Here is a 63086-nt window from a genome sequence, read left to right as displayed (position 1 = left end):
CCAACTCTGGCCTGTGAGGAGGAGATGTGCCACGGGCTGGGCAGCAAAATGGGGCCTGGGGGCTTCTTGGCTCCTTGTCCCAGCTGTGTATGAACCTGGGTATGGGGCAGAGGTGTGAAAGCACGTTCAGGCTGGGGCAGCAGCCCTGGGGGCTGGCCAAGAGGAGAGTTGGACACTGTGATGCCATTTCTGCCCCTTCCACTATTTCCACACTGTGCTCTTGGGGTCAGGCATCCATCCCAGTCTCTGGGAAGGTTCAGCCCATGATGTCCATCCCCACAGCTCAGCGGGGCACGGGCCAGGAGAGTGTGGAGCTGTTCCTGCAGTGCTCCCAGCACTGCCTGTGCTGGTGCTGAGCAGCAGCCGAGGTTACTCCTCTCGGGGCTGCCCAGGCGTTGTGTTAGAGATCACAGTGCCCCCATGGGATCTGGGTGCTGAGCACTGGGGCAGCCCCATCTCCCAGCCCAGCTCTTTGGTGGGATCTGGCTCCCGAGGGCCCCTGGCCCAGCCTGACTGGGAACTGGGGGACTCTTGAGCACCTAATATATATTAAAATGCGGAGAGTGGATGGGTCCCAGGGGAGGAGCAGATCAATGAGCCAGCCTGCTCCCCAGCATGGCTTTTATTAACTCAGTCTGAGTTCCAGCTGCAGCCTGAGCACCAGAGCCAGCCTGGTGCCTGGCCATGGCAGTGCAGCTTCCACTACAGCACGCAGCCAGCAGAGATGGATGCTGTGGGGGAAACTGCTGCATCCCTTCCTCTTGCTTCTTTGCCCTGGGGCAGGACCTGCGCCCTTTCACACCCATACCCTCACACCCACTGCTGATGGAGGTGCACGGGGGTTGGCACTTCGGCTCTGGCAGCTGCTCTGCCAGGGGATGTCAAGGACATGTTATGGGGTGAGGGGTCGTGGTCTCCTGGTGGGTTTAGGGAGATGCAGGACTGTGTGTGTCACTTGCCAAGACAGGTGAGCGCTCACTGGAGACTAAACATGAAGGGTGACACTATGGTGGGGACAATCCCACTGTGGTGGGGACTCTGCACCCTCTCCTGGGGCTGCACGGTGGATGATTTGCTCCATCTCATGTGGTGTGTGTGGTGTGTCTCAAGGTGATTCTAGCTGGACTGGGGGACAGATGTGATTTGTGGTACAGCTGGCACGTGGATGGGAGTAGGAAGAGAGCAACATCACGGCACAGTCACTGCCCCTCTCTGCCTAGAGCTTCAGTGGGGAAGAGTCCAGCCTCAGGAAAACCAGCAGCTCAGGGTGGGAACTGCACCATGGACCAGGTGTCCTTGCAAATATGGGACAAAGAAAGAGGAACATTAGCTCCTCACATCCTTGCAGGAAGACAGGCAGGCCATGTCCTGCTCATCCCCATGATTTTGTACCCATCCCAGCAGAACTGAGGAGCTCCTGCGGGATGCAGAGTCCTGTGCGCACGTGGCCCGTGGTCCTGGCACCTTGGGAGGAGCACGAGTGGATGGGGTAAAGAGCCAGTGCTGCTGAGGTGAAGGTACCAGACTCCAGAACAGAGGGCAGGCGCTGGGCTCTGGGCCAAGCGCAGCACTGCCTCACTGGCTGTTGGCCACCAGTGCTGGAATGTCCTGGCTATCCTTCTCCCAGGGTACAGCCTGGACTCCTCAAAAGAAACCTCTGTGTGCCTCAGTTTGCCCTCACGCTCCATTGCTCTTTGCCCTGACATTGACACCAACCTGCAGGCTCGGAGTCCCCTGTAGATCCCACAGCTGCTGGAAGATGCTTTCTCCTGCTGAGCCAGGGCCTGTCTGCATCAGGCTGCCATCAGCCCCGGCAACACGAATGCAGCTCAGGAAAGCCGTAAGCTCCTTCAGCTCCCCAGTGCTTGCCCGTCTCCAGTCCTGCTCCCTGATGGCCTCTGGATGTGTCTCCCTCACCAGCCTCCCAGGACCAGCTCCTAGGATGGAGCCAATGGCCCTGTGGGCACGGCTCTATGGGCAGTGCCCTGAGCTGTGTGGGACCCCAGCCCCGCAGTACGGACTGTGCACGCTGGAGAGCCGTACTGGCACCTGGCCACCATCCTGCCGTGCCACCGGCCCCATGCCCTGTCCTCTTAGGAATGACCCTCACCACAGCCTTGCACAGCCCAGAGGGTTACCAGACCCCCGGCCCAGGGGCTCTGTCCGGAGCACTGAGCTCACCCCCGCCCTGCTTTGTATCCTGCTGCTCCATGGTGCCACCCCCAACACCACACAGAGGGGACGGGATCCAGCGGAGCCAAGGAGGTGTCTGAGTGATGCCAACCACGGGGAAACACGCCATTCGGTACAGCCCGGAACAGCCCTCAGTACAGCCCCGGTACAGCTCCGGTAAATCCCAGAAGATCCCGGAGCAGCGCAGGCGGCGGTGGGGCCGCGGGCCTGGCAGGGGGCAGCACGGAATGACGAGTGTGAGTGAGCGTGAGTGAGTGCGAGTGCCAGCTGTGTCCGTGTGTCCGTGTGTCCGTGTGTCCGTGTGTCCGTGTGTCCGTGCGCGCGCCTCCCCCCTCCGAGCGCGATCCCGCTCCCTCCGCCCCGTGCCCGCGCTCCGGCTCTGGGGGCGTGGCCCAGCCCGGCCCCGCCCCGCACCTGGCCCGGCCCCGCCCCGCCCGCGGCCCCGCCCCTCCCGCCCCGCGGATGCTCCGGGGCAGCGGCGGCCGCGGTGCCGGCGCGGGGCCATGGCGGCCCCGGACAGCTGCGTGAAGGTGGCCGTGAGGTGAGCGCGGGGATCGCTGCTTCCGGCGGGGGAGGGCCGAGCGTCCTGGGGGGGGGCGCGCACGGAGCGCGGTGCGCCCGGGACCGATGCCGAAAGGCGGGGCGGGCGCTGCAGCTGCGGGTGCGAGCGGGGGTTGGTGGGTGCCCGCTCGGCTCTGAGCCCCCCCAGGGCAGTGAGACCCCGCCGAGCCGGTCTCTGCCGCACCCCCCGCGCCCTCCGCCGCTCTCCTCCCCACCCCCCGCTCCCCGCCGTTTCGGGATGTGTCCCCCCTCTCCCCACCGGCTCCGGCGCCGCGCAGCCCCGCACTGCTCTCCCTCCACCCACCCCCACCGCCCGCCATCCCCCGTGGCCGGCGGAGGGCGAGGCTGGGAGCCCCCGGCTTCTCCACCTGCAGAGCCGGCTGGCGCCCAGCCTGGGCAGTTCCCGGCTGCTGCGCGGGTGGCTTTGGCCGTCCGAAGTGTCACCAGGATGCCGGCGGTTGTGGGGGCTCCCTGCCCGCCCCCCCCCCCCCCCCCCCGCTGGGTGGTGGGAAACGATGCGGTATCTCGGTGTCCTTTGTGCTGGGAACAATGCGCCTGCAGACCCGCACCTCACAGAGGAGCTGCTGGCTGCCTCTGAGCCCGCCGGGGCTCGGGGGGCTGCGGGAGCTCGGGGGGCGTGGGCCGGGCGAGGCCGAGCCCCGCAGGAACGGGTGACACCCCCCAGTGTCACCCTCGTCTTTGTGAGCGCCATGCCCGGGCCGGTGCGCGCCGTACGGGCGGAGAGGCTCTGCCGCTCCCTGCCCCTCGGGAGGAAGGAGTCCCCGGGGAAGGAGGGGATCTGAATCCCACGGAGAGGGATTCCGGCAATTGCGGATTCCGGCAATGCCGGACCCTGCCCGGACCGGGACCCTGTCGCGGCAGAGCCGCCGTCACGCGGGGGAAGGGACCGGCCGGTCCCCGCTCACCCCGTGCCTGTGCCGGGGCAGTCGCATCTGCCGCGCCCGTGGCGTGGGAGCAGGTCGGACCCCGTGGGAGCCCGGCCCCGCAGCCCGTCCCACCCGGCCGGGCACGTCCGTCTGTCCCCTGTGCCCCCGGCACGGGCAGGAGAGGGCTGGTGGCTGCGGGGACTGCGCGGGGCTCGGAGGGCACTGCCCGCGCCCTGCCTGGTCGGAGCGGGAGCACAAAAGATGCTGCTGGTGCAGCGGCAGTGATGGAGGGAGAGCGGGTGGGTGTGGGGCTGTGTGTGCGTGTGCACGCCGATGTGCAGGGCTGTGTGCGTGTGCACGCGTGTGTGTGCACCACCACACCTCCCGGCCCCCCTGCCCTTCCAGTCCGCTCGCCCTGGGAGCAGCCGGAGGGGATTTTTTTGCCATTCTCCTCTCGAGAGGCCGAGGGTCGAGGCCGGGCTTTGGCTGTGAAGGATGGGGGAGCTGCAGGAGTGACGGCAGCTCCTGCTGCGGCTGCTGCTGGGGTGCCTGCACAGGGGCAGGGAGGGCTGTGCCAAGATCGAGTGGCTGTGCCAGGACACTGACCTGGGAACCGAGTTAATGCCGTCGCTGGGGGTGGAGATTTCCTCCTGGCCAGACTCTTCCCGTCTCCATCCTGCATTCTCTCGAGATGATGCCTTTTAACATCATCCTGGAGATGGGGTGGGTGCCCCGCGGGATGGCGGCTGTGGAGTCGTTTCTGCTGGGCTCTCCTAATCCCTCAGGTCCCTTCCGGCAGTGGGGTCCTGGGCTGGCTGGTGCTGGGGCAGGGGATCGCAGCCGGGAGGCGACTGGGGTATGCAGCATTGCAGTGGGGCTGGAGTGGTCATGGTGAGGAACCAGGGAGGGGGGAGAGGTCCAACCCTCTTCCACCCCTCCCTTGAGGGAGTGAGCCAACATCCCGCTCAGTGCAGCTGGTGAGAGCTGGGCAGATGGGGGGATGTGGTGGTGGAGGTGAGTCGGGAGGACAAAGGAGCAAGGCTGGGAACAAGGAGGGTGCAAAACAAAGCCGTCAGGTCGCCATGCAGCAAGGTGGCTCTGATGCTGAGCTGAGTGTGCAAGGGCTGAACTGTTCTCCTTGCAGACCACCCACCTTTTCTGCCACAGCAGCCCCGGGGGCCTGGGGCTGGATCCCCTCCTGTCTTGGACTTGGAGCAGAGCGAGGTTTTCCTTTGTCGGTGCTGGTGACACCCTGCTGGTGGAGCAGCCAGGCTGCAGGATTCTCTAAGACCCTTGAAGTAAACCTGCCCCAGATCCCACCTCTCTCAGCCATCAGAGCATGGGGGGGATTGAATGTTTCTGGGATGCAGCAGGACATGGATCAAAGCTCCCCTTTTGTCCCTTGTTAATAACATGAATGGGCCAGCTGTGCTGTTTCTTTGGGGTCTCTGTGTCTGTGCTGCTGGTGGGAGCAAGGTGGGACCTGGGGAAGAGCCAAGGACACTGGGAAGTGTTGGTGGACACTGGGTGGTGTTGGTGGAATGCACTGTTATTTGCTGGGGTCAAACAGCTGGGGATGATCCAGCTGATGTCAAGAGGTGCCAGAGCCATCAGGACCCATCTCTGTGGTCCCACGGAGCCCTTAGGGTGGGAGGAGTAGGGACAGTTGAACAGAGATGCTGGATCTGTGTGCCCCAGTTCCTGCTGATTGTCTTGGTGTGGCAGGGGAAGGCAGGAGCGATGCTGTGGTGTTTCACTCTCAGCCTTACAGGCTCCCATCTTCTCCTCGAGGCCCTCATCTGCCCCATTTGTGCTGGGCTCCAAAGAACCCGGGTGCTGAGCCCCCAGTTGTGCTGCGGGGACATTATTTAGGCTTCCCACGTGCTGGGAGGGAAATGGCCGGTACCTGCGGCAGCGCTGCTGTCAGCAGAAGGAAATGCAGGCCCAGCAGCTCCTCCTGGCCCAGGGGCTGATTTGTTCCTATACCTTGTACCTGCAGCTCAGACCTGCACTGTCTGCAAGGGCAGGGCTGGATCCTGCCCCGGCCCTTGCCCTCCCTGCCAGCAGGGTCTGCCTTTGCTTGCCCCTTACCCCCAAGTGTGGCTCGTGGCTCCACGGGCAGGGAAGGACCGGCAGGGCCGAGCTGGCACCGCAGTCAGGCCGTGCCCACGTGCCCTGTGCCAGGGCAGCGGCCTCAGCAGGAAGCTACATCCTGCCAGAATGGTGCTGAGCAGGGCCTGGGGGCCACCCCTCCTCAGACAGCAGCCGCTGCTTCCTTCTTGGAGGTGACCTTCAAGCGGGTGGCTGCAATGCAGCCAGCGCCACAGCTCCCCACTCCTGCCCTCTGTCTAGGAGCACAGCCTTGGTTTGAGGCTTGGGACAGAAATTTGAGGTTTGTGCCTTGAGGCTCGGCAGCCCCTCTCCCCACAGCCCCCTCCAAGACTGCAGACAGGTGCTGCAGCTCCTGCAGCCACAGTGAGCCGGGGAGTGCGACTCGCTGTGCTGGCTGCAGGAAGCAGAGCTCAGCCCAGTAGTTTTGCAGTGTCAGGAAGGGCTGATGGCATGTATTGACCCCAGAAACCATTAAACTCCTTGGCTGGAGGCCTGAGTGGCCTGGCTGGCTGCAGAGCTGCTCCCTGAGGGCACCTCCAAACTGGCAGGCTCATCGGAGAGAGACAGGGGCATCCCCTGTGCCAGAGCTGCCCCTGGCACTGAGCATGCCTGGCCCACTGCAGAGACGCAGGAAACGGAGCTTGTGAAATTGGGGAAGGAAGTTGAGTCGTATTTCAAGTTTATTTAAACTCTGCAACCTCCAGTGCTCTGCTGCTCTCGCAGACGCCCCTGCTGCGATGCTCTGTGGTCCACGCCAACATCCCGCTGCTGGCTCATGCCTCGGGGAGTGACTCCCAGCTCCTCCTCGGAGTCCCCCCTCCCCTCATCATCGGGCACCCCTGGGAGTGCTTCGGCCAAGTGGCTGAGCTGGCAAAGGCCTGGTGGTGGGATCAGCTGGGCTCCAGCCCTGCCAGGGTCCTGGCATCTCTACTGCCACACGGCTGGGGCTCTCTGCCTGCTGGGATGCTTTCTGTGAATCCAAAGTGTCTGGAACCAGCTGGGGTCAGTCCCCGAGGAAGTGAAGTTGTAGCCCTTCCACATCAGCTCTCTGGGATGGATTTGGGTCCAGCTGGAAAGGTGGTATGAACCCAACTCGTGCCAGTGTCTGTGCTGCCCAAGGGCTCCAGTGGGGAGAGGGAGGCTGCAGCCCTGGTACCTGCTGCCCACCGTCACCTGCTGCTGCTGCTGTAGCTTGGAGCCCCTTTGTGTGGTCCTGGGGGGCACTGTCTCCTGCCAGCTTTGCTGGTGTGGGGCTGGCTTTGCTCAGCTGTCACAGGGCCGTGCAGGGAGAGATAAGGCAATCAATTCTACCCCAAGGCATGGGATGTGACTGTCTCCTGGAGGGGGAGGGGTAGGGAAGGGGAAGGGGGGAGGGGAGCAGCCCATCCTGGTGTTGGGCACAGCCCTGGGGTGCTCTGTCTCGCGTCTGCAGGGTCAGGGGGCAGCCCTGATCCCCGGAAGGAAAGATCTCAGGAGGCTGCTGTATCCTCAGAGTGCTGGGCTGGCAGACCACCGGTGTGGGCACCCCAGCCCCTTTCTCTCCACCCTTTGCGCCTACTGAGGGCAACTCAGCCCTGGCAGCAGCCCCTGCCCCATTCTGTGACTGTTTTGCTGCTGGGCTGAACCCACCCAGAGGAGCTGCTGCTCTTTGCTTTCGCTTTATGGGTTCCCAGCCTGCTGTGGCTCGGGGCTGCTGTTCAGAGAGCGGCGAGGCAGCGGCTGCCCAGCCTGGAGGGAGGTGTCGGGGACCGCGGAGGGCAGGGACTGCCCGGGCTCTGGGGCAGTGCTGAGCCCAGGTGTGTGGGTGCAGGGCGTTCTGTGCCTGGCTTCAATCAGGCTCTCAATCGGCTTTTACAGCGGAAATGTCAGAAAGGGGATGGGGACGGTGCGAGGGGGGAGCAGGGCTGCGCCCCGCGGTCCCGCCGGATGCGCCATCGCCCACAGCAAAGCTGCTTGGGGAGGCTTTTGGTGCCTGCACACATCACCCATCGGCAGGGGATTTAACTGAGCACCGTGGAGCCTCAGGAGCTTGGGAGGCCAGGGCCTCCCAAGGATCAGCCAGAGGACGGAGCCAGCTGCTGCCTCAGCAGTGAAATTGGAGGCAGGAGAAAATTGCAGATGAAGCCCCAAACAAAGCTGTCAGGAACATGGCTCCTGGCCCCAGGAGAGGGAAGGTGATAGCCCCTGCGAGCCCGATGTGAACCACGGAGCCAGGCCTGGCCAGTGGCTGTACTGCTGTTCCCGCTGGGGGTGGGGGGCTGGCCCCGGTGGTCCCACAGGGCTATTTCCTGCTGGAGGCTGTCAAAACACTCCGTGCCACTGGTTAAACAGCCGCCAGATTTGGGATGTGGTGGATTGTGAGGGCAGCTGCCGCTGGGATCTGCTGCAGGAGATCAGTCTGCAGGGGGTGACTCTGCACCCTGGTCAGCTGCTGATGGGTTTTACTTTGCCTTGGTGGAAGGGACAGTGACTGGCCACCTGCCCACCACCCCTTCCCTCTCTGGGCAGAGCAGGAGCCGGTCCAGTGCTGCCCTGGTACGTGCTTGTGTCCCCACTGGCACCGCACTGCTGTGTGGGTGGAGGCTGCCTCACCTTGCCTGGAGTCTGTCCCTCTCCATACGGATGCCGTACAGTCATTACCCCCATTGCCAAGTGAGGCTTCAGAGCCGGGCCCGAGGACCTGGGGATTCCAGTGCAGTCCCTTTCCCTGCTCTGCAGCTCCTTGGAGCCTGACGTGGGTGGGGATGATTTCTTGTCACAGCTTGCTGTAGTGGAGCCTGGTGCCAAGCTCCCCGTCCATGGTCCACCTGCCCCATGTAACTGCGTGGGGCTGTGGACACCTCCCTGCCCACTGCCTGTGTCTGAATTTGGCAGAGTGAGGTGTCTCCATCCCTGCTCTGGTCTGGGATGCTGGCTGATGCTGGCAGGGAGCTGAACTGCTGCTTCTCCTCTTCCTCTAAGCCTTCAAGCACTGAGTTCCCTGGCCCAACGTTGCAGGGCTGGAAAGCACAACCCAGCCCCTCCATGGGGGAGGGGGTCTCTGGGTCCGTGGTGCTGAGGTCTCTGCTCATCCATTATCTCAGGCTGCACCTCCCTGAGGGAGACATGAGGTCAAAACATTCCCTGTTCCTTGCCCAGGTGAGGGACTGGGTTTGCTCCTGGGTGCTTCACAGCATCCCCATCCTGCTGGCCAAGGGCTTGGCGTTTATTTGTATTTTGGGGAGGGGTTGGAGAGGCACCCCTTTTGTGCCATCTACTCCTGCGTCTTGTGGGCAAGACAAGCAAATTTGCTCTGGCGTTCCCCGTGGGCTGTGGTATCTTCTGCCAAGGTCAGGTTGTTGTTTCCCAGTGGCAGTCAGAGTGCACTGGGGGCTGCCAGCGTGCTGGCTTTAGGGCAGCCTGATCTCCAGTATGGGCACACCATACTGATACTGGGGTGGAAGTGGGATGTGGGGACCTTGCAGGGGCACCTGGGGAAGGGCGAGATCCTGTGGATGTGATTCACTGACTTGGGAGGAAATGGGAGCCTCAGTACTGGGGTGCAGAGCTGGGTGGGGAAATGTGTCCGTCTGTCTCCACAGGGATGTCTGTGCTTCACAGGATCAGGCTGATGGCCGATCAGGCCCAGGGTCTACCGGTGAACAATGGTTTCCTTTTAACTCCCTGTTAATTGCTGATACTGCTGCTGAGCCAGTGGTTTTGGGGCCGTTCCTGCATGGCTGGAGGGGAGTGGGGGCCCTGCTGGGGCATGTGTCACATCGTGTGTGCTGTCACACGTGTGTTTCCCACCCCACCTGGGGTCTTGTGACACTGCACCCCTTTACAGGTGACTGTCCTGGGTCTGTTGTTTGCAAACATCCTCGTGGTGCTCCCCTTGGGAGGAGCTGGAGGTATCATCAGTCACTTATGGGGCTGAAGGTGGAGTCCAGGGAGATCCCAAACTGGGCTGGCTCCTGCTCCCCTCTGGGCTGAGCAGAGAACGATCCCGTGCATCCCCTGGCCCCTGCTGGTCCATGCGTGCTGCCAAGGGCTGGGTGTCCCCAGTGCTGGCCTGTGCAGGCAGCACATCCCTCGTCCCTGCGCCACGATGGGTTCAGCGCAGAGCAGATGGTGCAGCTCAGAGCCTCGTGCTCCTGCCAGAGCTAATGAGCAGCACATGCTGCCTGCCAGGGCCTGATTTAAAGGTTTCCCTAAGCCTGGGAAAGTCTGGAGTGGTAGGATTAGGGGGAGCCCCGGGGGGCTCTGGGGTCCAAGGCAGCGGGGCTTGCCCTGCAGGGGAGCAGGCTGGGTGGCACTGGGATGGCTTCCTTGGGGGATGGATGTGGTCTGGAGGCATGTCCCCCCTTTGAGCTGTGCCCAGTGGGCCTCTGGGTGCACCCCAGCTCTATGGGGTGTCCCCAGGCTGCCCAGTGCTGATCCAGTCGTGCTGGCTGTGGCACCCCCTGCCTCGGTAGGGTCTGATGGGGACACAGTGGCATGGGGGGCTCTGTGCTGTGCTTGCTTCTGCTGGGAGGTGCCTGGCTTTATCTCTTAATTGGACCATTTGCTGACCAGACCTGGCAGTCTCTGGGGAGCCTGATTCAATTTTCTCTGATTGCTGAGCCACTTCCCTGCCGTGGTAATTAAATGCTGAACTTTGTCTTGGTTTGTGTCCAATATAACCTGTGTGCAGAGAGCCAGCCCTTGGCAGCCAGCGCTCCCCCGGGCCCCCATGCTCAGGGGGAATGGGGCTGGGAGATCCTTCCGCAGGCAAGGGGGAAGATTCCCCCATGGGATCTGGGCCTGGGGAGCCACTGGTGAGGGCAGGCAGCCCCAGGCATGCTTGCTGTGTTGGCCTGGAGATGTGGGAAAACCTGGAGAACGTTGTTCTGATCCTGCCCTGGGGAGCTGCTTGGCCAAGCTGAGTGCCCCCCACACTGCCGTGCTGCACCCCATGTGCCACACCCCACCTCGCCTGCTGGGTCTGTGGTGCCTGGGCTGTCCAAGACCCATGAGATGTCCTGGGAGAGCATCAGAGGATGTGAGAGCTGCTCCTCCTGGCTGACCTGGGCTGCTTGGTGGGATTGACAGGGCAGCAGCAAAGCGTGGGGGGCAGGCTTGGGGCAGAGGAGAGTGAGGTGCACGGGGAGCTGTGTGCAGGGCTGGGCTGCTGGGCTGGTGCTGCTGCAGCTCTGAGCTGGGGAGGCTGGAGGGAGCCAGTGGCACAGGGAGCAGAGATGGGGCATGGGAGGAGTGGGGATGGGAGCAGGGCAAGCAGAGGGGATGTGGGCGTGCGAGCGGGATGAATGCAGGGTCGTGTGGGGAGGGGAAATGGGGTGAAGGCAGATGATGTGGGGAGTGGGGTGAGCACAGGTGATGTGGGAACAGAGAAGGGAGCAGAATGCGTGCAGGCAGTGAGGGGAGAAGAGCCAGGTGCTGTCTGGGCTTGCCCAGCCCAGCTGTTCTGACAGGCTTACAGAGCTGGGCTGTGCCCTGGTGGGGTCTGCCAGCTCCAGCCTCTGCCAGCCCACGGCAGCTGGTGCCTGTGGCTGGGTGAGGGGCAGTGCTTCCCCAGCATCGCAGTGGGCAGCCTTGCCCCTCTGCAGGCAAAGTGGACAAGAGGTCATGGCTATGAGCATCTGGGGCCTGGCACAGAGAGGGAAAGTCCCATGGAGCTCTTCCACCCATCGCTCTCCAGCTCTCTGGCTCTGCTCCCTGGGCAGCCAGCCCTTCCTGGCTGGGCAGCCTCCTTGGGAGGGAAGAGGAACAGCTCTTTGTAGGGTTTGCAGGCGGCTTGCAGAGAGGTCTCGGAGGGACAGGAACTCTTTGTGACCCCCCCAGTCTGTGAGCAGCTGCCCTACAGCCCCCTGACAGCGCTGGGAAATGCTGGAGGGTGTGTGTGCTCAGGTTCCCTGGAAGGTGCAACAGCCTCTGTGTGACGTGGGTGATCCTGGGTGATGGGTCTGGGTCCCTCTGTCTCTGTGCCAGGGCAGCTGTGTCCCAGCAGGATGGCATGGCCTGGCATGATGGATGGCATGGCCTGGCATGATGCCTTTTCCTGGTCTTAAAATCAAGAGGCATACACGGTTAGAAGGGGAAAAGGGATTTTACCTTGGTATTTATTCTTAAGTGTCCTTAGGTGTACACGTCCAGGTCATGTGCATCGAGATGCACCCCGCCGAGTCTGTCTCTGTGTCTCTGTCCCCCTCCCCCCTCCCAACATTGGGTATAACATTATAGATTTTACTAATTAGCATATCTATCAAAGATTCCCCAATGAGAGGCTCAAGTGAGCCCCCCCTCCCCAAGGAACCTTCCCTGGATGGTTCTATCTTGGTTTGCAGAATGTGTTCTGGAGAGGACCTTGAGGTCTGGGGCACACTGATCCCCAGCTATGAAGCTTCTAAAATGTTGAGTCTCTCAGCTTGACAAACAAGTCCAAGAATGTAGGCAAAAAGCACTGAGAGTACAGAAGTTGTAAAAAGGTATAACAGGGGTATAAAAGAAAAGGCAAAAATCTTCATGGCATCAGCATGTGCCCACAGGCAGTTTGGTGGGGTGCGGCTGTCGTGGCTCTGGCTCTGTGCTGGAGGGCTGTGGGAGGGTGCTGCCATGGCTTTGGCAAAGTGCTGGGGGCCAAGGATGCTCCGAGCCCCTTGGGGCTGCCATGGTGGTGGGCTGGGAGACAGGAAGGTGAGGCAGTTGGGTGAGGAGGACATGAACCCAGCAGTCCCCGTCAGCCAAACTGTGCTGTCCCCTGCGAGGAGACAGCCTCCCTTCGGAGTGCAGGAGGCTGGTGGTGTGTGCAGCCCTGCAGTGGGGACACTGGCTGTGCCTGGTGTGGTCAACCCCATCCCCTGGCCTCTTGTAGGGCTTGAGATGCTGGGATGGGCAGCTCCCTCCCCGGGAGGCTGTGCCTGCTGCGATCAGGGACCCCAGGCTGACCCTGCCTGTGGAGCTGCCTCACAGTGCCCACCTGGCACTTGGCTCCCAGCCCCTCCTCCGCTCCCCCAGGCCTGGCACAGGGCAGCGGTGCAGAACAGCTCACCCTTTGTGCCTGCCGAAGCTCCTGCCCCTCAGCTCCTGCTCCTCGGGGTGCAGGACCCGCTCCCCGCCCTCTTCCCAGATGCTCGGTCTCCCTGGCAGCTCAGCCATGGAGACAGCGCTTTCAGAGCCTGCCAGCCTGGCAGGGATGGGAAGGGGAGCAGTGGAGACGCTCCAGCCGAGGTCCCCTTTGTGTGTGTCCCTGTGTGGCTGCGGCTCTCCTGGCACGCACAGCACAGCTCGTGCTGATGGCTGTGGATGCTGAGGCTGGATCAGGCTCCTGCTGAGATGCCCAGCGGGAGCTGCTGGCTGGGGAGGGATTTTCTGCACCCCCACCTGCTCCTCTGTGTGCTCATCCATCCACCTCCTGCCTGGGGGACGGGGTGCCTGGGAAGGTTTTCCTGGCAGGAGCATTTGGCTGGGAGCGTGCAGCTCTGTCCTGGCTCTCCATTCCTTGTCACCGTCCCTTCGGGGGGAGCTGAGGGGGTGGGGGTTGGTGTGGCTGAGGTCCTGCTGGCTCTCTCCTTCCTGGGGTGCTGCCTGTGCTGAGGCCGGTGTGTTCATGTGGGCGGGAGGGAAATGAGCACTGAGCACCTTGCTGGCCTCAGGACAGGGTGTATCCTCCCCACAGCCACTTAGGGCACAAGTGGTCACCAGTGCCAGCGTGGGGCTGGCTGGGCACGGACTGGCTGGGAGAGCTGGGGCTTGGGTCACTCCTGCCAAGCTGGAGGGTGGAAGGCAGCACCCCACTGGTTAATTAACTGCTGGTTAATTTTGGCTGCGCTTGGCAGCGAGGTTCCTACGGGCCACATAACCACGGGAGCCTGTGCCATGGACCCTCAGGAGGGCAGCAAGGCTCTCGGTGGGTGTCCCAGTCCTGTAGGCCAGGGCACCCCAATGCGTTTGGCTCTGCTGTGGGTCCCATTGGTTGGCACAAGCTGTGCTCAGGGCTGGGGGCTCATGACTGGGTGCGGAGCAGGTTGGCTGGCGGGTGAGGGAGCATCTCCATCACTCACAGGTTTGACCCTGACAGCATCACACCCGGTTCTTCTGGACCTCTGAACAGACAGCATGTGGCCAGGACCTTCTTTGGTGTGGCAGGGACAAGGAGTGCCAGAACACACTCAAATGGTGACTTTATGGCCACCAAAGTTGCTCATCTGTGGGAGAACATGGGAAGCTGAGGCAGAGGATGGCAGCACTGCAACCTCCCACAGTGTCACCAGCAGGGGTTGAGAACAGGGCCAAGGAGAGAGCCCGGGCTGGCTCTGTAGGTGATTGTCATGTTTGGCTGGAAAACTGCTGGCAGGAAAGGACCTGGGGGATGCTGGTCAGTGGTGGCTGAACATGAGCCCAGGTGTGCCCAGGTGGCCAAGAAGGTGACCTGGCTTGTACCAGCCTTAGGACTCATCCCTCTGAGCTGGGCACTGCTGAGGCACCTCCATTCCTGAGGGCAGCCTTGGAACCCTCACAAGAAAGAGATTGAGGGGCTGGAGAAGGGGCATGTCCAGAGAAGGGAGTGGGGCTAGAAAAGGGTCTGGAGCACCGGGAGGGACTGGAGGGGCTCAGCCTGGAGAAAAGGAGGGTCAGAGGGGACCTTCTTGCTCTCTATAACTCCCTGACAGGAGCATGGAGCCGGGTTGAGCTCTGCTCCCAGGTAAAAAGTGACAGGACAAGAGGGAACGGCCTCAAGTTGTCCTGGGGAGGTTTAGGTTGGATGTAGGGAAAAATTTCTTCCCTGAAAGGGTGGTCAGGCACAGGGTGCCCAGGGCAGTGGTGGAGTCGCCATCCCTGAGAGTGTCCAAAAGATGTGTGGGTGTGGCACCAGGGGACGTGGGTTAGTGGTGAGTATGGCAGAGCTGGGGGAATGGTTGGACTCAATGATCTTAGAGAACTTTTTCAACCTAAACAATTCCATGATTCCATGTTTGGAGGAGGTGTCATGGTGCCTGGGCATGACTTGGAACTACATGTGAACACCTCCCTAACCCAACCAGAGTCTCATGTTGCCCAGTGCCCAGCCTGGTGGGCTTCCTGAGAGGGCAGGGGTGCCACACTCTGGTACAGGAGAGCTGGGCCAGTTGCACACTGGGGAGCAGGAGGAGCAGCTGCACTGGCATAGAGAAACCCTCTGAGATGTCTCCTGGTGGCCACATAAGACCCCCATGATGCTTTGTGATGTCTCTGTGCTTTCCCACACGAGTTTTGGCAGCTGGTGCCTGTCCTTGCTCTCTTGCTCCACTCATCCCACTCTCATAGCAGAGTCTGTAGTATTTGTCCACCAGCTGGCAGCAGCTCCCAGGGACATCCCTGGGTGATGCTCGGGCAATTGCCTGAAGAGCAAGACCTTCTTGGGGGGGTTCCTGCATCTCCCATGCCTCTCTCGTGCTGGGGAGCCAGGACAGGATGGCATGGGGGAGCACTCTGGGTATTGGCACACTGGGTCCTCTCCAGCCCCACAGGTCCCCTGGCTGGGAGAGCCAGGGTGAGGAATGGGTCTCTTGGGTGCTTGGAGCTGGTTGGGCAGTGAGGTTTGGGGAATGGGAGTGGGGCAGATGTTGGTGTATGGACACTGGAACAGCCCAGCATGGCCAGGCTCAAAGTGAGTTCCTAAATGCCCTGTGGAAAATTCATGTGTGCACACCCCTCCAGTGCTGCTTCTCATGCTGCTGCAAACCCCCCTTGCAGGTATTTAACCCTCTGGAGGGAGTGGAGGGCAAGTGGAGAGACAAAGAAATATTTTGCTGAAAACCTGCTCTCTTTTTTCCTAACAGGAAAAAAAATTCCCAAACGTATTGTAGCTCCAGTTGGTTCCTCTGCCCATTCCCTGGGGCCGCAGTTGCTGTGCATGTCTAGGGTGGGGATGGGGGAAGCACATCATCTTGTTCCAAAAGTAATTAAAGTCAGGGATAATTTTTCTGGAGGAGGGTGGAACCCTGGGAAGGCGACAGGAACGAGTCTGGGACTGAGCACATCAGAAGCTGCTTTTTATTGTGGCTGCTGAGCTAAATATATCCACAGAGGCACAGAGCTGTTCCCATGCCTCTGCTGTGAGGGGGTGAGGGGGTGCCTGTGCACTGCCTGCCCTGCCAGGGACACCCTGTGCCCCCAAACACAGCCCAGGGGTTGGGCCCTCCTGGGCTTTGTGTGCCACTGGCTGGGTGGGTGAGGAGGGGTGACTCAGGCGTGGAGCTGTGCCAGGGCAGGGTCAGGCTGGAGATCAGGGAAAGGTTCTTTCCCCGAGGGTGCTGGGCACTGCCCAGGCTCCCCAGGGAATGGGCACAGCCCCAAGGCTGCCAGAGCTCCAGGAGTGTTTGGACACCGCTCCCAGGGATGCCCAGGGTGGGATTTGGGGCTGTCTGCAGGGCCAGGGGTTGGACTGGGTGATCCTGGTGGGTCCTTTCCAGCTCAGGAGATTCCATGATTCTGAGTCCCAATCCACACAGCAGCTGCTCAGGTCTCGGTGTGGCTTGCCAGGGATGTGGTTTGAAGGAATTAATAGCTGTGTTTATGGAGCACCCGGGGACGGGAGCTGTGCAGTCATTAGCACTAATGAGAACTATTTGCATGGTGCTTGGCTCCAGACTCCTTTCTCCATGAGTCCCCTGGGAGCCCCCAGCTTCCTGCAGCCAGTGCATCCACCGACAGCCCTGAAGAGGAGCAGTGTCAGTGCAGGTCCAGCTGCTCCGCTCCCACGTTCTCGGGCAGGGGCTGAGTGCCGTGGGTGGGATGCGATGGGTGGCTCACGCTCTCTGCCCAAGCCAGGAGCCAGCGCAGCCTCGCCTGTCGTGATCCCATCGTCGAGTCCACGGCTGGGGACAGCTGTTGGGCTGGGCAGGGGTTTGGTTCAAATGGTGGGGACTGTCTCGTCATGTGTCTGCATTTTGCATTTCAAGCCTTTGTAGCTGCGGTTTGATGTGTCTGCGTCGGCAGCGAGCGGGGCTGTGCTGTGGCCTGGCTGCCTGACTGTGCCCCGGTCCCTGACGGGGCTGCTGCGATGCCATGGCCTGTGCCCAGCCCCTCTGCGATGCCATGGCCTGTGCCCAGCCCCTCTTTGATGCCATGGCCCGTGTCTGTTCCCAGCCCTGCTGCGATGCCATGGCCTGTGCCCAGCCCCTCTTTGATGCCATGGCCCGTGTCTGTTCCCAGCCCTGCTGCGATGCCATGGCCTGTGCCCAGCCCCTCTTTGATGCCGTGGCCTGTGCCCAGCCCCTCTTTGATGCTGTGGCCCGTGTCTGTGCCCAGCCCCTCTTTGATGCCATGGCCCGAGTCTGTGCCCAGCCCTGCTGTGATCCCATGGCCCGTGTCTGTGCCCAGCCCCTCTTTGATGCCACGGCCCGTGTCTGTGCCTGCCGGGGGCATCGGGGTGCATGAGCCAGCACAGGCGTGGGGGCTGCCTGGCCCGGGCTGGTGGTCCGGGGGCAGTTTTGGGTGCAGGCTGTGTGTTGCTACCGGCTCTGTGCCCAGCCCTGCCTGTCACCTCAGGAGTGGAGGTGTCTGCTGGTAGTTCTGGGATGTGTCAATCTCTGTTCTCAGCTACAAAGAGGTCAGGGTGATGGCTGGCTGCAGGAGCTGAGGCTTCCCCTGCCCTGTATGCTCCATGTTGCAGGCAGAGGTGCTGCCCATGCCCTGCCTGCATGAGCCATGTTTCCAGCAGAGATTGGAGAATGTCCTGAGCTGGAGGGGACCCACAAGGTTCACTGATTCCAACCCCTGGCCCTGCACAGACACCCCAACAATCCCACCCTGGGCATCCCTGAGAGTGTTGTCCAAACGCTCCTGGAGCTCTGGCAGCCCTGGGGCCGTGCCCATTCCCTGGGGAGCCTGGGCAGTGCCCAGCACCCTCTGGGGGAAGAACCTTTCCCTGATCTCCAGCCTGACCCTCCCCTGGCACAGCTCCAGCTGTTACACTGGGTCCTGTCCCTGTCACAGAGAGCAGAGATTGGAGCTACTCCTTGTGGGGAAGCTGCAGAGCTCGATAAGGTCTGACCTCATGGTGCTTTTATCCAGTCTGAACAAGCCAAGTGACCTCAGCTGCTTCTCATACGGTTCCTCAAGGCCCTTCGCCATTCTCCTGTCCCTCCTTTGGACACTCCCTAATACTTTTATGTCTTTCTTACACTGCAGTGCCCAAAACTGCACACAGCGCTCAAGGTGAGGCTGTGCCAGTGCAGAGCAGTGGGGAACAGTCTTTTGCCTCCAGTTGTGCTGGACTAGACACACTCTAGGACACGGCACCCAGCATGGGCTGTGCTCGCATCCTCAGGACCAGACTGGTGTCCCCCAAGGCTGGGCTGCCCTCAGCCTGCTTCTCTTCCCATAGGATCCGCCCGCAGCTGCCCAAAGAGAAGATAGAGGGATGTCACATCTGTACCTCGGTTACACCTGGCGAGCCCCAGGTGCTGCTGGGCAAGGACAAGGCCTTCACCTATGACTTTGTCTTTGACCTGGACACATGGCAGGAGCGGATCTACACGACCTGTATGGGGAAGCTCATCGATGGCTGCTTCGAGGGCTACAATGCCACTGTGCTGGCCTACGGGCAGGTACAGGCCCTGCCCGCTCTGAGGGCTCTGCCCCCAGTGTTGGGCTCTCCAGCAGCACGGGGGATACTGGGAGAGCACCTGCAGAGGTTAAGGAAGGTGCAGGGTGTGTGAGATCCTGGGTATGGAGAGAACAGAGCTGCCTCTGGTTGGGTGAGAGCTGGGGGCAGGGGTGGCACTGGGTGGGAAGAGGCAGGGCTGGGATGGGAATGTGGGAGCTGATGTGTTGCTGGGGGTCACGGTGGCTCAGTGAGGGTGTTTGGGGAGCCTAAAGGAGCAGGGGGAGAATGTGGGGTGCATTGAGCTGAGCCTGGGAGGGCCCAATCAGCTGCCCCTCTCTGTCTCTGCACAGACTGGCGCAGGGAAGACGTACACCATGGGCACCGGCTTCGACATGAGCATCTCCGAGGAGGAGCAGGGCATCATCCCGCGGGCCATCAGCCACCTCTTCAGCGGCATCGAGGAGCGCAAGCGAGCGGCCCAGAGCCAGGGCGTGGCAGCACCCGAGTTCAAAGTCAGCGCCCAGTTCCTGGAGGTGGGTGGTGGGAGGTCTGGGGGACACCCTGCCCCGTCCTTGCTCCTCTCCCATGCCTTGGGTGCCTTGAGATCTCCGTGCCCTGACTGCTTCCCGACAGAGCTGGAGCCCTCAGTGGGCATGGGACTGGGGATGTGTGCTGGTGCCGTGGAGACTCGAAGCACCTCGATGTTGTTGGCCTCACGATGGCTGCAAACTGGGTGGAGGGAGCTCCCACCATGGGAAGGGTCTTATGGCTTGGCCCCCTGGTGATCCAGGGGCTCTGGGCTGTCTTGCCCCTGTTTGAGGTCAAGGATAGTGGGATACCTGCTACCTTGGACCAGAGTTGCCAGTGAAAGAGGAAGAGGAGAAGGTGCCACTCTTGGTGGGGTTGTGAGAAGGACTGTGCTATTTTCCATGTCCTTTGTTGCATCTCTGACATTGAGAATGCATCCTCTCCTGCCTCTGTCCTGGCTTCTCCTATTTAAAAGCCTCTTCTGTTAACGGCTTCATTCCCTGGAGAAGTTTGTCCTGGGAAGCCCATGGACCTCGTGTGTTGGCAGCATTTTTCTGGGGGTTGCTCCTGGGCTGAAAGAGCCAAGAGATGCAGGTGGGAACTGGTTGGAGGCCCCAGTGAGAAAGCACAGGGTGATGTTGAGCAAAGCTGAGCTCCCAAGCAAGCTTCATCTGGTTGAGGTTGTGACCTGGGATGCGCCCAGAGGAGATGGGCAGGGAGGGACCCCGTGCTGTGATCTCGCCTCCAGGTGGCTTTCTTGGCCATCACATCTTGGTGTCTTCAGATGCTGATGGCTTGGAGAGGGCCCAAAGTCACCTCCTTGCTGGGGAAATCCTTCCCACTTATGTCTCCATCTGCAGAGCCCCTGTTAGCTCCTGTGGTGCTGTTGCATCCTCCCATTCCCATCACTTGGCCTAGCCAAGCTCCTGGTTGCCTTCCCAATTGTGCTCAGCTCATGGGGCTTCTCTTCAGGGATCCTGTGTGCTGGGATGGAAATGGGGGCAGTTTCCTGCCTGTCCTGAAGTCCTGGATGGATAAAGCAGCACATGGCCTCATCAGCCACTGGTCACCAACCCTCCTGTCCTGGCAGGGGCACAGGACTTGTTCTGGCTGATCCCTGTCTTGTGACTGTGCTCCTGGGAGCAGGCTCTGGGAGGTTTAAACCTTTGAGGAGCCTGGTGGCACCTGGGGCAGCCAGGGACAGATTAGCCTGATCCGTTCTGCTGGCCAGGCACCTGCAGTCCTCGGGTGACCCAGCACTCTGCACTGGGGTGGGGGTACAAGAGGGTGACATGGAATGGTGATAGTGGGGGGACAGATGGGCAGGGGTGTCCCTCCACCCCAGGCTGAGAGAGGATGCTGCAGAGTTGAGATAAGGATGGAGTCAGCTCTGGGGCAGCAGGGTTTTCCTGCTTGTTCAGCACTCCCTGGTCCCCCTTATCCCCTTTCCACTTGACAGATGACTTCAAGGAGCTGTGATGAGAGGGGTTTCACTGGCTCCTGTGGCCAGGTGAGCCAGGAAGGTCAGGGGGATGTGTAGCTCCTGGGTGTCTGCTCAGTGGATAGGCCAGGGACTGGACAGGGTTGGGCTGTGGAAACCAACCCAGACTGCAGCTCAGAGCTTTGCATGGCGGGTTCTGGAGCCCCAGTCTGGTGAGGAGTGGCTAAGGGAACTGTGGGGCTCAGCCTGGAGAAGAGGAGGCTCAGGGAGGACCTTCTCTCTCTCTACAGCTTCCTGACAGGAGGGTGGGGGGCCAGGCGGGGGTTGAGCTCTGCTCCCAGGGAACAGGGACAGGACAAGAGGAAACGGCCTCAAGCTGTGCCAGTTGAGGTTTAGATTGGATATTAGGAAAAATTTCTTCCCTGAAAGGGTGGTCTGGCATTGGCACAGGGTGCCCAGGGCAGTGCTCTAGCCACCACCCCTGGAAATGTCCAAAAGATGTGTGGGTGTGGCACTTGGGGACATGGGTTAGTGATTAACATGGCAATGCTGGGGTAAATGGTTGGAGTTGATGATCTTAGAGGGCTTTTCCAGTCTGAAGGGTTCCACGACTCTGTGCATCATCTCCTCTCTGCATGCACATGCTTGTGCCTCCTCTCCTACACCTGCACACACCCTAGCTCCCTGCTCAGCCTTGCACACGCGTGTGAGCACACGAGCATCCCCAGCTGTGGGGGGAGTGGCAGCAGGGTGCCAGAGGGCAGCTCCTGCCAGTGCCAGGCTTGAGCAGCCTCGTGCTTCCTCTGCTCACCCCACACCCACTGCTGCCCCGCTCAGCTCTACAACGAGGAGATCCTGGACCTGTTCGACAGCACCCGCGACCCTGATGCGCGGCACCGCAAATCCAACATCAAAATCCACGAGGATGCCAGCGGAAGCATCTACACCACGGGGGTCACGTCACGCCTCATCAGCTCCCAGGATGAGGTGGGTGCAGGGGGGGCAGACACAGAGCAGGGGCGGCAGCTGGCTGCCCCTGGCCAGGGATGTGCTACGTGGGGACAGCTTGGTGGGGGGAGATCTCTCCCAGGATGGGACGGTGCAGTCCTGGGGGTGTTCTAGAAAAGGTCAGTGTGCCCACTGAGCTGCACAGGGTCTGTCCTGACTCACCAGAAGGGTGCTTTAAGGTTTCCTTCCCTGCCTGGTGTCATTGTAGCTGATCCAGTGCCTAAAACAAGGAGCTCTTTCCCGCACCACTGCCAGCACCCAGATGAACGTGCAGAGCTCCCGGTCCCATGCCATCTTCACCATTCACCTGTGCCAGACGAGAGTGTGTGCCCGCCCAGAGCTGGTGAGATGTGGTCCTGCCTCATGGCCAGGCTGTTCCTGGGTTCCATATCCAAGTGATGCATGAAGTTCCCTTGGGAAGGGGAGAGGGTTTGAAGTCTGGTGAAGAGAAGCAGGGATTTTTCTGTCTTCTTTCCAGTCATGGCCAGCATTAGGATTTAATGGGAGCTGAGGGTGGCTCAGAGCAAGCTGCTCTTGGGATCCTGTCCCCATCTTTGAGGGGCTGGATACGGAGGGGGAATGCTCAGACTCTCATTGACATCTGAGTGAAGCCAGGGGAGCTTCTGCCTGCTCCAGTCTGGGGTGATGACCCCTCGTGTGTCCCTGGCTGCAGGTGAATGGGGAGGTGAGCAGCCTTCTGGATGGATCCCAACCCGCCACTGAGTACGAGACCTTGACAGCCAAGTTTCACTTCGTGGACCTGGCTGGCTCGGAGAGGCTGAAGCGGACGGGTGCCACTGGCGAGAGGGCAAAGGAAGGGATCTCCATCAACTGCGGGCTGGTACGGCACCAGGCTGCACGGGGTAGGGCCAGTGGCAAGGCAAGGCCTGCCAGGGAAAGCCTGTGACACTTCTGGGTCTTGCTCGGAGCTATCATGGGCTGTTGGGGTGCTGCTGTCTTGGCTGGGGTTCGTGCTGCCCGTGCCTGATGGCAGGAGTGTGCACAGTGCCAGCGGTGAGAGCACAGCTCTGCTGCCGAAGGAGACGTGTGCTGTGGGGAGGGGCGCAGCTGGGCACAGTGGGGCAGGTCCCAAAAGGGTGAGATCTGCTAATCAGAGCTACAAAACCAACCCTGGGGCTTGATGCTGCTTCTCAGTGCAGCATGGGAGAGAGGCACAGCCCAGGCTAAGGGAAGACCAGTGCCTGCCCCTTGTGCAACCCAGACCTGTGCTGCAGTGTGTGCCCCAGGCCTGACGTGCTGGCTACCTGGCAGCTGTATCCTCAGCCAGGGCTGAATCTGGGGGGGGGGCTTCCCTCTGTGTTGGTAGCTGGCCTTGGGGAATGTCATCAGTGCCCTCGGAGACCAGAGCAAGAAGGTTGTGCACGTGCCCTACCGCGACTCCAAGCTCACCCGCCTGCTGCAGGACTCCCTCGGGGGCAACAGGTAAGGGGGTCCCAGGTGGGGGCTGAGCTTGGGGTGAGGGCTGCTGGGGCTGTCCCTCTGCAGATGGGGCTGAGGGGCTCTGGAGCTGTGTAGGAGCTGTCTCAGGGCTCCAGGGGCTGCTCGGTGGGGAAGGGATGCCTTCTCCCAGGCACGGCATGACTTTGCAGATGTAAAGATTGTGGCTCCTCACCAGCCTTAGGTGCAATTAGCAGCTTTGGCAGAATCAGGTGGTGCAAAACCCTCCTGAGCCCTCGCAGATCTGGGACTTGGCAAGTGGTTGTGCCCAGCATGGGACTGAATTCCCTGCCTCTCCTGCAGAGAGGGAGGCACTGAGGGAGGGCTGCCTTTGCTCAGCGCTGTGTGATGTGCTTGAGGGGCCCTGTGAGTTCTCTGGCCCTGGGAGGGATGAACCCAGTTCGTAGCTTGTTTTAAAACACAGAAGGGCCCAGGATGGGTGTCTGGGGCGTGTGTTCTGTGCTGGCTCCTGGGTTTCCACCTGCTGGGTTGCCGAACAGCGCAGGGACTTTCTCTCACCCTGCCCTTGCACCCCCAAGCCAAACCATCATGATCGCCTGCGTGAGCCCCTCTGACCGGGATTTCATGGAGACCCTGAACACGCTCAAGTACGCGAACCGGGCCCGCAACATCAAGAACAAAGTGGTGGTGAACCAGGACAAGACGAGCCAGCAGATCAGCGCCCTGCGGGCTGAGATCGCCCGGCTGCAGATGGAGCTGATGGAGTACAAGGCAGTGAGTGGCCCCGTGTCCTGCTGTGACCCTGGCCAGCAAGGGAACCCCGTGCAGCCAGCTGTTCACTGTCCCCAGTGGGATGGGGGAGAGAATTCCAAGAGGAGCAGGGAGAAAACTCGTTGGCTCAGATACAGTTTAAGAAGTAAAGCAAGCCAAGGAACTCATTGCCCATGTCCCATCACAGGGAGGTGTTCAGCCATCCCCAGCCCAGCAGGGCTCTGTCAAGTGTTAACAGTGACTCGGGACAACACTGCAGGCACCCCCTGTTTCTTCTTCCTACCTCCAGTTTTATATGCTGAGCATGACATCCCATGGTTTGGGATATCCCTGTGGTGAGTGGGGGACAGCTGTCCCGGATGTGTTCCCCCAGCTCCTTGTGCACCCCTGGCCCAACGCTGGTGGGTCAGGGTGAGGGGCAGAACAGCCCCTGGTGCTGTGCAAGCCCTGCTCAGCAGGAGCTAAATCATCCCTGTGGGATCAGTGCTGTTTTCAGCACAGATCCCAGACACAGCACCATGCAAAGCTGCTGGGAGGAAAATTAGCTCCACCAAAGGCAAACCCAGCTGATGGAGTGACCCTGGTGAGGAGGCAGAGATGGATGCAGAAAGCCCCCTCCTTGTGTTTGAATTGGGGCAGGGTTAGTGGGACAGACCCTCCTGCCTCCCATCCCCTGCCCCTCTGCATAGGAGTCACTGCTAGGAGGAGTCAGGAGGCTTAAGAAACAGGGTCCCAGCTCCTGCCTGTCAAGGTGGGACCTTGGCCAGGTTTTGGGGGTGGTAAGGCAGGGAGAAGCCCTGAAGCATCTCTCACCCTCTTCCTGCTCAGCTCGGACTTCCCTGGTCCCTCGGTTTGTCCCTGCTTTCATGTCTGGGCTTGCCCCAGGGCTGCAGTGCTGGGTCTCCGTGTCCCAGCTTGCCCTGCACTCAGGGCCTTCCCTCCTGTCCCCACAGGGCAAGCGGGTGATTGGGGAGGATGGCGCAGAGGGCTACAGTGACCTGTTCCGTGAGAACGCCATGCTGCAGAAGGAGAACAGCGCCCTGCGCATGAGGGTGAAGGCCATGCAGGAGGCCATCGATGCCATCAACAGCAGGGTCACCTACCTCATGAGCCAGGAGGCCAACCTGATGCTGGCCAAAGCAGGTGAGGCTGGGCTGGTGTGTGGCATGGTGGGTCAGCCCAGGCAGCAGCTGGGACGGGGGCTGTGGTACAGCTGTGCCTGCCTCCATCCCCCTGTGCCTCTGCAGGTGATGGCAACGAAGCCATCGGCACCCTCATCCAGAACTACATCCGTGAGATTGAGGAGCTGAGGTGAGTGGGCACACTGGGGTCCTGGTGCCAGGGGCTGGGGCTGGGTGGCTCACACAGCTCAGTGCCTCCAGCGTTGCTGGAGTGAACTGTAAGCCTCGTGGAACAGCAGCTGCTGGCACTGCTGCTATACAGTGTTGAAGGAGGCCCGGCCTTGGTGCCAGGCAGTGCTTTGGCCATTGTTGTCCTTGGTGTGGGCACTGATAGAGGGGGAGGTCCTGTTTGGAGTGCCTGGGGTCTTCCAGGGACTGCTGCCTCCCAAAGTTGGGTCCATCCCAGTCTCTTGCACGATCCTGGTACCCTGTCTGGCAGCATTGTGGCTTTCTGAGCCATCATTAGCAGGAATGGCTTAGTAGTGACTCTGTCCCTGGCTGACACCATCCAAGCACATCATGGTCAGCCTGTAGAAGACTCTGGGGAGATCTTAGAGCCCCTTCCACTGCCTAAAGGAGGCTTATGAGAAAGAGGGAGAGTGCTGGATTTTTTTTTTACATGGACAGATAGTGATAGGACAAGGGGGAATGGCTTTAAACTAAAAGTGGAGAGATTTAGGTTAGAAGTTAGGAAGAAATTCTTCTCTGTGAGAGTGGTGAGGCAATGGCACAGTTGTGGTTATCCCATCCCTGCAAGTGGATGGAGCTTGGAGCAACCTGGTCTAGTGGAAGGTGTCCCTGCCCACAGCAGGGCTATGGAATGAGGCGAGGTTTAAGGTCCCCTCCAACCCAATTTATTCTGTGATTCTAAACTCAGGCAAGATCCCCCCCTCCAGGGGCAGTGGGATGGCCCCTCTTTGACTACTCCCTGTTTCCACTCCCTAGGACAAAGCTCCTGGAGAGCGAGTCCATGAACGAGTCCCTGCGCCGCAGCCTCTCGCGCGTCTCTGCCCGGCCCCCCTACTCCATGGGCTCCTCGCCGGCCGCTGGCCTGGCTGGTCTGTGCAGCCCCGCGGCCCCGCTGGAGACAGAGGCCTCTGATGTCCTCCGAAGGGCCAAGCAGGACCTGGAGCGCCTGAAAAAGAAGGAGCGGCGGCAGCAGAGGAAGAGGTGACGGCGGCTGCTGCTGGGGAGGGGGAGCTGAGCGCCGGTCTGTCCCTGTGGGGTTGGGTATGCTGCTTCCCCGCACGCCTGGGCTCCCCTCCCAGCCCTGCCTTGCCCTTGGTCTCTTTTTCACCCATCACATAATTCCAGAGGCTCTTTTCCCCAAAAGCAGCAGGGAGGGTGGTCCTGGCAGAAGCTGTTTCTGGCCTCTCCCATGCTGGGACTCACCAGGCCCCCTCTGCTCCCCCCAGCCCGGAGAAGGAGGCGTTTAAGAAGCGGCAGAAGCTGCAGCAGGACAACGGGGAGGAAACGGATGAGAACGAGGTCGAAGAGGTGAGTGGGCATCGTGCTCACACTGCGGGGCTGCCTGGGTGTGGAGCACTGTAATTGCCACACGTGGGACAGGGACCAAGCTGGGCCTGGCCCTGAAGTGGCCTGGAAGGGTCATTTTGCTGAGGACTCTGTGCTGGAGCAGGGGGAAGTTGGATACTCCCCAGTCAGCCCTGCTGTAGGAGTCCACATTTTTGGGGGCTTGGTTTCAATCAGCATAGATGAAGAGGAGTCAGACTGCTCAGCTGGGAAGGGATGGATGCAAGAATGGATGGGTCAAATTGCTGCTCCTCTCAATGGTGTGTGCTGGGGGTCCAGAAATGGTGCTGCAGCCCCTGGGCATCCTGTGTGAGAGGCTGGGTCCCACTTGTGTGGCTGTGGCTCATTGCTGTAGGGTGAGCTCAGGTTTGAGGGAGGGAGAAGCTGTGGGGAGAGGGACAGGCCCTCCTGCTCGCTGAGATTAGGCACTCATTTTGTAGGAGGAGGAAGAACAGGATGAGAGTGGCTGTGAGGAAGAGGATGGGCGCGAGGATGAAGATGAGGATTCGGGCAGTGAAGAGAGCCTGGTGGACTCAGACTCGGATGCAGAGGAGAAGGGTAAAGTGCAGATCTGCACGCAGCTGTGGGCATGGGGGGGCATTTGCTGGTATCTCTGGCAATGAGCTCTGCTCTCTTGGCAAGGCAGAGTTCACCAAAACACCCCAGCCACGTCTGCCCTGTGGGCCTTGCAAGAGCCCCAGGGTTGCTGCAGTGCTCTTTGGGGTGCTGCTGCTCCCCAGCAGCGTGGGCTGCCATCAGCCCCTCTGCCCTCTCTGTGTGCTGTGACTCAGTGGGGCCATGGAAGTGATGCTCCCCCATCCCTCCCAGCCTGACTTTCTCCTCTGCCTCCAGCTGTGAATTTCCAGGCCGACCTGGCAGATCTGACCTGTGAGATTGAGATCAAGCAGAAGCTGATTGATGAGCTGGAGAACAGCCAGCGGCGTTTGCAGACCCTCAAGCACCAGTATGAGGAGAAGCTGATCCTACTGCAGAACAAGATTCGGGACACGCAGCTGGAGCGGGACCGGGTCCTGCAAAACCTCAGTGAGAACCGCCTCACCCGTGGGATCCCATCCCCAGTTCCAGCTCGAGCCCAGATAACTCTAAGTCAAAGCATCCACCCCTGGCTCTGGTAGAGCTTTGTCATCCCCCTGCCTCTACTTGAATCCCTGGCACCCCCAAGGCTCTGCTTGTTTTGCCATGGGAGCAGCATCAGTCAGCTGCACAGCTCTGGACCCTGCTGCTGCTGGAGAAGGATGGCGAGGCAAAGCCTCTCCCAGCCTGGAGCACCACTTCATGAGCTGTGGGGACTCCTGGGGAAACTGAGGGGCTGAGGGGCAAAAGACCCAGTGGCATGGCTGATCTCCAGGCTTAAATAGCGTCACCCATATATGTGGCTGTGGGTCTCAGTCTGCAGCTCTGCTCAGCCCAGCCGCTGTGTCTTCTCTCTGTGCTGAGCTCCTCCAGTGGGTATTCCCAGGCAGACCCCAGTTCACAATGGGGTGAGGGCGGCTCTGATGGGACAGGGAGGGACACAGTGCCTGGTGCCTCCAGGCAGGGTACGTGGGTGCAGGAGGATCCTGAGGTGCATGGCCCTCTCCTCACCCACCAGGCACCATGGAGTGCTACACGGAGGAGAAAGCCAACAAGATCAAAGCAGACTATGAGAAGCGGCTGAAGGAGATGAACCGGGACCTGCAGAAGCTCCAGGCGGCCCAGAAGGAGCATGCTCGCCTGCTCAAGAACCAGTCCCGCTATGAGCGGGAGCTGCGGAAGCTGCAGGCAGAAGTGGCTGAGATGAAGAAGGCAAAGGTACCTGGATGCTCCAGGGCAGGGAGGAATCACCTGGACGAGCCCGGCTCTCCGCTTGGAGCAATGTTCCCCGCTCTGGTGGCAAGTGCAGAGCGTGTCTGCTGGGCGGGTGGGTGCCCCAGGGCAGTGGCACACGCGGGACCCTCCGTTGCAGGTGGCGCTGATGAAGCAGATGCGGGAGGAGCAGCAGCGGAGGCGGCTGGCGGAGACCAAGAGGAACCGGGAGATCGCGCAGCTCAAGAAGGAGCAGCGCCGGCAGGAGGTGAGAGCCTGGCTGGCCACATGCTGCCCATGGCCCCGTGCAGGGTCTGGCCTGGCTGGGGACGGGGTGTTTGTCCTGCTCTGGCACTCCAGGGGCTCACAGGTACCTCGAAGCTCGGTGCCCTGCTGCGCTCGTGGCCTCCCTGGAGCCTGCACAGTCCTAGCAGAGCACAGCTGGGTGAACGGTTCCCAAAGGCTTCCCACAGCTCCTGTTGCAGTTGTGGGGGAGGCTGTGGGAGGGGGGATGTCCAACCAGAGCCGGCTCAAGGCTGGGAGCCTGCTCGTTGTTAGAATCAGGAGTGAGACTCTGCCAAAGGGAGCACTGGGACTGCAACCACCACTGGAGTGTTTGGACTGGACCTCAGGGGTGTCTTTTTCTTTCTCACTCGTGCAGTTCCAGATCAGGGCTCTGGAATCTCAGAAGCGGCAGCAGGAAATAGTGCTGCGGAGGAAAACACAGGAGGTGAGGAAAGGGGGTTTCCTCCACATAGCCCCCAGCTCCCATGGAGGTCTGGGCCCCAGTGCTTGGCTTAGAGAAATCCCATTCTCCAGACAGGGCTGGCTTTGGGAATGAGGTTCCCAAAAGGACAGGAGGGGGTTTTATGGCTCAGGAACTGGGTGTGAAATGGCTGTAGGCAGCAGCAGAATTCCCCGTGCTGAGCAGCAGAGCCTGGGGGCAGGGGTGGGCTGTGAGGGAGGAGAGGGAAACCCATGAGGCACAAATGTCCCTGGGCTTTGGGTCTACAGAGCTGCCACTCTCAGACCTGTGGGGACCTGGGGGTGATGCCAATGGGTTTAGGCTGGCTGGGGCTGCCCAGCTGACACCCTCTCTTCTGTCCTTGCTCCGGGCAGGTGTCAGCTCTGCGCCGCCTGGCCAAGCCCATGTCAGACCGGGTGGCGGGCAGGATGGGCCAGAAGCCGGCCATGCTGGACTCAGGCGCAGAGGTCTCAGCCAGCACCACCTCCTCCGAGCCCGAGTCTGGCACTCGCTCCGTCTCCACCATCGTGCGCCAGTGGAACAGGAAAATCAACAACTTCCTGGGAGACCCCTCGTCCTCCATTAATGGGGCCCGGCCTGCCAGGTCAGGGCAGGGGCTGGTTGGTAGGGGGTGAGATATCCCAGGGACCCCCATGCCTGGCTTTTGGCTGGTGGCGGAGGTTGAAGGGTGGCTTCTTAGTGTCCACTTGACCCATATTAAATCAGTGACCCTGGGATAAGCTGTGCTGGCAGAGTGTGACTGTCACCTGGGCTTGAGCCCAAAGCTGGCCTTCCATGAGGATTAAATGCCGTGGCACAAACCCTGCTGGACTCATCTCTTGTCCCACTTTGCTAGGAGGAAATGGAAAAGTTGGGCAATGTGGAAACAACACAGATGCATCCTCTGTTTCTGGCCAGCCAGATCCCAGATATCTTCCTGGGGCAATCCCAGCTCTCCAGCACGGTGTGGCCATCTGCCCATATGCCTCTTCTTCCCTCTGGCTGTAGGAAGAAGTTCCCCAAGAAGGGGACGAGCCAGACCTTCAGCAAAGCTGCCCGTCTCAAATGGCAGTCGCTGGAGCGGCGCATCTTTGACATTGTAATGCAGAGAATGACCATCGTCAACCTGGAGGCAGACATGGAGAGGCTCATCAAGGTGGCTGTGGCACTGGGGACGGAGAGGGCTGGGTGGTGGGTGTGGGACAGGGAGATGGCCACGTGGGCAGTGCTGATCCCCCTTCCCTTTTCCCCCAGAAACGCGAGGAGCTGTCACTGCTGCAGGAGGCGTTGCTGGGCAAGCGAGCAAAGCTGCAGGCAGAGAGCCCCAAGGAGCAGAAGGGGCTGCAAGAGCTGAACGAGGAGATTGAGGTGCTAGGGGCCAACATTGACTACATCAACGACAGCATTTCGGACTGCCAGGCCACCATCATGCAGATTGAGGAGACCAAGGTGGGCAGTGGGACTGGGTCTGGCTGGCAGGGAGAAAGCGAGAGCATCCCTCTGTGGAAAGAGCATCCTTGGGCACAGCCAGTTGGGGCTGGGCTCTGGTCAGAGGACCCAGAGTCCTCTGAGCTGTGTCACACTTGGTGGGGCTTCACCCACAGTCACTTCTCATTAGGTGATTAATTACAGAGACGAGTTCTGGCAGGTCCTTGCATGTCCATAGACAGGCTGCTGGTGTCCCACCGCCCTGGAATTGTGGCCCCCATTTGCCCATGGGGCTGGTGGTCACGTGTCCCCATGGTTGCTTCGTGTGCTGGAAACATCCCAGGAGGACTGGCTTTTTCCCAGCAGAAACCATCTAGGTTTTGTGTCCAGTTGTGATCCTGGGCATGCCACTGTGCAGCTCCCAACTCCCCTCAATGCCTGCAGCCTGAAACGGAGGCTCTGTGCTGTCCCTGGCTTGTCCGCAGCTATCACCTTGACTGGCAGGGAAGGAGGGCTGCTGTTAATTCACACTCAGCTTTGGGTTGTGGATTTGGGTGAGCCTGGTGTCTGTTCAGTGTCCAGTTAAGTGCTGGAACCAGGATTTCTGGAGCAGTGCATAAGCCCTTCAGGCTGTGTTGGACAGCCCCATGGCCAGATCTCCCCAGCAGCCACTGGGCAGACTGGGGAGGGTGAGCATTGGACTGGGCAGTGCTTGCAGGGTGGTAGAAGTGCTGTGCTGGCCATGGAGGCCCTTCCACCTGTCCCACGTCCAGCAGCAAAGCTTCCCTGCTGCATCCAGCTCTTGTCTCTCCACGTTTCAGGAGGAGCTGGACTCCACGGACACCTCGGTGGTGATCAGCTCCTGCTCCCTGGCCGAAGCCCGGCTGCTGCTGGACAACTTCCTGAAAGCCTCCATCGACAAGGTGTGGGGCTGGGCTGGGGTGTGGATGTGTGACAGGGTTTCTCGCTGGGTGCCAGGGTGGGAACCTGGTGGCAAGGACCTGTGGCACCTCTCTGAGCAGCAACATTTCTTCCTCAGGGGCTGCAGGTGGCCCAGAAGGAGGCCCAGATCCGCCTGCTGGAGGGGCGGCTGCGGCAGAACGACGTGGCCAGCTCCTCGCAGAACCACGCCCTCCTGGATGCCCTGCGGGAGAAGGCTGAGTCACACCCTGAGCTGCAGGCACTGATCCACAATGTCCAGCAAGGTGGGACGAGAGGCAGGTGCATCCTCAGGCCGGCTGTGCTGCCCGTGGGGTGGGTGCCCACCCGTAGCGGCCCTCCAGAAAGCACCTGGAGGTGCTGTGGCTGGGACCCTGCCCCAGGGGCCGTGCTGGGTGGGAGCATGTGCCCTGGCCATGGACAACAGGGACAAGGGCTGGGTCACCCCCCACGGCTGCCTGGGCTGTCCCTCCGCTGTGCGGTCGCATGGGGCTGGTGGCAGTGGTGTCCCCTGATGCCTTGTGTCCCTCTCACACAGAGAACGGCTACACCAGCACGGATGAGGAAGTTTCTGAGTTCAGCTTGGCCTCAGATGGGAGGTGAGCACCCAGCCTGGCTGCCTGAGGTGGTGGTGGCCGGGGCACAATGCCTGGTGCCATTCATGGGACCTCGTAGAGGGGCGTGGATGAACAAAGCCCCACCTGAGCTTTTCTGTGGTGGCCAGCCCTTGGTGGGGGGAGCAGGATGTCTCTTGGACATGAGCAGGGAGTGAAGACTTGGTCATTCCTTGGAGAAAAGGTGCTGGGGAGCAGAGGGTGACCCAAGGAGTCTGGTGGACCAGTGGCACCAGCTTTCTGAAGAGAGTTTGGCACTGAAGGTCTGTCTTTGCTCCTTTCTCCTTGCAGCATCTCCCAGTCTTTCACCATGAAGGGCTCAGCAAGCCAGGATGACTTCAAGTTCAAGGTTAGTTGGCCTTTTTTGTGTGGCCTTGTCCCAGAGCCTGGGAGGAGGGATGGAGGGATGTTCAGTGATGCTTCAGGCCTCTACTCTGCAGTCTGCACCTCAGGGAACCAGGCTTGGCATAAGGCAGTATGGCTGCTCTCTGGATGGGCAGAACCAAGGTCTCCTGGCACAGTGCTCCTGTCCTGAGGCCCCAGAGACTTGGGAAACACCCACCACATCAGCCAGTGCCCCCAAACCTGGCACTAAGTGGCACCAAGGAGGTCCTCATGTGGGGCAGAGGTGGAGGGAAGCAGCCCTTGTTCTGTGCAGGCTGTGGTGTTTGCGCGGAGAGCTGGCTGTGATGGGCATCCCAGTGGGACAGGGGGAGCTGCTCTGTGGCCAGAGAGCACAAACGCTTCCAACCCACAGCACTGGCTGCTCCCACTGCCCCCCTGCTGCCCGCCCCTGAGCCCTCTGCCCTGCTCTAGGGAGAACCCAAGCTCTCAGGGCAGATGAAGGCAGTGTCAGCTGAGTGTCTGGGACCCACGCTGGACGTCTCCACCAAGAACATCACCAAGTCTTTGGCATCCCTCATGGAGATCAAAGAGGATGGGATCGGCTTCTCCATCCGAGACCCCTACTACAAGGAGAAGGTGTCACGCACCATCAGCCTGCCCACGCGAGGAAGCACCTTGTGAGCATGGGGCGATAGTGTCTGGGCACTGGGAGGCCCGTGGAGGCATGGGCCTGTGGGAGGCTGTGCCTGGCCTGTGGAGGGGCAGAGGGATGAAGGTGAGCCCAATCCTGCATCTGTCCATGCTGGGCTACAGCATGCAGCAGTGAATTTCTTCAGGGGGGCTTGGAGAGGGTGTAGGAGTACGTTGGTATCCTTTGCAGGTGGAGAGGAGGGTGCTTCAGGAGGAAGGGAAAGAAGGGGGGTGCGAGGGTCCTCAACTCCCTGCTCGGGATTATCAGCCTTTTTGAAGGTTTCTTGGGTTGCCAAAAGCCTCTGTGCTCATGGGCTGCCTCAAGATTCACTCCAGGGTAGCCTGATTTGCTCTTCTGGGGGAGGACACCAGTGTTCATTGTGGAGGGATCCTGGTGCAGGGGTGGGCACCCACTCTGCTTTTTTCACTTGCTTCAGTCCCAGGCAGTCTCGGGGCTCGGACACTTCACCTCTGACAAGGCGGAAATCCTATGACCGCGGGCAACCTGCCAGGTGAGCTTGGGCGAAGTGGTGATGTGGGCAGGGGAGGCTGTGTGGCCCAGAGCAGTGTGGAAGGATGCTGTCTGGGCAGCTCTTCTGGACCCTGGTGTGCCAGGTGAGCAGTTCCCAAGTCACGTGTCCCTCTGGTCCTTTTGGCTCAGGCCTGCAGACATTGGCTACACACCACCCTCATCCCCGCCCACCCGTCCACGCAATGACCGCAACGTCTTCTCCCGTCTCACGAGCACCCAGAGCCAGGGATCTGCCTTGGATAAGTAAGTCCTGGTGGGGTGAGAGCGTCTGAGTGAGGGGGACCCAGACTGTGATAGCACATGGCATGACCTGAGTCCTGTGGGGTCTATAGGAACACCAGGGCTTGGGTTGGCTCCAGCCAGTGTCCTGTCACCACTTTACCTCCCTGCTTCTCCCTGTGGTGGAGCAGCTGCCATGCCAATGCTGTGCTCCTGCCCACTGTGCCCCCTCTGAGCTCACAGTCCTGGCCTCTGCCTGCAGACAGGGTGGTGCCAGACTTGGACCCCTGGAAAGGCGAGGGAGCAGGATGGGGTGAGGGGATGAGGGCTCAGAGGAAGCTGATGGACTGGCATCCACCCACAAGTGCTGCTCCAGCCTCTCCCGGCAGCAGGGCAGGTGCTGCTCGTGGCTCAGGTGTTGCTAGCCGTGCTGGTGTTCCCTGATGGAGACCTGCTGTCTGATCCTCACATGCCCTCCTGCTCTTCTGCTCTCCCCTGGTTCTCCATGTGTGCTTCTCCTTCTCCTTCCCTCCACTCCTCCTCTCTGTCCTACACTGGCTTGGATGCAATAACAATCTTCTACCTCTTACTCCACTGCTGCCTTCTCTAGTCTGGGTTTTCTCTCCCATAATCCTGCTAATTTTCTGCCCCTAGGTCTGATGACAGCGATTCCTCTGTCTCGGAGGTGCTGAGGTATAGACAACTTTCTATTTATTATCCCTTTCTCGGCTCCTCCTTCTCTCTGTCAGATGCCTGCTCTCCCTGGCCCCCCCTGGCCTGCCTGCACCTTGCTGCTCTACCCCGCTCCCGACCTGTGTGTCTGTCCCCTCCTGGCATGCTGCCTCTGGTGCCCGATGCTGTCCCTCAGCTGCAAGTTCAAGCTGTTCCTGCTTGGATTAGCCCTTGGTGCACGGTGCTGGGCTCACTAATGGGTGCTGGCTGCTTTGGGTTGGCAGCATGTTCTCCTCCATCTCTGATGGTTTCTCGCCAGCATGAGGCCACCATGTCCCACCCTGTCCCACCCCTTCCCTAGCTCTCCAGCAGGATGGTGAGATGGTGGGGAAGGGTGCTTGCAGCACGTCCTTTGTGCAAGCTTCTTCCAGGCAAATATCTCAGGTTCCCCTCGTGCCTGGTTGTGCTTCCCTGGTGCTGAGTTGGAAAAGATCAGTCTCTTCCCTAAAGAAGTCAGATTGTGATGCCGACTTCAGCCTTGGAGTTAAGGTTCTCCTGGGCTTCTCCCCCTGCACCCACCTGACTATAGAGGTTTCCCAATACAAGGACCACCTTTCCCCCATCCTTTAGGGACATTGCAGCCTTCCAGTGCCTAAAGGGGCTTATAAAAAAGAGGGAGAGCAACTTTCAATAGTGACAGGACAAAACTGAAAGAGGAGAGATTTAGACTAGATTTTAGGAAGAAATTCTTCCCTATGAAGGTGGCGAGGCCCTGGCACAGCTTTTCCAGAGAAGCCGTGGCTGCCCCATCCCTGGGAGTGTCCAAGGCCAGGCTGGACAGGGCTTGGAGCCACCTGGTCTAGTGGAAGGTGTCCCTGTCCATGGCAGGGGCATGGAATGAGGTGATGTCTAAAGTCCCTTCCAACCCAAACCATTCCATGATTCTGTGATCAGCCCTCCAGCACCCAGGTGTCCCCTCACTCTGCCTGTGCCCTGAGCTCCCCTGGCCACTGGGGAAGTGACACCAGACCACTCTGAGCTGGGTCACCCTGGGCAGTTTGTAGGCAGGCAACCACTCACAGTCCATGGAAGATGTCTCACCCTGCAGAGCAGGGATTTCCCCTTGGGTTCAGTGTTGCTTTGAGCCTGGTGGAAGCACTAGGGGTGAGGGGGGAAGGCTGTTGGCTTGGCATTGGTAAGTGCAGAGCTGAGGAACATCACATGCATGCGATTTCCAAACCCAAATTAATGAGCCTGTGCTTCTCCTCATGACTAATGCAAACCTTGCCCTTCTCTAGCCCTTCTCATGCCTCAGTTTCCCTGCCTGTAAGAAGAAACTGGCACAACCTGGGGTCTTGTGGCTGTGCTTGATGCCCAGGCACATCGGGGCTGCCAGGGGTCACACACGGGAGGGTCAGGCTAGTGGTCTTCAGCACCCTGAGCATGTCTGAAGTGGAGGGGGTCAGCAGATGATGTGTACCCCAGGACAGACCGTAGTGTCCCTTGGAAGCAGGTTGGGCAGGGTAGGTCCTGTCCTGCCCAGGGCCAGTGGTGGGGGCAGGAACAGCCATTGCAGCAGGGATGTGGGGTGCAGATGCTGGTGCTGCCCTTTGTCACCCTTGGGGTCTCTGTAAAGGAGTGAGGCCCTGTCTCCAAATGTCACCAGCCAAAGGCTGACAGCCTCCAAGGGACAGGGGTGCTGATATTGGTACCCTGAAACATTTATCCCAGCAGAGCTTCCGCTTCAGGCTGGAGATGGCACAGTTTGTCCCAAAAGGGACCTCAGGGCCAATGAGCTGAGTGTCCTGAGCCATCTGTGCTGGGTCTGTGCTGGCAAATGAGAGGTTTGGGGGAGAGCAGAGGCCACTGGGCAGCCTCCCCCTTTCCCTTTCTGTGTTGCTGGGGCAGAGGCAGGCAGGGGCTGCCTTGGGGAGATTCCTGGGGTTTCCACAGAGACCTCAGCTCAGACACGCCACGTTCAGGTGGAGGAGCCCGTCTCACTGCTGGGCAATGGCAGATGCTTGGTGTGAGACAGCTCACGTTCTTCCATGCCCTGGTCCTGTGGGCACAGTGCCTCTCCACCCCTGCACTGTACCTGTTCTCTCTCTCCTGTGAAGGGGCATCATTAACCCAGTGGGTGGCACCAAGAACGCCCGGACAGCCCCGCTGCAGTGTGTCTCGGTGGCAGAGGGACACACCAAGCCTGTGCTCTGCCTGGATGCCACCGACGAGCTGCTCTTCACTGGGTCCAAAGGTGGGTGATGGGCAGAGGGGACAGGGAAGATGCAGATGCTGTGGGAGCAGGTTGGCACTGGGAATGTGGGAGGTGTTGGGCATTACATCCCTGTCTTCAGTGTTGAGCCCTGCCTTGCCCTGTCCTGCCCTGGGGCTGGCTGGCTCCTTTCCTCTGGCCCTGTGAGTGGGGGGAGATGCTCATATTGTCCCCAGGCCACCATGCCCTTGCAGGAGACACCCCCAACACTCCTGGGCATGTTCTTCCTCCCACAGACCGGAGCTGCAAAATGTGGAACCTGGTGACAGGCCAAGAAATCGCTTCTCTCAAGGGTCACCCAAACAATGTGGTTTCCATCAAGTACTGCAGCCACACGGGGCTGGTGTTCACCGTGTCCACGTCGTACATCAAAGTGTGGGACATCCGCGACTCGGCCCGGTGCATCCGCACCCTCACGTACGTGCAGCTTTGGGGGACCTGGGGCACTCTGGGCATCTCTGGCTTTGCAGAAGCCAGTTCCAGAACCTGCAGGGACAGGGGACATGGCCAGACACAGCTCCTTTAGTGCCAGTTTGCAGTGCTGCTTCCTTAGGGAACAGGGAGGCTGGGAGAGAGTTTGGGGTGAGGAAACTCATGGGGACCTCCTGCAGCAAAGACTCAGGGTCGTAAAGTCACAGAATAGGCTGAGTTGGAAGGGACTCCAGGATCATCAAGCCCACCTCCTGGCCCTGCACAGACACCCCAACAATCCCACCCTGTGCCTGGGAGCGTTGTCCAAACGCTTCTTGAACTCACACAGGCTTGGAGCTGTGCCCATTCCCTGTTCAGTGCCCAACCACCCTCTGAGGGAAGAACCTTTTCCTGATATCCAACCTAAACATCTCCCAACTCAGCTCCAGCCATTCCCTTGGGTCTGTCACTTGTCATGAGAGGGAACAGATTGGTACCTGTCCCTCTGCTGCCCCTCGTGAGGATGCTGAAGGCCCCAGTGAGGTCTCCCCTCAGTCTCCACTGAACAAACCAAGTGACCTCAGCTGCCCCTCACGAGGCTTCCCCTCCAGACCCTTCACCATTCTCGTGGCCCTCCTTAGGATGCTCTCCAATGTCTTTTTTATATTGTGGTGCTCAAAACTGCACCAAGGATTTGAGGTGAGGCTGCCCCAGCGCAGAGCAGGGCGGGACAATCCCCTCCTTTGCCCAGCTGTGCCTGGTGCCTCCCAGGACATGGATGTCCCTCCTGGCTGCCAGGGCACTGCTGACTCACACTGAACTTTCTGTTGACCAGGATCCCCAGGTCCTTTCCCACCTCTCCAGCCTCCATTCCCTGCTGTATGCACACAACCAGGGGTGCTGTGTCCCAGCTGCAGAATCCTGTGCTTGCCCTTGTTAAGGGTCAGGAGCTTTGAAGAGATCTTGCAGCTGTTCTGGGGGTGGCCAGGAGAGCTGGCAGCTCCAGCAGGGGGGCACAGCCCCAAACTGCATCGTGGCTGGGCACATCACAGGCTCTTCAGTGGGAAACTTGGATCCCTGTGCAGACCAGAAAGGAGCATGGGACAGACTGCAGCTGTGGCTGCCAGTCTGGAGTAGGACTCAAAGGTTAGGACAGGATGGTAGGTCAGAGTTACCCACTAGCTCTGGCACAGATCTCCTTTCTCCATCCAGCCTCTGCTCATCTGCCTCAGCCTGAAGGTGCTTCTCTCATGGTACAGAGGCCAAGACCTCTGCTTCCCTGTGCTGGATGCCAGCACTCAGCAGCTCTTCCTGTGGGAAGCAGAGAGGCATGGGAGGAGAGCAGAGTGGCCCTCAGCTGGAAACCCAGGCAGGATGCTCCGAGTCACGCACAGACCCTACATCCTTGGCTGCCTCTGCAGGCCGGGCACTGGTCTGTGGGACAGAGCTCTTGTTGGTCCCATTGTGGCCAGAAAGACAGGGATACCTGCAGGGCCTTTCCTCAGGGTGGGACCCAGCTGTGCCAGCCTGGAGCCAACAGCCCCGGGCGGTTCCTCAGTGGCTCTGGTCTCCGCTCATCCTCCCCCTTTGAACCCTCCCTGCTTCAGATCTTCTGGCCAGGTGATCTCTGGGGACGCGTGTGCTGGGACCACCACCCGCACTGTCACCAGCGTGCAGGGGGAGCACCAGATCAACCAGATCGCGCTCAACCCCACGGGCACCACGCTCTATGCCGCTGCGGGAAACTCCGTCCGCGTCTGGGAGCTGAGCAGGTGAGGGGAGTGCTGGCGTGGGCAGGACATCCTACGGGTGCCAGGTGGGCACTGGCTGCTCAGAGGGGCCTGAAATGATCCTCCTGGGGAACGTGAAAGCCTTTTTCACAATGGAAGTTGCCTGGAATAAGGATTTTCGGGACCCCTTCCTATGGGACCCAAGGGGAGATGAGCAGCACTGGAGCTGCTTGGGGTGGGGGGTTTTTCTGTGCACGGGGCAGAGCTTAGCAGAAGGGAAAAGGCAAGTGGGATGAGCAGCAGTGCCTTGCTTTTGCCTTGTCCTCCTACCTGCCCAGTGGGCACTGGGCTGCGAACCCTGTGCTGCAGCCTGGGCTCTGCAGCCAGATGTTGGCACACTCTCAGGCTGCAGCCAGATGTTGGCACACTCCGAGGCTGCCATCCTCCCCCAGAATCACAGGGAATGGGGTCTCCCTGCCCACTCTCCCCCGAAGGGAACAACCCCTCCTGAGGTGCTCCAGGGCTGGGGGAGGCTGTGCTTGGGAGGGCCCTTTGGATGAGCTCCAGCACGCAGGAGGGGCTGACCTGTGCCCTTGAACCCAGGCTGCAGCCCGTGGGGAAGCTGAGTGGCCACATCGGGCCGGTGATGTGTCTCACGGTGAACCAGACGGCGAGCAACCACGACTTGGTGGTCACAGGCTCCAAAGATCACTACGTCAAGGTACTCTCCCCCCTGAGGAGCAGCACCCCCAGTCCTGTAGGGAAGCCCAGATGTTGGCAACCCCTGACTCCTCTCTCCTTCTGAAAGCTGAGCCCAGATTCTGTTTTCACCTCTGCATGTGAGGTTTTCACTTGTTTCCTTTTCCTAAATCTTGCCTTTTGCTTGGTCCACAATGCACCTTTGGAGAAGAAGTTGCATTTCTCTCATGCATTAGACTCCATGGCTGGGACTTGCATGTGATGGCCAACCCAGATGAGCAGCTCACCCTGTTCTCCTCGATAATACCCCCTGATAAAGATGCCTTGTGCCCACTCTGTCACAGCTCCAGCACAGCAGGAGCCTGTCCCTTCCTGTCAGGTTTCAGCAGGTTGAAGTAGAGCTGTCACCAGGGAAGTGAGGAGGGGTGGTGAGACAGTGAGTGAGACAGGGTCCCACTCAGCTCTCAGCTTGGCTCCTGAGGAGTGTGAAGGCTCACCATGAGTAAAATGCAGCAGAGTGGGGCTGTCCCTGGTGGCAGATCTCTGCTTGTGGCAGGACCCTCAGTCCCAAAAAGCCTCCAGCAGCCAATGCCCAGTCCCCTTTCCAGCATCACTGTAGGTGCCCTGAGCCTAGAACACAGAGGGTGGTGGCCAAACTCCCCAGGAGAGGGCCAGCTCTGTCCCCAGTGCCATCTGTGGCCTGTTACCTGCTGCTCTTCCCCAGGTGTTTGAGCTCTCGGAGGGCATGGTGGGCAATATTGGCCCCACGCACAACTTCGAGCCCCCTCACTATGACGGCATCGAGTGCCTGGCCATCCAGGGAGATGTCCTCTTCAGCGGCTCCAGGGACAACGGCATCAAGAAGTGGGATCTGGAGCAGCAGGAACTTATCCAGGTCTGGAGGGGAGCAGAGCACAGGTCCTGTGGTGACACAGGGCACAGGGGTGTTGCTGCTGGGGCCTGGGGGGTTGTCCAGGAACCTCGTGCCAGTGTCCTGCATGGAGCTCACCAGGGAGCACACTCCCAGTCCTGGGCCATGTGTGGGTGTGCTGTGCCCCCACAGTTGTCCAGCAGGGTGCTTGGGATCGCCAGCTCTCCTTCAGACAGGCTGTGGCATCAGTTGCAATGTGGGGGCTTGTGTTCCACCTTGAATTCTGGGTTGATGTCTCCTGCCCAGGGGAGAAGCCAAGCCATGACTTTCAAGTCCATACCCTTGGCTGCTAACTGGGCATTGCCAGTTGCACGGTCCCAGTCAGTCCCAGGGTGTCAGTGAGGGCCTGAGGACCCAGGCTGGGTGCATGGGGCTGCTCGTGGGGCTGCAGGTGAGGTTGGTCACGGCCTCTGCTCTGTGCCTGTACCTACAGCAAATCCCCAATGCCCACAAAGACTGGGTCTGTGCCCTGGCCTTCATCCCCGGCCGCCCCATGGTGCTGAGCGCCTGCCGAGGAGGCGTCATCAAAGTCTGGAACGTGGACACCTTCACCCCGGTCGGGGAGATCAAGGGGCACGACAGCCCCATCAACGCCATCTGCACCAACTCAAAGCACATCTTCACTGCCTCCAGGTGAGCCTCGCACGTTCTGCCCCCACGGCCCCTGGGAAGGGGGAGACCCTGGGTTTGAGCCGTCGCCCCTGGGCCTGGGTGGGTGTGGGCTGGGTGAGCAGGGAGCGGGGAGGGAGTCTTGCAGCTTTTTAGTCGCTCTGCTCCTTCCTCTCCTTTTGCCCGCTGTAGCCTGCCCACAGCACGGCCTGCCCACCGCAGTGCCAAGAGCTGTCCCTGGGCAGCCCCCCCGCGCTCTGGTGATGCCCTGGGTTACTCCCCACGCAGGGACCCCTCTCCCTCGGGGCTGGGCATTGTCTGCTGCTCTCGGGGAGCTCTTCGGCAGCAAGACTCTGATATCCTCTTTTCGACCATGTCCCTTTTCTCCCTTCCTTTTTCTCTGTCTCTCTCTGCCTCTCCTTCTCCCCACTTCCCATCTGTGCCACAGCGACTGCCGGGTAAAGTTATGGAATTACGTGCCTGGGCTCACCCCTTGCCTTCCACGACGCGTCCTTGCCATAAAGGGCCGTGCTACTAGTCTGCCTTGACCCTCCTGCTCTTTGACTCTCTTGCTCATATGCTCTTCTTCCGTCCCTCCTTCCCTTTTCTCTCCATCTCTCCCTCCCTCTGTCCCTCTCACTGTTGCTTTTGCTCCTCTCTCTCTTTCCCCGCCCCCCCCCTTTCTCTCTGGTCTGAGCTGCTTCTTCACGGTATGAAACTATTCTGCGTTTTTCCCCACTTGATAAGTCTTTGTTAGAATGGACTCGCCCCCTTGTCCCAGTCATAGCCCTGCCTTGGTTTCACTGGCTTTTTGTTTTTCTTTCCTTCCCACATCTACTTTGGCAACTCTGTGGGAAGCCATGGCCTGCCCGTGCCTTTGCATGGATAGTGGGTTGAGAGTCAGCAGCCACCCCCAAATCAGCCCATGCCCCAGGAGCAAAGCAGCTCCCTGGATATCACTGCTGGGACCTAGGTGGAGCTCGTTCAAGGCGGGTAGGAGTCCTGGTGTTGGGTCAGCCCTGGAGGTCACCATTTCCCCTTGTCCCCAGCTTCTGCCAGTGGGGTGAGCTGGAGGCCGAGCCCCATTGGACTTGCCTTCTCCCCAAAGTGCATCGGACAAACTCCTGCCAAGGGAAAAGGGCCTGGAAGTCTGGGGGGGCTGCATGCTGCCGTGGCGGGGGAAGGGGGAGCGAGCGTGTTCCCTCGTGGTGCCTCTGGTGCAGTGTCCGTGGGGCTCCTGCCCCGACCCCTGGGTCATGCTGTCCCTCTCACCTTTGTTCCTCAGCGACTTGACAGTGAAGCTCTGGAGTGGGAGGAGGTTGCCTGCGGGGTCAAACTAGGAACTGCAGAAAGACTGGAAGGCGTGGGGGCAGGGTGAAGGTCAGGGTGCCTCCCCTGCTATCAGGACTCAGTCACCTCCCGGAGCTCAGCCCAGGACAGGGATTTCTTTGTGCCTGACCCAGCGAGGTGGACAATGCTGCATCTGGTACTTTGAGCGCTGTCAGCTCCTGCGAGGAAGCAGCTCTGTGGGGCACCAGCAGCTCCACCTGCCCTCCTGCGGAGGTTTCTCGATGGTTCTCCAGTGAACAGGAAATGTTTCATCCCTCCTCCCACCCATCCTGCTGTGAGGACTTCTGGGGGTCAGAGATCCTTGACTCCTTCTCAGAGACACCCAGTTCCCTCCTGCCACTGTGGGCTCATGTGGCCTCTGCCATGCTGTGCTGCTCCCGGGCTGGTTCCTGCAGGAGTCTTTCTCCACTCCACGAGGACATTTGGTGTCTGCTGGCCAGGACCACAACACAGAGGGTGCTTCTCTGGAGCCATTCCTCGTGGGACGCCTCTGCTGTGGGGGCTACAGAAGGATTTCCTGGTACTCCTGGCCTTCCCTGTCCTCTGTGGACCTGTCCCCAGTGGTCAGAGGGGTGCACCTCTACGCTCCTTTGCCATGTCCCATCTCATGAGGCACGGCAAGCCTGGGAAGATCTCCATCGGGCAACTTCCAGACAGACCTGCTGCAGTTCCCTTTGACATTCTCCAAACCCCAGCTGTAAACTCAACTGCCCCATGGCTCTGGGCTCTTCCCCATGTGCCCAGCCTGCTCTGCAGTGGGAAGGGCTGCTCAGCCCTGCTCGGGACATCGTGACCCCCATCACAGGTTTGTGGTGGCTTCCTGCAGCGAGTTAACCCCCTTGGGTTGGAGAAAGGAAGCAAGAATGGAGGTTACAGGGCAAAAAAGCCAAGGATTTGTCACCCCACTGCTGTGGCTCTGTCTGTCCTTTCCTTAGGTTCTGCCCTCAGACCTCTGCCTGGATTGGAGCTTGCTTAGGCTGGGCCTGCTGGCCCGCATGGATCCAAGGACAGAGAGGAGCCAGCAAGGCACGGAGCAGCCGCTGGGGCAGGAGCACAGTGAGGAGGGGGTTGCACACACTGATCTCGCACAAGTCCCCTGATTCCCTCTGTGCTCCAAGGACAATCCTGCAGTGGATGATCTTGCACAATCTCATCTCCCTGAGGGTCTAGGGGCTCCATCCAGGAGTGTTTCCCCAAGGACGTACATTCTGCAGGCTCCTTCCTGTCTCTCTCCTGTTCAAGGGGGGGCCTGGTAAGGCCCTGGTCTCACACTGGAGCTTTCCTCCGTCTCTCCTATGGCCCATTGGACCATCCCCTGCTCTGTCCTGCCCTGGGCCACCCAGGGCTCTTGTGGGATGGCTGAGGAGACCCCAGGATGGGTGTTCTTGCCTCACACGCTCTCCTTTCCCTTTTGTCACAGAAGAAGCAGCACCTGAACTCAAATTTAAGGATTTCTTCATGTGATCCCACCAGCACTGAACTGGGATCTTGGAGGCCAGGGGCTCTAGGACCTGCCCTATAAAGCACAGACCATTTCCCCTCTGCTCTCTCCAACCACAGTGATACCTTGACCAGCCCCATTTGCCACCAGGCCTTGTTCGAAGTATTCTGGCTGGAGTGTGGGGATTCCTCTGCATCATGAAAGACAGGAGCATCTCTATTGGTTTGATGGGGGAGGGGGGTTGCCTTTTTTTGGGAAAAGTTCCATCCTACTGGCTTGCCTTGTTGGAGGGTAAATGGTACCTGTGTGTGTGTGTGTGTGTGTGTGTGTGTAACCCTGCCCAGGACAGTCGCTGCCCCCCTGTGATTGTGGCTGAGCCCTGCCCAGCCAGGCCTGATGACTGTGCTGAGGAGAGGAGCCCATCCATCCCGTGTGACCTGTGGAGCTGAGGGTGCAGCCAAAAATGCACAGGGACCTCACCACCCAGTAGCACACACACACGGGGGGCTGGGGAAGGTGTCCCCCCACCCCAAGCCTGTCTTGGAGAGGGTTTCTGCACTCATTCCTCAGCTGGTTTATCCCTTGCCTGGCTGGAGGGGCTGTGTGTGTATGGGGGGGTCTGCGGCAGAGTGTGTTTGGCTGTAGCCAGGTGTCGTGTGTGAATCTGTGTCTGCTCTGAGCTCTCCAGTGCCTGCCCTGAAGCCTTCCTGCTCCCTGCTGCCGTGGGTGAAGGTGTCTCTGGGGGACCTGGGGTCAGACCTGCCTTGCCTTTTGCCACCAGTTTCTTCCCATGTGCAGGCTGTAAGTGCCTGTTGAGTATTCCAGGCCTGAGTGACCAGTCCTGGATGATGCTGAGCCTCTATTGCTGCTGTGGCCAGCAGCGTGTTGAGGAGCTTCAAGGCTCTCACAGCCCGTGAAGGGAGGGAGCTGATGCTGGGGCAGCAGCACCCCAAGGCAGGGGGAGTTTGAAGTGAGGGGTGTCCTGGTTTAGGAATAGTATTCTCCAGTTTAGTGTTCCCACTAAAACCATGCACCACTCACACCCCCATCCCCAGCAGGGTGGAGAGGGGAATTGGAGGCACAAAAGATGAAGATCACAGGTTGAGATAAGAGCAATTTACTGGAAACAGCAGTGAGATAAAAAACAAACAGTAAAACAGCAACAATATTAACAGAAGTATACAAAAGAGAGAATGATTCACATGCAGATCACTCACCCTGGAGCCCTGACCTGGCTGCAGCTGTATTTTCCTGACCAGAATAGACCCCCCCTCCCAAGAAGAGAAGAAATGGATCCTGCCCCTGTGTGCCTCAAGGGCATCAGGGTACGTTGTGCTAAAGCCTTACACCCGTGGGGCTCTGCTGTGCCGGGCCGTGGATCCACACAGTCCGACAGATCCCGTTGCTGCTCTCCCCACCTGGCTGGGGGCAGGGCCCCTCTAGTTCTCCTCATGGTCCTCACTGCTCACTTCTTGCAGATGTGAACTGAAGGTGCATTCAGGAGGATCAGAAGTGACATTGGCCCTTTTATTCTGTCTGAGCATGTGCCCACTGGAAACCGGAGCAGCATTAATCCTTGAAGAATTTCCTGCAGTTGTTGTTTTTGCTCTCAGCTCACACACCCATGCTGCCGGGGCAGAGGTGGGTTTTCCATCCCACTTCCTCCTGTCCTCTGCATAGTCATGCAGGTAAAACCATAGGTTGCCTTGTGGTGTGTCCCCTCTCTGGTCCGTGCTGTGTGATGTGGGACATTTCCTCAGTCCACAGTCCATGGGCTGGTCCACGGGCTTAGACAGTCTTTTTACACAGTTGAGACACAGGTTGGTAGGAAGGAAGAAAGATGATCGTCATCAGAGTTGGGGAGCCACCTCTAACACTGTTTGTTCTCCTGTTGACATGATGTCAATGAGTCTGTGCTCTGTACAACCTTCCTCCACGTGGACTGTGTGCACTGGACCTCATCTGCACCTACAGGGGACTGTTGGTTATTGGAATCCCTATGGACTCCCTCTAACACAGCGAATTCCCTCAGGTCCTGGGTACCTTCTCCACGGCGTTCCATCTGCTTGGGTGCACTACTCGATCATCCTTGGGAGAAGACCTTTCCCTCATGCTTGACAGGAGTCATGTCCAGAGGCTGAGAGTTTCTGTCCTCTTCCCAGTCCCCCTGTCAATGCCCACATCCCAGGACAGGGATCCCAGTTACTCGGCTTCTCTACCATCCGGTTCCACAGCGTTGGCTATAGTTTCCCAGCGTTGGAGCAGTTGGGTCACCAGGGGCTCAACCCAGCTGGCAGCTGAAATCTTTTCACATCGCAGCTCACCTGGGGATGGGGATTGGGTGATTATCTCTAGCCCTGCCTCTTCCTCCTGTTGTGAGGGCCCTGCTTCCTCTATATCCCTCTCTGTGCAAACTGATTTGGTCTTGGATTTCTTCTTCTGCTCCCAGCACGGGTTGTTCCCGTGGTGCAGCTGCAGTTTGGCCATGGTCCCTGTTGCTCTGCTGTCTAGTGAAAAGCAGTGTCTGATAAATGCTAACCAGGGCCCAGCACACTGCAATGAGTCGCTCCTCTCTGGAGCTGCCCCGGCATTCTCCTTGCCAATACTCTGTCACTTTTTCAGCGTCTTGTACTTGTTCAGGGGGAGTTTCCAAACCACTGGAGGAGAGAATTTCTTCCAGAAGTGGCCCATTTTCTCCCACATTCCATGCCAGTCTTGACTATTCCCCATCAGGGCAGATTGCTGAATAACCTCCCTAGAAATCTCTCTTGACTCCAAAGATGATGTGGACTTCACTAAGGAGACCTGGCAAGAATATGATTTCCTTAACATCCCAAGGGAATTCAGAACTTCAAAAGCTGTTTTAACAGGCCTCAAGAAGGAAAAGTGGGTGAAAAACTGGGCGAAGTCATCCTCCCCTGTTCCCCCCACAGGCTGGTTATGATTGTTAATGGACTCCCAAAGGAGTGCCCAATGTAAGGGTAGAAGAGCAACACTCAAGACACATCCCAAATGACCCTCAGTGCCCTTGATGTTATCATGTCATAAACTGATATCCCACAGTACATCAACAGAGCAATCCTGATGCCTCTCCCTGCTCTGAGGAAGAGCACTGTGATGGGAACACACAGAAATATTTACAGGGTTAGGTACCCACATGAGCAGACCAAGCCACATTGTGACCACTGGCTCAGTACCTAATACAGAAGATGTTTAGATCAAATTTGTTTCCAGCCCACTCTGGGCAGTTCTGTTGTTATCTCGACCATTCCAGCCCTGCCTTGGATGCCAAAAAAAGCTGTTGTGGTTTAGGAACGCTATTGCCCAATTTAGTGTTCCCACTACAGCCATGTGCTGCCCACTACCCCCCACCCCCTTCCTTCCCTGCAGTGGAACGGAGAGGAGAACTGGAGGCACAAAAAGTAAAAATCACAGGTTGAGATAGGAACAATTTACTGGAAACAGCAATGAGATATGAAAACAAATTACCAGCAACAATATTAACAACAAAAGTGTACAAAAGAGGGAGCGAATCGCAGGCAAAATGTTCACTGCAGCACATGCTACCCGGATGGGAAGAGATCCCTTCTCCCTGGAAGAGACTCTGGTCCCCCTGCCCCAGTAATGACGTGAGGTGGTACAGAAGGGGTTCTGGCCACATCCCCTCCTGGCTACTGCAAAAATTAACTCTGTCCTGGCTGGAACCAGGACAGGGGTGACTGTGATCCCATAGCTCTGTGTGTGTGTGTGTGTGTGTGTGTGTGTAGGTCTCAGTACCTGTGTGGGCTGCTGTTTCTCATGCAAAAGAGCATGTCTTGGGTGTTGATCTGGTTTAGCTACCTCACGGTGCAAGCTGGGTGCTGTTGTCATTGGGTTTCGTATTGGGGATGGGGTGGGGAGTTTGTGGTGTAAGACTTTTTTTTTTATTCTCTTAATTATTGTTATTGTTACGGTTTTGACACTTGAATTCATCCTGGGGACTGGTGGCCTCACTCCTGCCTTGCATGTCTGAGCTACCCCCTGTGTTCCCCTCCCTGCCTCCTCCTGGGCAGGGCAGCAGGGCTGGCATACCCTGCACTGCCAGCTCCCACCTGTGCAGTGGGATCCCCCAGTGCAGTGGCAACACCGAGATTTTGCTCCCATTTCTAGTGGGATCCTTGGTCCGAGGATCTGTGGTGTTGCCCTTGGTTATTCGGTTGATTGGCAGCCTGGATGTGCTTCCCATCTTGTCCCGCAGAAGGGTGGAAAGGGAACTCTGAAGGGCTCAGTTCAGCCCGTTTCTTCCTCTGCTCTCACAGATATTCTCTGTAGATGTGATGAAGTTCTTGACTGGGAAATGTCTGTGCAAAGCACATTGCTGGAATGGGCTGGTTCCAGCCACCGTGTTCCAGAGCCTGCTGCAGCTGCAGGGCAGCAGGGACTCGGTGCTGTACAAGCCTCTGCTCAAGCTGGGCATGGTCTGTGAGAAGCTGATTCTGGTGTGTGATGTTTGATTTTTCACTCCTAGGAAACGTAGCTGTGTCTAGATTCAGTCCCAGGCACTGAACATAAACAAGGGTAGCCCTGGAGTCCCCAGCTTGTCCCCAGCTTGACGGTGGGGGCTGCCCTGGGCCAGACCTCGCTGCCCTGGCACAGGGAGGTTGGGGAACTCCGAGCCACCCTGTCAGTTTGGGGTGCAGGTCCTCCCAAACAGTAAAGCACAAGGTCCCCACACGCAGCTGGGTGTAGGAGGGGCGGCCCCTTGGACTCTGACGCTTCAGAGCTCAGACTGGGACCATGGGCTGAGACAGCTGAGGAGGAGCTGGGCTGGGATGAGGGCTCTGTGCCTGCCGGTGGCCGTGGGTGAGCTGTTCCATCCCTTTGCACTGTGCTGGCTGCTCCCTCAGGGGTCAGGGGCCCTGCTGCACCACTGAAGTCCCCTCTGGTGGTCTCAGAGCCCCTCTGACAGCCCCTCAGGGCAAGGACAGTTTGGAGCTGCCTTCGTGCCATGCACCTCATTTTTCTTTGCCCTTGGGCACCTTGTTTTGTGACAAGGGTGTGATCATACCTGCAGTCCTTCCTCCAGCTGCTGGGTTATGCTTTTTTCCCCAGGGCCTATCTCTCGCTCTGGGGGTCTCCTCAACCCCAGCACACAGGGGCCAGCTCCAGGCTCTGTGGAGGCTGCAGGGCTGCCCCAGAGCTGAGCTTTGCACAACAGGGGTGGAAAAGTGTCAGGAGCCTAAAAGCACTGGATCCCCAAACCACTGTGAGCCCCCCCTGGGCGGTGTCCCCTCCCTGTCACCTACAGCCCTGATGACACAGGATGGGCTGGCCAGCTGCAAGGAATGGCAGCTCCGGGCTCCCATCCTGTCCCCCCCAGGTGCGTTGTTCCTCCCCACCACCTCTGAGCACAGCTGCCTTGGGGTCTCAGATGCTGCCTCCTGCCTTGGTGCTGCAAAACCAGTGCCTGCTTCCCAGGGAGCTCTCCCAGTGCCCCACACCAGTCCCTCCCCTGCCCCACGCTGAACAGAGCCCAGGTATGACCCCTGTGAAGCACAGGGTTCCAACTTGCTTTCCATAGGCTCCCTGGAGCTTCACCATCCCCTGCAGGCTGCATGCCCTTCTGAGCCCCCCTCGCCCTTCTGGGAAGGGACGAGGACCCCCAGCCCCTCCAGGTGCTGCATGGTGCTCCAGCTGTAACTGGGACAGAGGCCAGCACAGACCCAGCTCCCAGAAAAGTACAGCCCTGCACCTTCCTCCTGCCCCAGGGCTTGTCCCCTCATCCATCACAGCTCTGCCCTGGTTCCTGCCAATTGCTCCACCTGGCCTGGGACCCCCAGGTGCAGCCCCACACAAGGCTGGGGCAGCTGCAGCACTGTGTCACCTGCTCCATCACTCCTTTCCGCACAAGGAGCACAATAGCAGATGCCTTTTCACACTCGGAGCTTTTTCCAGAGGCCAGCTCTGTGAAGGCTGGTGTTGTCTCTGTGGGCTTGTGCAGCCCGGCCCCGGGCTGGGTTTGTCAGAGCACGAGATGTGTGCGTGTGTTTTATACCTTGGTGTGTTCCTGTAAATAGTGTAAGTTATTGTGGTCTCCTGCTGTACGTTTTTCAATGGCTGTGTTTGTTTCTTGCCTTTTTGTCTTTGCAAATAAAATGTTCCTGACATGAAGGGACGGAGCAGAGAGGTGGCTTTGAGGAGGGCAAGAGCACAGCCAGGAGCCTCCCATCCCCTCCTGCTCCCATGTGCCTGGCCCAGGGGCTGGGGGAGAGATGGGGAGGGGGGACTGTGGCCGCAGCCCTTCTGGTCCTGCCCGGGGGAGTGGAAAGTGTCCCTCCCCATAGCAGGGGGACCCTTAAAGGTCCCTCCCGCCCCAAACCATTCGGTGACTTTGTAATGGGGAGGGGAGGGGAGGGGAGGGGAGGGGAGGGGAGGGGAGGGGAGGGGAGGGGAGGGGAGGGGAGGGGAGGGGAGGGGAGGGGAGGGGAGGGGAGGGGAGGGGAGGGGAGGGGAGGGGAGGGGAAGGGCTGCGAGCGGGGCAGTGGCGCGGGGCCGCCGGCAGAGGGCAGCGCTGGCTGCGGGACAGCGGCGCCCGGAGCGTGGCCGGGGGGACACGGGGGGACACGGGGGGGGGGTCGGGGTCCTGCCGAGGGGTGGGGGGAGATGCTGGGGGGGGGTTCAGGGTCCTGCCGGGGGTGGGGGGAGATGCTGGTGGAGGGGGGGTTCGGGGTCCTGAGGGAGTGGGGGGAGATGCTGGGGGTGGGGGGAGATGCTGGGGGAGTTCAGGGTCCTGCCGGGGGCTGGGGGGAGATGCTGGGGGGGGTCGGGGTCCTGCCGAGGGGTGGGGGGAGATGCTGGGGGGGTTCGGGGTCCTGAGGGGGTGGGGGGAGATGCTGGGGGGGGGGCTCGGGGTCCTGCCGGGGGTGCGGGGAGATGATGGGGGGGGCTTCGGGGTCCTGCCGGGGGTGGGGGGAGATTCTGGGGGGGTTCGGGGTCCTGAGGAGGTGGGGGGAGATGCTGGGGGGCGCTGGGGAGAAGGGGGTGCAGTGCAGGGCCCTGTGGGATGGGGGATGTCGGGAGAGTGCAGGGTCCTGCTGGTGGGAGATTTTGGGGGAGATGCTGGGAGGTGAGGCCGGCAGGGGCCTTGCCAGGGCAGGTTGCAGTGGGGGGATGTGTGACACGGTGCCAGTGTGTGGTGGTGCCCTCCAGGGTGGGGAGGGGGACAGCGACCTGTACCCGCAACCCCTCAGGGCCGGGCTCAGCTCCTGCAGCTTCCATTTTCTCTTTTCCAGCCAGCCGGCACTGGTTGAACTGGTCAGACAGAGCAGCTGAGCGGGAGCTGCCAGCCTCGGGGCTGTGCCCATGCTGACCCCCAGATGCCATCACTCCCACGCAAACCCTGCCCCCTGCCTGGGCACCCCCTACCCTGAGAACCTGGGGCTGCAGCCTGGGTTTCAAACACACCTGCAGGGCTGGTGCTGAGCAGTGCCAGGCAGCTCTGAGGTGTCTCGGGGCTGGCAGTGCCCAGGGGTATCCCAGCCCCCAGCACCATGCCCTGCATCACCCTCAGCCTGTGACATGGCTGTCACCTGTGCGTGAGCCTCTGTACCAACAGCCACCATGGTGCTGCCTTGGGTTACACACCTGGGGGTGTCACGGGCCCAACTACCCCTGGCAGGGCAGGTGACACCGCAGCATCCTGCTCCCACCTGGCGTCTCAGCCACTCGTGGCACCACAGACGCTTTTTCTTGCCAGTCACCATGTCACCATGTCACTCCACACTCATGGCCACCTCTTTCTTGCAAGATGCCAAGCCTGAGCTGGCAGCACCCTGTGCCATGCACCCCACGTGCCTGAAGGTGCACTGGGAGCTTGGGCTAGCAGCAAGGGGACAGCAGGGACACAGCCCTGGGAGGTACCAGCTCTGGCGATGAGATGCTGGCAGCCCTGTGCCACCCATCCTCAGGCTCAAGGTGGAGTTGCTCAGAGCCATCAGGGCTGCGGCTGCTCCTGGGCAGGGGAGGGTCCCATGGGCACCATTCTGCACCTTGCTGTGCCCTGTGGCTCTGGGGAGTCCATGGGGACACCTCAGGAGAGGCTTATGCCCTCCCAAGCTCCCAGCACAGTGCTTCAGCATCTCCAGGGAGTGTTGCCCACGGCGATCTCCCCAGGGCCCATTATAGGGCCCAGGTTGTGGCACATCAGTGGGCAAAGGGGCAGGAAGGGCATTCCTGCAGGCAGGAAAGCTGGAGGGTACCCGCAGGGGCTTGGGGAGGATTGCTCAGAACCACTGGCCTCCTGATTCCCAAACCCCAGGGGAAGGAAGGGGCAGGCTGCGTCACAGAAGGACCTGGAGGGCTCCTGTCATGCCAGGCACACATCAGAGGCTGAGGGTATCACCCACTGAGAGCAGCTCTCTCACGGGGGGTGGCATTGCCGGGGCGCACAGACTGGCTGTGGTGCCTCCCTCAGGGCCACTGTCAGCCTGCAGAGAAAGGGGACCTGGGAAAGGGGTGCTCAGGGTGGTCTGTGCCAGACAGCCCTGTCAGGCAGCCCCCAGATTCCCTGCGATGGGAAGAGCTGCGGGTGGGCTGCGCGTGGCTCGGGCAGGAGACTCCCAAATGCCACATGGCCACCTCATAACCGCTTGGCTTGTGGCCCAGGGGCTGGCACAATGTGGGCACGTCCCACCCTGCTGCAGGGACACCAGCATTGCAGCGGTGGGTGGAAAAGCCTTCCCCAGGGGCAGGTTTCCAACCACAGGCAGGTTTCCCCAGTGGGCAGCTGGGTCCCCAGGCACGGGGGAGCCCTGGGCTCAGTCCCTGGCAGGATGCATGTTCAGGCTCTGTGTCTGCCCACCCTGGTGGCCCTGGCTTGCCCTGTGGCACTGACAGACAGGGCTGCTCCCTGGCACGGGGATGTCCCTGTGGGATGCGTGTCCAGGAAACAAAAGGGCCTGGCAGCACCAAGCACTCGTGACTGTGCTGTGGAGGAATGAAGCTCTGGGGTAGGTGATCAGCTGCTGGGACCCGGTGCCTCCTGGTTGGCACATGGGCCCTGCCTGCCTCGGGGCTGGGGGATGTGACAAGGGGGACAGGACATGAGCCCCCCTGCCCTTGCTGGTCCTCGTGCCAAGGTGCAGGATCCATGTTTGAAACAGTCTGTCACCACTGTGGTGTCACAGGAGATGGTTTGAAGTGATAAGGGCCCTGAAGTGACAAGGAGGTGGCTGTGTGATGCCAGGGTCTGCCCTGCTCCCAAGTGCCCAGCATTGCCTCAGCCCGATGGGGCATGGATGTGGCTGGCTCGGCAAAGTACCAGAACCAGGCAAAGAGGTGCCCAGCTGTGGCTGGGACTGGCCTAGCCTCCCTTGCCAGCACAGGGCTAAACCCAGCAGTAACAGACCTCAAAAGGACCCCAGGTACCCCTGCCCAAAGCCAGAGGGGCAAGAGCCACCACAGGTAATTCCCCAAATACATCCCACAACCCTGCCTTGTCCCTTGGCACATGCCCTGGTGAGTGTGCCTGTCTGTCTGTGCCAGGCGCGTGTGACACGGCAGGGATGGGCTGTCCCAGCTCTGCAGCCTGTCCCAGACCTCCCCCAGGCAAAACCTGACCCATTCTGACAGACAGAGCAGCGATTCTCGGGCACTTGCGTGGTCTCTGCTCCACCCCCACAAAGACCACTGTCCCCACCTGAGCCCTGTCCCCAGCGCGTGTCCTGTCCCCAGCGCGTGTCCTGCTTGGTCACTGAGACCCTCTGCCTGCTTTGTGCCAGTCCCAGCCTGGGCCCCAAGCATGGCCAGGGCACCCACACACCCCTGCTGACTACCAGGGCTGGGCTGCCCACCAGGCCTGGGGGCTGCTGGGGGCAGTGGCCAGGGGCAGTGGCCGGGGGCAGTGGCCGGGGGCAGTGTCCTGGCTCCCTCGCTGCGGGCAAACCCCAGGCAGGGATCCATAGGCCCCAGGGCCTGCTCTGACCCCAGGGTGTTTTTGGCTGCAGGAGCTGAGCGAACCTGCTGCTGTGAGCAAACAAACATAAGCCTGGCAAATGGCAGCAAAGAAAACAGCCCATGAAGGCAGTGTGGGTGAAACTCTGGGCACCGGTGGGGCACGGGCTCTGACAATGATTAAACTGGCCAACCCAGATTTCCCGGCAAGGCAGCTCAGGGCTGGGACCCGGTGGTTCATATTATGCAAATCACCTGGATCTGGGAGCATGAACGTTTGGGGCTGGAATTCCCCTCGGGCTGCCAGATTGTTACGCCGCCCAAGCTATAAAAGCAGAGGCACGGGCAGGGCTTGCCCATCGGCACCAGCCTCCCGGGGCCCATGAGCAGTGGCTAGCGGCCAGCCTGGCCTCCGTCTCCCCTTGCTCCTCTCTGGATTACCCGCCGCTCCTGGAGTTGCCATCACAGAAGGTACCAAAGCTTTTTTTTGCCGAGGCCTGGTGACGTCCCTGAGGCCAGGACAGCTGCTTTGCTCTCCTCCCCGTGCACCTTCGCTCTCACCGGGGGATGCGCTTTGGTCTTTTCTCGCTCCACGTTTGCTCTCCCACCGCAGCTGATGCCCTTCGGGGGCCAGCGGGACGGCAGCTCCCTCCAGCCCCCAGGGTTTATAAAGCAGACAGCACGATTTGGCTTTTTGTGAGGGCCGGGCAGGGGCTTGGTCCTGTCCTGGCTGCAGTTTTTTGGGATGTGCTTATGGCGACTGGTTGAGAGGACTGGAGCCGCTGGTGCTGAAGTCCAGCGGTGGGCAGCGGGGCAGCTGGCTGTGCCATGGGGCTCAGGAGTGGCCACGTGCCCGTAGCCCCCACGCACCGAGGGGCTGTGTGTTGCTGTTCTCTGCCAGCCACCTTCTTGCTGTCACCTCTTGCTGGCTGCCAGCAGGGTGAGGCCAGGCTGCTGGGGACAGGGCTCTTCACAAGCACAGTGACGCCACGTCCCCAGCTCGCTCCAGCTCAGCCTCCCTCTCTCCTGGCCCCTGAGGAGGTGGTGAGTCAGGCCCCAGCCCCAACCAGCAGGTGCTGGGTGGATATTTCTGCAGAAGTGACCTGAGAGGCGACGATGGGTGGAGGGAGGGACGGCCCAACCTCACCCAGCCTGACTCTGGGGTGCTGCAGGTGCTGCAGGCCTGGGTCCCCCTGCCTGCACAGGGCTGGGGCTCACTGTCATCTCTCGGCACAGAGCTCCATGGCAGGATCGTGTGAGATCAGCAACATCTTCTCTAACTACATCAGTGCCATGTACCAGCCGGACGAGGTGCAGCCAACCTTGGACATGCTGGGACACCTCGGGGATGACAGCAGCCTGGGGCTGAGCCTCCCCGCCAGCCAGCCCCCCACACAGAGCACAGGTAGGACAGGGGAGTGGCAGTAGGGCAGTTGTGAGGCAGTGCCGCTGGCTAGGAAGAGCACTGTAAGGTCCTTGTCCCACTGGGACAGGTCAGCAGCTTCTACCATGCCTCAGTTTCCCCAGGGAAAGGCCAAAAGGCTGTGGGAGGAGACCCTGGGTGGCCCTAGGTACGGCTGCTGGGAGCACGTGTGACTTATACAGGAGATGGGGGAATCATTGTCCTCCTCCCGCAGCACAGGCCAGGGGACAGGCTGCCAGGGCTCACCAGGAGCTGGAGTTTGGAAGTATAATCCTGGTGATGGGGGCCCATCATGTGATGGTGCTCGGGGGGGCATGAGAAACCCCAGCAGAGCAGCACCAACAGGACAAATGGCACCGAAACCAGCGGTGCGGGCAGTGCGGGGTCACTGCTGTCTGCAGGGCAGGGCGCTAAGGACCCTTTAGTCCTACAGCTCTTCAAGTGCGGGCCCTGCTGTGCCCCGCAGGATCGCCACTGGACCAGAGCAGGTGTCCAGTGGCCACCGGCAGCCCACACGAGGCACACGGTGCCGGCACGGCCTGCTCTGAGCCCTGCTCTCCATCCCTTGCAGACAAGCCGGAGTGGTTCAGCGAGCTCCCGTACTTCTGGACCAAGGTGCAGGTGCTGGAGTGGATCAGCTACCATGTGGAGAAGAACAAGTACGACGCCAGCTCCATCGACTTCTCCTGCTGCAACATGGATGGGCACACGCTCTGCCACTGCAGCAGGGACCAGATGCGCCTCATCTTTGGGCCCCTCGGGGACGAGCTCTACGACCGCCTGCATGAGATCAGTGAGTGAACCAAAGTCTCCTCCATCTGCAGGCCTGGCAGCTTGAGGAATGAGGCTGAGAGCCCTCCACTAGCCCAGCATCCCCTGCTTCCCAGGCACTGCAGGGGCTGTGTGGGAGGGTGTGGGGGCACAGACCAGAGTCCAGGCACGGCTGGGCTCAGCTCCCAGTGTGCACTATTCCCCTTCAAATGGAACAGGCATTGCTAATCCCAGTCCTTCACCCCGTAGCCTCTGATGAGCTGAACTGGATCATTGATTTGCTGGAAAAAGAGGATGCGACTTCCCAGACCTTCCTGAACTCCAGCCACCTGGGTAAGAGGGGGGCCCTGGCCCAGCCTTTTTCCCAGGGATCACATACCGATGGCAGCAAGGCTAATCCCTTCTTCCCTTCTCTGCCCCTTCCAGAGCTGGGAAATCCCTGTGCCAAGGACTCCCTGGAGGACTTAAAGCCCACAAACCCTTTCACAGACTTCACCTGCTTGCCGGGTGCCATGTCCCCAGGCAGCTCTGATGTCTCAGGTCAGTGTTTTGACAAGGGTGGGTTTGGGTCTTGCAGCACTCTGGTGGTGGGGGAAGTGGTGGGAACCAGGAGAAAAGTCTCCAGATGCTCAGCGGTCTGAGCCCTGATCCTTTGCCTCTCAGGGCCTGTGATGTCCCACAGCCCCAACTCTCAGGACTCCGGTGGAAGTGACCTCGACCTTGACCCTGCAGAATCAAAGCTCTTCCCTGATGGTGAGTTGTTAGCTTCCACACAGGAGCTGGGAGGAGAGGGCTGGGTCCCAGGCAGTTCTGCACATCCTACCTGGCAGTGATTTAGGGACAACACCTGAACACCCATCCTCACACTGGGAGGGAGGGAAAGGTCTGTTTCCCTGAGTGCTCTGCTTCTGTTTCTCTCCACTGAGCAGGGTGAAGGGCAGGACTGGGATAGCTGGGCAGTGGTCATACTGGGGGAAAGGGGTGGGTGTGGCAGGTGGGTGAAGACTGCAGCCAGAGATCCTGGGCACAGAAATGAGTGTTTGGTATTGATCCCAGCTGGTGATGGTACTGGGAATTACCAGGAATGCAAGGAAGCAGTAGGGTTTGGGGAAGGAACAGCATGCTGCCCTAAGCATACTGTCAGGGATGAGGGTGGAATGAGGCTGGAGGGAATGGGGCGACCTTGTTCTCAGGGGGTATTTCCCTGGTACCTGGGCCTGAAAAGAGGGCACTTCTGGTCCCCAGGAGGACAGGGAGGGGGAGGCTGTGGCCCAGCATGCACTGGCCAGCCTGACATGTGCCCCTCTCTGTGTGCACAGAGCACTTTTCAGGCAGCAAAAAAGGGGACAGCAAACACGGCAAGCGGAAACGGGGACGGCCCCGAAAACTCAGCAAGGAGAGCAGAGACTGCCTGGAGAACAGGAAGAGCAAGCACTGTATGTGAACCCTTCAGCCCTTGGCTCTTGGCTTCGTGGGGGTGATGGGAGGAAGGGCCATGGGCCTTGGCAGGGGCGTTTAGGGAGATCCAAAGTGCAAGGACCTGCAGGAGCCTCCCTCCTTTACAGCTCAATCTCCTCTTTCAGCCCCAAGAGGTACCCACCTGTGGGAGTTCATCCGGGACATTCTGATCCACCCCGAGCTGAATGAGGGGCTAATGAAGTGGGAGGACCGGCGGGAAGGGGTCTTCAAGTTCCTGCGCTCGGAGGCAGTGGCTCAGCTCTGGGGCCAGAAGAAGAAAAACAGCAGCATGACCTACGAGAAGCTGAGCAGAGCCATGCGGTAAGTGCCCTGCTTTGTCCTGGGGGCACCTGCCCCACACAGCTGGCTCAGCCCCACCAGGCCTCCAGCAGCTCCTCAGTGCCTGGGGCTGCATCCAGAGCCCTGATTCCACCTCCATCTCCTGCAGATATTACTACAAACGAGAGATCTTGGAGAGAGTGGATGGGCGACGGCTGGTGTACAAGTTTGGGAAGAACTCCAGCGGCTGGAAGGAAGAGGAGGTGCTCAACAGGGACAAGGAGCTGTAGGAGTCCTGGATGAGCCAGGGTCTGAGAAGCCCCTCAGGGCCAGCCCTGAGCTGGGCTCCTTGACAGGAAACTTTGCCTGCAGCTGTACCTGGAAGCTGCTGCCCCATGCAGCGTGTGGAACTCCAACCCTCGCAGGGGCATGCTCGTGTGTGCGGGTGGCTGCCAGCACCGAGGTGTTCAGAGCCAACATTTTGGCTCCAGTAGGTTATTGCAAACTGTGACTTCCCTTGCTGGATTCCTACCTCCACCTGGAGCTGCAGGGACTGGGGCTGTTTCAAAGCCTGAACAGATGCAAAGGGGAAGAGAATTTCAAGCCCCGCTGTGAGAGCCCAGCAGGTCTCCTGCTGTCACCCACCTCCTGACTGGGCAGAGGAGCAGCACGTCCGTGTCACCTGTGTCTGGACAGATCCCAGCTCTGGGGTCTTCCCTCTCACTGCTTGCACCATGAGGAAGGTGCCCCCTGTCCTGTGGGCTGGGTGAGACCCCCTTTGTGTAGCAGCTTCTCAATGTGGCATCTGCTGAGAGAAGATGGGAACATTGTGGAGCTTCACCTGGCCCCAGAAGGCCCTCGATGAGAAGAGGATGTGGGACAGCAGGGCCATGCTGCATTTCCAGCCCAGCTGCCGGGCTGTGTCTAGAGACAGGCCTTTTCCCCAAAAGGAGCTTCTAATTTATGTAAGACCCAAAAAGAGCACAGAGTGAATGTACAGATCTATTTTTCCATGAGTAAGATGTTCCTGTGTGAGAGTGTGCATCGTGGGGCACACGGGTGTGTGGTGGCTGGTGGTGATGCTCAGCTGGACTGAAGTGATGTCACAGGGCACAGACTGGTGCTGTGCCAGCCACAGAAGGGGACTCCAACCGAGCCAGGCACCCGGCAGGTGCATGTGGTTTCCTCCATTTCAAATGGGAATATAAGATGAATAAATGGTTGGTTTGTTGGGGTTTTGTACCTACCTGTAATTTTTCTTGTTTTTCTTAAAGACATGGTGAGAACCAGGCTCGTGTTACTTGGGATGTCCCATGGCATGAACGTGATCTGCCACCATCTCCTGCCTGCTGTGGCCTGGACCTGCCTGGTCATCCTGGCACAGGGTCACAGGGTCTTCTCAGGGTGAGGTGGGCTTGTCCCAGCCTGGCTCAAAGCCACCCATGGAGGGGCATCTTACACCTGCTCCCAAACCTTGGCCCCTCTGAGAACCCTTTAGAATTCTAGCCCTGGCACTCGCCTTTCCTGGAGCACTGGCTCCAAGCCAGAGTTCACCAGCTGCAGGCTGATGGGAAGCAAAGCCCTGGGGGATCTGGGGAGGGGGATCTGGGGAGGGGTCTCTCTCAGCACCCTCCACATTAACATCCCCAGCTGGCTGGGGGTCACAGCCTGTGGGAGGACCTTCAGCTCTCTCTGGCCAGGGACACATGAAGGGATATCCAGAAGCAGCACAGGCACTACACTATGATTAATGCTTGCTCATCTTCCAGCCTGGCTGTTTTCTGGCCCCTTCTAAAACCTGGGTGGCATCAAGGACCAGATCTCAGGAGAGGGGACTGCAATGACCTGGCAGTGTGAGCAGCCCAAACACATCATGTTCCCCTTCTTGCCCAATGCCATCTTGCTTTCCCCATCCAGCCCAGCTGTGAGGAGATGGGAGGTTGTCCCAGGGGTGCTGAGATGATCTCTCCAACCCACAGGATACATCTTGGGGTGGCAAGAAGGAGTTCAGGGTGTTGAACTCCAAGCAGACTCTCAGATATGTTCCTACCCTGAACATGGCAAACAGCAGTCCCTGCGTGGCTCCTGGCTGGCACACACTGCATTCCACAATGAGTCTCTCTGAACACTGCTGGGCACCAGGACCTGCTGAATTTGGGGCATGTAGGGCACTGGGCACTGCTCAGTTCCTGCTCGCCCCCAAAGAGAAAATCCCTGGGACCTGTCCTCTGAGTTTGGAGCTGGACCAGGTCTGGGATGCCCAGGCAAAAGCCATGCCACATCCTTCTCAGTGGTTTCAGCCACTTTCTGGAGGGACTAAGGAAAGAAGCCAGACCACCAGCAGGAGGGTGAGGGGAGGTTTTGCTGCCTAGACAGTAAAGGTGCTTTGCAAAGCCTGAGATGCATTTTTGGCAGGGGGATCCAGCCATTATCATAGAATCACAGAATCATAGAATCCTAGAACAGCTTGGGTTGGTAGGGGCCATAAAGCTCATCTCATTCCACACCCTTGCCATGGCAGGGACGCCTTCCACTATCCCAGGTTGCTCCAAGCCACATCCAACCTGGCCTTGGACACTTCCAGGGATCCAGGGGCAGCCACAGCTGCTCTGGGCACCCTGTGCCAGGGCATCACCACCGCCATGGGGAAGAATTTTTTCCTAAGATCTAATCTAAATCTCTCCTCTATTAATTTAAAACCATTCTCCCTGTCCTATCTGCCCATGTTCCCTTCATTACTGCCAGAGCCACGGTACCGTTCAACATCCCCCATCCTGCACTTGCAGGAGTGGGACACGTTGCAAAAGAGAGCAGTAAACCCTTCAAAGCAAGGTCTCTCACAGACCACCTGGGCTGTCCCCCATGAGCTGTACTGGCTGAAGCAGCTGGAATTGCTCCCAGTCTGCCTGGCCTCAGCTTGAGTGTGAGGTTGGTGGCTTGAGCATCCTCCTAGAGATGCTGCAGCAACATCAAGGGCATGACCCACCTGCTTTGCAGGGGCAGAAGGTGCCCATGGGCCAGACCCAACTTCTTTTTTGTGGGTTCGACTGCTGTTTATATGTGGAGTTGCCCTGCTGGTCCACCTGGGATGCCTGGTCTCATACAGAAGACTTCTCTTCCTTGCCTTCCAGTATGCTGGGCTGAAGTTGTATTGCTCCCAGATACACGCTGGGATGAGGCGACCAGGGCTGCCCTGTGGTGCAAGGAGAGGCCCCAATCCCTGGGTGTGAACCTGGAGCCAGTCCATGGTCTGGGCTGCAGCCAGACCTCCGTCAGGTTCCTTGCGTAACCCTCCCCAGGGAACAGGTTTTCCTGGCTGGTGTCTGCTGGCTTCAGTGAGTGGAGGGTGCTCCAGCTCCATCCCTGACCTCCTGGAGCTGCTGCAGAGAGCAGGCTGGAGGGGTGGCAGCAGGGACAGTGTCGATCTTGCTGCCTGGACAAGCAGCACACGGGGGAGGGGCCAGGCCAGTCACGGTGGCCATCAGCGTGTCCGGGAGGAGAGCGGGGAGCGGGGCAAGCCCAGCCCCAGGCTGGGTCTCGCAGGAGCCGGCTGTGCTCCTGGCTGCTGTCCCTCGAGTTTGGGGTTGTGGGCGAGGTGTTTATTCTCCGTAAATAGATAACCCCAGCAGGTTGGCAGTGAGAGGGGAGCACTTTGTCACGCAGCCTGGTGCCCTGCCAAGTGCGCCTTGTTTGCTCAAGCAGTTTCATTTCTTCCCCGCTGCAGTTTGTGTTACCTAACTGGCCTGGGACAATGTTTAACCAGCTCCAACAGCAGCAGGGAACCTGTCTGCCTCGCCTCCTGTGCCCCCAGTGTCCCCACTGCCCATCACTGCCACCCCACTGCCATTGCTCGGGGGTGGCACACCAGGAGGGAGGCTTGGGGCAGAGGCAGGGTCTGTGGATCATAAAGCCTGAAAATGGTTTGGAAGGGAATTCACAGACATCGTGATCTACGCCCTCTGCCATGGGCAGGGACACCTTCCACTATCCCAGGGTGCTCCAAGCCCCATCCAACCTTTCCAGGGATGGGGCAGCCACAGCTTCTCTGGGCACCCTGTGCCAGGGCCTCCCCACCCTCACAGAGAAGAATGCCCTCCTAAAATCTAATCTAACCCTACCCTCTGGCAGTGTGAAGCCATTCCCCCTCGTCCCTTGAGGTCCTCCAGCTGGGGGTACCTTGTGAGAGAGGAGGAGGAGGAGGCAGGGGTGTGTGGGCACGGGCGGGGGGACCAGATCCTGCAGCCTCTCATGAAATCTGTGTAGGTCTGTGGGATGAAGAGCCAGGAAGGACTGGAGAGAGAGCAAGGCTAGAGACAGGCACACACATACACCAACATGTGCACAACCAGCACACACTCGGGGTAACCCCTACAGTGACGTCCGAGCCCATACTGAGCTACCCTCGCAGAGCCTCCCAGCACACTGGCATGAAAAACAGATGATTTGTTTATTTTTTTATTCTCTTTGGAAGTGCCTGGATTTTATGACTGTGGCAAGCCATGACAAGAACTGAAGAAAAAGACAATTTTCTTACAAGACAGCCTCCCCTCACCCTTTTACCCTGGGTCTGTTGGGAGACTTTTCCCATCAGGTGGTGCCAAGTTGGACATGGTTCTGGCACACAGTTCCCATGGAAATATCTTGGGGACCCTTCAAGTCTCAGCATTAAGGTGTGTTTTGTCTCCCTCAAGACTTCCCAAAGGGCCACAGGGGCCATTGCTCAGCCCTGGTCCCAGTTAGGGAAGAGACCAGCTTGCCCTGGCCACTGCTTCCCTAGGACCTGTGGCCAAAAGCAGGTTGCTGTGGCTGAAATGTGCTGAGTGAGAACAGAGAAATTGGGTGAGGGGAGAGGTTTCATCCGGACCAGCAAGAAGGTGTCCAATGTCCCACATGCCAGACCATGAACTGCCCCTGAGCGCAACAGCCTGACCTGATTTTCCAGCCGAGCCAGACCGTGGCCATCACCGAGCAGATCGGAGTAGATGGGAATGCAGTGCGGATGGGGACAGCTGGTGGGAGGCAGGAACCCTCTTTCTGGTTCCCAGTGCTCCCACTGCCTTCGAGCTCCCTGCAGTCCCTGCTGGCTTTCACCCTGCCTTACCCTTCTGCCGCTGCAGCCGAGGGCAGTGCTCAGGGATGGCACAGCAGGAAGCCACGATGGGAACCACGCACACTTTGGGGACCACGGAGGGGAATTGCTGCACAGCATGGGAGAAAAGGGTGTGGAGCAGGTGGAACCATTGCTGAGGGGCTCGTGGATGGAGCTGTAGGGGCTGTGCTGGGGGCAGGAAGGTGAATGTTTGGGGGACTCGTGGATGGAGCTGTAGGGGCTGTGCTGGGGGCAGGAAGGTGAATGTTTGGGGGGCCATACAGTGAGGGAGGGGCTGTTACATACCTGCACTTCTGCAAGTGGAATTGCAGAGGGGAGGGCTGTGCTCAGGTCAGGTGTGGAGGGCAGAGCTGTTGCCTAGGGGCCCTGCATCGCCCAGGAGCTGGGCAGGACGGCGCTGCCAGGGGCTCGCAGCAGGGTGCTGCCTGCTTTCAGGGCTGGGCTGGGCTGGGCAGGCCCCCTGCTCCCCGGGGTGACTGC

General features: G+C 59.8%; 2 protein-coding genes across 6 annotated transcripts; both read left to right on the top strand.

Moving 5' to 3' along the window:
- The first annotated feature begins 2656 nt into the window (after nucleotides 1–2656).
- On the top strand, nucleotides 2657–49785 carry KIF21B (kinesin family member 21B). Of its 5 annotated transcripts, XR_004244367.1 has the most exons (36): nucleotides 2657–2734; nucleotides 18100–18322; nucleotides 18672–18854; nucleotides 21128–21277; nucleotides 21507–21641; nucleotides 21972–22139; nucleotides 22626–22741; nucleotides 23296–23491; nucleotides 24442–24631; nucleotides 24736–24799; nucleotides 25615–25839; nucleotides 26085–26166; nucleotides 26643–26760; nucleotides 27055–27246; nucleotides 27815–28014; nucleotides 28169–28276; nucleotides 28670–28738; nucleotides 29128–29357; nucleotides 29762–29909; nucleotides 30008–30202; nucleotides 31003–31104; nucleotides 31221–31386; nucleotides 31659–31719; nucleotides 32026–32083; nucleotides 32551–32756; nucleotides 33207–33281; nucleotides 33431–33544; nucleotides 34175–34213; nucleotides 36310–36446; nucleotides 36701–36881; nucleotides 38483–38647; nucleotides 39209–39326; nucleotides 40029–40199; nucleotides 40669–40868; nucleotides 41293–41554; nucleotides 42130–49785. XR_004244367.1 is itself a non-coding variant. In XM_032133076.1 (35 exons), exons 1-35 carry the CDS (start codon nucleotides 2697–2699, stop codon nucleotides 42182–42184), a joined length of 4878 nt encoding a protein of 1625 aa, XP_031988967.1. In that variant the 5' UTR covers nucleotides 2657–2696; the 3' UTR covers nucleotides 42185–49785. The 5 variants fall into 5 exon arrangements, 4 of the variants coding, with proteins under 4 accessions (XP_031988967.1, XP_031988964.1, XP_031988968.1 ...); XM_032133076.1 differs by lacking the exon at nucleotides 41293–41554; XM_032133073.1 differs by having other exon boundaries at nucleotides 41293–49785.
- A 3927-nt stretch (nucleotides 49786–53712) lies between these two features.
- On the top strand, nucleotides 53713–58749 carry ELF3 (E74 like ETS transcription factor 3). The gene is made up of 9 exons (XM_032133428.1): nucleotides 53713–54036; nucleotides 54802–54970; nucleotides 55560–55781; nucleotides 56009–56092; nucleotides 56186–56299; nucleotides 56423–56512; nucleotides 57079–57195; nucleotides 57343–57538; nucleotides 57666–58749. The coding sequence occupies exons 2-9, from the start codon at nucleotides 54808–54810 to the stop codon at nucleotides 57784–57786; spliced, it is 1107 nt and encodes a 368-aa protein (XP_031989319.1). The 5' UTR covers nucleotides 53713–54036; nucleotides 54802–54807; the 3' UTR covers nucleotides 57787–58749.
- The last annotated feature ends 4337 nt before the right edge of the window (nucleotides 58750–63086 follow it).

This window comes from Corvus moneduloides, chromosome 24 (assembly GCF_009650955.1).
Source record: "Corvus moneduloides isolate bCorMon1 chromosome 24, bCorMon1.pri, whole genome shotgun sequence".
In the NCBI taxonomy this organism is placed as follows: domain Eukaryota; kingdom Metazoa; phylum Chordata; class Aves; order Passeriformes; family Corvidae; genus Corvus; species Corvus moneduloides.
The sequence above is the reverse complement of the archived record's forward strand: the minus strand, read 5'-3'. Positions and strand labels throughout refer to the sequence as shown.

Bases quoted from the DNA above. Each gene is read 5' to 3' on its own strand.
- KIF21B (XM_032133073.1), top strand. From the start codon at position 2,697: ATGGCGGCCCCGGACAGCTGCGTGAAGGTGGCCGTGAG. The intron at 22,742-23,295 runs GTAAGGGGGTCC...TGCACCCCCAAG, and splicing joins GACTCCCTCGGGGGCAACAG to CCAAACCATCATGATCGCCT. The intron at 26,167-26,642 runs GTGAGTGGGCAT...CTCATTTTGTAG, and splicing joins ATGAGAACGAGGTCGAAGAG to GAGGAGGAAGAACAGGATGA.
- ELF3 (XM_032133428.1), top strand. From the start codon at position 54,808: ATGGCAGGATCGTGTGAGATCAGCAACATCTTCTCTAACTACATCAGT. The intron at 55,782-56,008 runs GTGAGTGAACCA...TTCACCCCGTAG, and splicing joins CGACCGCCTGCATGAGATCA to CCTCTGATGAGCTGAACTGG. The intron at 57,196-57,342 runs GTATGTGAACCC...CTCCTCTTTCAG, and splicing joins GAACAGGAAGAGCAAGCACT to CCCCAAGAGGTACCCACCTG.